At 42.7% G+C, this 63,545-nt stretch overlaps 3 protein-coding genes across 4 annotated transcripts; 2 read left to right on the plus strand and 1 right to left on the minus strand.

Annotated features, from left to right (window-relative positions):
- Positions 1-14,647: 14,647 nt before the first annotated feature.
- Positions 14,648-17,944, plus strand: kazald3 (Kazal-type serine peptidase inhibitor domain 3). Of its 2 annotated transcripts, none has more exons than XM_024001060.2 (4): positions 14,648-15,523; positions 16,087-16,247; positions 16,496-16,643; positions 16,790-17,944. In XM_024001060.2, exons 1-4 carry the CDS (start codon positions 15,001-15,003, stop codon positions 16,876-16,878), a joined length of 921 nt encoding a protein of 306 aa, XP_023856828.1. In that variant the 5' UTR covers positions 14,648-15,000; the 3' UTR covers positions 16,879-17,944. The 2 variants fall into 2 exon arrangements, with proteins under 2 accessions (XP_023856828.1, XP_023856829.1); XM_024001061.2 differs by having other exon boundaries at positions 16,793-17,944.
- Positions 17,945-21,579: 3,635 nt separating this feature from the next.
- dok2 (docking protein 2) lies at positions 21,580-36,622 on the minus strand. Its single transcript, XM_024003152.2, has 5 exons — positions 36,479-36,622; positions 32,497-32,805; positions 31,637-31,748; positions 23,664-23,839; positions 21,580-23,242 (listed from the first exon to the last, which is right to left on the minus strand). The coding sequence occupies exons 1-5, from the start codon at positions 36,536-36,538 to the stop codon at positions 22,250-22,252; spliced, it is 1,650 nt and encodes a 549-aa protein (XP_023858920.1). The 5' UTR covers positions 36,539-36,622; the 3' UTR covers positions 21,580-22,249.
- Positions 36,623-38,754: 2,132 nt separating this feature from the next.
- rsph14 (radial spoke head 14 homolog) lies at positions 38,755-54,602 on the plus strand. The gene is made up of 6 exons (XM_024001249.2): positions 38,755-39,125; positions 39,708-39,810; positions 40,627-40,745; positions 41,589-41,814; positions 42,168-42,304; positions 53,347-54,602. Exons 1-6 carry the CDS (start codon positions 38,927-38,929, stop codon positions 53,583-53,585), a joined length of 1,023 nt encoding a protein of 340 aa, XP_023857017.1. The 5' UTR covers positions 38,755-38,926; the 3' UTR covers positions 53,586-54,602.
- Positions 54,603-63,545: the final 8,943 nt, after the last annotated feature.

Raw genomic sequence — 63,545 nt, forward strand, 5'->3', positions numbered from 1 at the left:
ACTCATTCCCTGAACTTGCTTCCCGACTCTCAGCGCACATCGTTACAATAACAAATTCTTATTTACAATGACGGCCTACCAAAAGGCCTCCTGCAGGGACGGGGGCTGGGATTAAAAATAAATTAAATAAAAATATAGGACAAAACACACATCACAACAAGAGAGACAACACTACATAAAGAGAGACCTAAGACAACAACATAGCATAGCAGCAACACATGACAACACAGCATGGTAGCAACACAACATGACAATAACATGGTAGCAACACAACATGGCAGCAGCACAACATGGTAGCATCACAAAACAGGGTACAAACAGTATTGGGCACAGACAACASCACAAAGGGCAAGAAGGTAGAGACAACAATGCATCACACAAAGCAGCCACAGCTGTCAGTAAGAGTGTCCATGATTGAGTCTTTGAATGAAGAGATTGAGATAAAACTGTCCAGTTTGAGTGTTTGTTCCAGCTCGTTCCAGTCGCTAGCTGCAGCGAACTGAAAAGACGAGCGACCCAGGGATGTGKGTGCTTTGGGGACCTTTAACAGAATGTGACTGGCAGAACGGGTGTTGTATGTGGAGGATGAGGGCTGCAGTAGATATCTCAGATAGGGGGGAGTGAGGCCTAARAGGGTTTTATAAATAAGCATCTACCAGTGGGTCTTGCGACGGGTATACAGAGATGACCAATATACAGAAGAGTATAGAGTGCAGTGATGTGTCCTATAAGGAGCATTGGTGGCAAATCTGATGGCCGAATGGTAAAGAACATCTAGCCGCTCGAGAGCACCCTTACCTGCTGATCTGTAAATTACGTCTCCGTAATCTAGCATGGGTAGGATGGTCTTCTGAATCAGGGTTAGTTTGGCAGCTGGTGTGAAAGAGAAACGATTACGATAGAGGAAACCAAGTCTAGGTTTAACTTTACCCTGTAGCTTTGGTATGTGCTGAGAGAAGGACAGTGTACTGTCTAGCCATACTCCCATGTACTTTGTGAGAGAAATCACAAGATTATGTTATAATACTGTTATTGCATCAAATGGTTGTTTTATGCAACAGAATAGAGGGTTCTATTGTGTCTGTGTGAACTAAAAGTGGGCCTCTGGGGGGCTTAATGCTGACAGAAGATTTACAATGCTTTGGGTGATAAACCTAACAAGACCAGGTACCAGAGAGAGATGGCTCGGGGCCAGACCCTGGTTTCTACACAATGAGAACATTATTTACAGCAGATACGGTCTGATGTGAATTATTAGTATCTTTCATACAAATCTTAACCTTGTGACCCATTCCACACATCTGTTATTTGTCATGTGAACTAAAAGGGGTAGATCTTGGCTATAAAAGACCTTTGTACCTTTGTCTCTGGGCTCTCAACGAATCACCTARGAGTGATTCGTCGACCAGCCATCATTATCGTAGAGTACTCAGTCGATTCACTTTATATGTGTGTGTTGTATTGACCTGCTCCCTTATTAATTAGTGAATAAAGATTTAGTTTAAGTATGACTCTGACTTGTGTGATAAGTGTGTCTCTCCTCATTTGATAGTAAAGAAATTAACCTTGTATGAGGTAACTACGTCAAGCTCTAAACCCTCAGAGGTAGTTATCAAACCACAAGACCTTTGTTTTGGAGGTGTTCAGAACAAGGTTAAGGGCAGAGAATGCTTGTTGGACACTAAGAAAGCTTTGTTGTAGAGCTTTTAACACAAAATCCAGGGAGGGGCCAGCTGAGTATAAGACTTTATCATCTGCATATAAATGGATGAGAGAGCTTCCTACTGGCTGAGCTATGTTGATGATGTAAATTAAGAAGAGCGTGGGGCCTAGGATTGAGCCTTAGGGTACACCCTTGCTGACAGGCAGTGGCTGAGACAGCAGATGTTCTGACTTTATACACTGTAGGTTTATACACTTTGAGAGAGGTAGTTAGCAAACAAGGCCAAAGACCCCTCACCCAGAGGCGGCGCTCCTAGTGGCCGGAGACTTTAATGCAGGGAAACTTAAATCAGTTCTTCCAAATTTCCATCAACATGTTAAATGTGCAACCAGAGGGAAAACAATTCTAGATCACCTGTACTCCACACACAGAGACGCATACAAAGCTCTCCCTCGCCCTCCATTTGGAAAATCCGACCAGAACTCTATCCTCCTGATTCCTGCTTACAAGCAAAAATTAAAGCAGGATGCACCAGTGACTCGGTCTATAAAAAAGTGGTCAGATGAAGCAGATGCTAAACTACAGGACTGTTTTGCCATCACAGACTGGAACATGTTCCGGGATTCTTCCGATGGCATTGAGGAGTACACCAAATCAGTCACTGGCTTTATCAATAAGTGCATCGAGGATGTCGACCCCACAGTGTCTGTACGTACATACCCCAACCAGAAGCCATGGATTACAGGCAACATTCGCACTGAGCTAAATGGTAGAGCTGCCGCTTTCAAGGTGCGGGACTCTAACCCGGAAGCTTACAAGAAATCCTGCTATGCCCTGCGACAAACCATCAAACAGGCAAAGCGTCAATACAGGGCTAAGATTGAATCATACTACACCGGCTCCGACGCTCGTCGTATGTGGCAGGGCTTGCAAACTATTACAGACTACAAAGGGAAGCACAGCTAAGAGCTGCCCAGTGACACGAGCCTACCAGACGAGCTAAATCACTTCTATGCTCACTTTGAGGCAAGCAACACTGAGGCATGCATGAGAGCATCAGCTGTTCCAGGCGACTGTGTGATCACGCTCTCCGTAGCCGACGTGATTAAGACCTTKAAACAGGTCAACATACACAAGGCTGCGGGGCCAGACGGATTACCATGACGTGTGCTCCGGGCATGTGCTGACCAACTGGCAGCTGTCTTCACTGACATTTTCAACATGTCCTTGATTAAGTCTGTAATACCAACATGTTTCAAGCAGACAACCATAGTCCCTGTGCCCAAGAACGCAAAGGCAACCTGCCTAAATGACKACAGACCCGTAGCACTCACGTCTGTAGCCATGAAGTGCTTTGAAAGGTTGGTAATGGCTCACATCAACACCATTATCCCGGAAACCCTAGACCCACTCCAATTTGCATACCGCCCAAACAGATCCACAGATGATGCATTGTCTACTGCACTCCACACTGCCCTTTCCCACCTGGACAAAAGGAACACTTACGTGAGAATGCTATTCATTGACTACAGCTCAGCAATCAATACCATATCACCCTCAAAGCTCATCACTAAGCTAAGGATCCTGGGACTAAACACCTCCCTCTGCAAATGGATCCTGGACTTCCTGACGGSCCGCCCCCAGGTGGTGAGGGTAGGCAGCAACACATCTGCCACGCTGATCCTCAACACTGGAGCTCCCCAGGGGTGCGTACTCAGTCCCCTCCTGTACTCCCTGTTCACCCACGACTGCACGGCCAGGCACGACTCCAACACCATCATTAAGGTTGCAGATGACACAACAGTGGTAGGCCTGATCACCAACAACGACGAGATAGCCTATAGGGAGGAAGTCAGAGACCTGGCCGGGTGGTGCCAGAATAACAACCTATCCCTCAACGTAACCAAGACTAAGGAGATCATTGTGGACTACAGGAAAAGGAGGACCGAGCACATCCCCATTCTCATCGACGGGGCTGTAGTGGAGGAGGTTGAGAGCTTCAAGTTCCTTGGTGTCCACATCAACAACAAACAGAATCGGTCCCAACACACCAAGACAGTCGTGAAGAGGGCACGACAAAGCCTATCCCTCAGGAAACAAAAAATATTTGGCACGGTCCTGAGATCCTCAAAAGGTTCTACAGCTGCAACATCAAGAGCATCTGACTGGTTGCATCCCTGCCTGGTACGGCAACTGCTCGGCCTCTGACCGCAAGGCACTACAGAGGAGTGCGTACGACCCAGTACATACTGGGTCTAAGCTGCCTGTCATCCAGGACTCTTACACCAGGTGGTGTCAGAGGATGGCCCTAAAAAATGTCAAAGACCCAAGCCACCCCAGTCATAGACTGTTCTCTCTACTACCGCATGGCAAGCGGTACCGGAGTGCCAAGTCCAGGACAAAAAGGCTTCTCAACAGTTTTTACCCCCAAGCCATAAGACTCCTGAACAGGTAATCAAATGGCTAGCCGAACTATTTGCATTGTGCCCCCACCACAACCCTCCTTTTACGCTGCTGCTACTCTCTGTATATCGTATATGCATAGTCACTTTAACTATACATTCATGTACATACTACCTCAATTGGGCCGACCAACCAGTGCTCCCTCACAGTGGCTAACCGAGCTATCTGCATTGTGTCCCCTCTTTTACACCACTGCTACTCTCTTTTCATCACATGCATAGCCACTTTAACCATATCTACATGTACATACTACCTCAATCAGCCTGACTAACCGGTGTCTGTATGTAGCCTCGCTACGTTTTATAGCCTCACTACTGTTATATATATAGCTGTTTTTACTGTTGTTTAATTTCTCTACCTACTATTGTTCACCTAATACCTTTTTTGCACTATTGGTTAGAGCCTGTAAGTAAGCATTTCACTGTAAGGTCTACACCTGTTGTATTCAGCGCACGTGACAAATACATTTTGATTTGATTTGATTTGAATTAAAGTAGATGTAGCCCTTGATTAATTTAGCGTTTATCTAGGCTACAGGGTCGGAACAAAAGCATATCCATGGACCATGCACACCTGTGGGTGCTCAAGAACAGGAACGAGGAACAATTCAGATAAGCACATGTGGATGCTCCTTTGGTTCCATTCACGATTAGGCTATCTGGTAATACAAACATCATTGAACATTTCGCAAAAATCTATTTTCCCAATCTAACCGTGAGGTTGTTTCTGCTCTGTGAAACTCTGCAGATCTCATAGGAAAGGCCTGGGTTTGTGTAGGTTGGAGATGATTGAGGCAGAGACTGATGGGAGACTTAGTGATCCTCGCCCTAACAGCCATGATACTGCTTCTCCTTTGGAATTACCACTGCATCGTCATCACACGCATCTGCCAAGACCAGGAGGAGAGCTCTACATAAGCTATGYGGAGTGACCAGGAGATCGAGGACTGAAGGCACTACCATATAAATATAATTAGTAGAAAGGGAAAAGTCCATCAGACCAAAGCAATTTGACTGCACCTTCATGGGTAAACTCAGTATGGCTGACATGGCATTGTAATTCTATTTTTATGGGCACTACAACTAAGCCTATTCCAGCCTGGGTGCCAAGTCTGTCTCTGCTCTCTTGAAAACTCCTTTTGACAGACTGGCACCCTGGCTAGGCCTATTCCATATCATGATGATAACCTACAGCCAAATTGACAATACWTGCTCTTTTTTCAAATGGAGGAAATTGTAGGAAAACCATTTACCATGCTTTTAAAAATGCAAGTCTGTAGGGATTTTCTGTCGGATTGAATTACTTTTACACAATTAAAATTCATTTAATGCCTTATCGTGATTAAGATTTGCATAATTCACATTCCCATTTATTCTGCACTGTAAAGCCAGGCCTAAAATAGACCAAGTGCTGAAAGTGGCACAAGTATAATTACAATGTAGTAGGCTAATTAAGAACAATTGATGCTGTGTGTGTGTGTCACGTATGGGCTACAAAATAAGTTTCCTTTCCACACAGAATGAATAACATGGTATTGAAATTGTCTATCAGTGCCCTCTCAAAGTCATGGCATTGTGCACTAGGCCTACATTGGCTTGTAGAGAAAGGTAGCAATTGCCTTATAGTTTAAAAATAGACATAGCATGTTTAACATCATGTTAATTACATGTTGTAACATATGATATATTGGAATTATTAGCTTACTTTATAGGCTATTGTATGAATGTGTAATAAAACTGACTTGTTCATAACTTGATGAACCTCAAAACAGAGGTAGCCTAGCCTACAATCAATAGGCCCTAATGATGCTATAAAGTAAGATGGAAAGCCTGTTAATTAATACGGTCATTGGGGTAGTAGTCTACTAGTTCATTTACTTGAGCTCAACGCCCCTCTACCTCATCAGTGGCAGTGCTGCCACCTTGTGTCAGTTGTTCCTGAACACAATGTGGAATGCGTCTCATATTTCAATCAAAACTTTGAGACATCCTACAAAGAATGATTTTAACACATCGGTACCCTATTTGTATTTGTAATATATTCTGCCTTCAAGTTGGCCTGTATGGATGAAATAGAAATACACTGAACAAAAACATAAACGCAACATGCAACAATTTCAAAGATTTTACTGAGTTACAGTTCATATGAGGAAATCAGTCAATTGAAATAAATTCATTAGGCCCTAATCTATGGATTTCACATGATTGGGAATACAGATATGCATCTGTTGGTCACAGATACCTTCAAAAGAAACGGGCCTCACAATGGGCTTCAGGATCTTGTGATGATATTTTTGTGCATTCAAATTGCTATCGATAAAATGCAATTGTGTTCGTTGTCCGTAGGTTATGCCTGCCCATACCATAACCCCACCGCCACCATGGYGCACCCTGTTCACAACGTTGACATCAGCAAACCGCTCGCCCACATGACGCCATACATGTGGTCTGCAATTGTGASGCCGGTTGGACGTACTGCCAAATTCTCTAAAACAATGTTGGAGGCGGCTTATGGTAGAGAAATTCATATACAATTGTCTGGCATGCCAATTGCACGCTCCCTCTTAACTTGAGACATCTGTGTTGTGACGAAACTGCACATTTTAGAGTGGCCTTTTATTGTCCCCACAAAAGCTGCACCTGTGCAATAATCATGCTGTTTAACCAGCTTCTTGATATGCCACACCTGTCAGGTGGATGGATTATCTTGGCAAAGGATAAATGCTCACAGGGATGTAAACAAATTTGTGCACAGAATTTGAAAGAAATACGCTTTTTGTGCTTATGAACATTTTCTGGGATATTTTATTTCAGCTCATGAAACATGGGACCAACAATTTACATTACATTTACATTTACATTTAAGTCATTTAGCAGACGCTCTTATCCAGAGCGACTTACAAGTTGGATGTTGCGTTTATATTTTTGTTCAGGGTCGATGGATGTGGTGTGTAAGTGTGGTTAAAGGAGAGAGAGAATTTAGCACAATGTGTTGCTCGCCAGCTAGACAGATGCGTTTGAAGGCTGTTCTCAGTCATCCCTTCTAGCCCTTCTGTCCAGACTAGTAGGGCAGTGCGGGGGATGGGGTTCTGCAACTTAGTCACTGAGAATTTTGTATTATTCTGTATGTAAATCTGAGATACTCCATGAAATGTTACATTTTGAATGGTATGTATTCATTTGTGTCCATCAGCCATTTTGTATGATCTGTTACGAATTACAATTAATATTCTATGTTACAAATTTGAAAAACGTACAATATGTTATGAATTTGCAGAACATATGATATGCAAAGTAGCTCAAATTAGTATGTAGTTGAAAAGTWGCTAATTAGCTTTTTTTTTTATTGTTCCTGATGAGATTTGAACTCGCAACTATCGGGTCGCTAGACACCCATGTTATACGCTCACCCATCCACCCTGACTAACCACCCTACTTTCATTTTTGTTTTAAGTAACCAGCTGTCTTATGTAACCATACCAASTTAACATATCACACTAATTTGGGTGTCCCAGATRAACTTKAATTATSTTACATCTATGAAACCAGGCTGGGTGAAAACACAAAGCGTGAGAGACAGACACAGCTGGAGACCCTGGAACTAGAGACATCGAAAGGGCGAGGTAAAATTAATTTAATATTGGATATTCAGTGGATATATATTCTCTCGTCAATAGCTATTGAACAAAGCATGCCATGACTAGGAAAATGCTATATTCTGAATTAGGAGTAGACGGAGAACAATCCACACATGTACTGTAAATATATACTACCGTTCAAAAGTTTGGGGTCACTTAGAAATGTCCTTGTTTTTGAAGGAAAAGCTATTTTTTTGTCCATTAAAATTACATCAACTTGATCAGAAATACAGTGTAGACATTGCTAATGTTATAAATGACTATTGTAGCTGGAGACGGCATATTTTTAAAATGGAATATCTACATAGGCGTACAGAGGCCCATTGTCCATCACTCCTGTGTTCCAATGGCACGTTGTGTTAGCTAATGATCAATTAGCCTTTTAAAATGATAAACTTGGATTAGCTAACACAATGTGCCATTGGAACACAGGAGTGATGGTTGCTGATAATGGGCCTCTATAMGCCTATGTAAAATCTGCCGTTTCCAGCTACAATAGTCATTTATAACATTAGCAATGTCTACACTGTATTTCTGATCAAGTTGATGTAATTTTAATGGACAAAAAAATTGCTTTTCCTTCAAAAACAAGGACATTTCTAAGTGACCCCAAACTTTTGAACGGTAGTGTATATACAGTACTAGTCAAAAGTTTGGAGACACCKACTCATTCAAGGGTTTTTCTTACTTTTGACTACATTGTAGAATAATAGTAAAAACATCAAAGCTATGAAATAACACATATGGAATCATGTAGTAACCAAAAAAGTGTAAAACATCAAAATATGTGTTATATTTGAGATTCTTCAAAGTAGCCACCCTTTACCTTGATAACAGCGTTTGACACTCTTGGCATTCTCTCAACCTGACTGCCCTTGACCAGCACAAAAACATCCTGTCGCGTACTACATTAGCATCGAATAGCCCACGCGATATGCAACTTTTCAGGGAAGTTAGGAACCAATATACACAGGCAGTTAGGAAAGCAACGGCTAGCTTTTTCAAACAGAAATTTGCATCCTGTAGCACTAACTCCAAAAAGTTCTGGGACACTGTAAAGTCCATGGAGAAAAAGAGCACCTCCTCCCAGCTGCCCACTGCACTGAGGCTAGGAAACACTGTCACCACCAATAAACCCGCGATAATTGAGAATTTCAATAAGCATTTTTCTACAGCTGGCCATGCTTTCCACCTGGCTACCTCTACCCCGGGCYAATAGCCCTGCACCCCTCACTGCAACTTGTCCAAGCCTCCCCCATTTCTCCTTCACCCAAATCCAGATAGCTGATGTTCTGAAAGAGCTGCAAAATCTGGACCCCTTACAAATCAGCAGGGCTAGACAATCTGGATACTCTCTTCCTAAATTATCCGCCGAAATTGTTGCAACCCCTATTACTAGCTTGTTCAACCTCTCTTTCGTATCATCTGAGATCCCCAAAGATTGGAAAGCTGCCGCGGTCATCCCCCTCTTCAAAGGGGGAGAAACACTCTAGACCCAAACTGCTACAGACCTATATCTATCCTACCCTGCCTTTCAAAGGTCTTCGAAAGCCAAGTTAACAAACAGATCACCGACCATTTCGAATCCCACCCTACCTTCTCCGCTATGCAAYCTGGTTTCGGAGCTGGTCATGGGTGCACCTCAGCCATGCTCAAGGTCCTAAACGATATCATAACTGCCATCGATAAGAGACAATACTGTGCAGCTGTTTTCATCGACCTGGCCAAGGCTTTCGACTCTGTCAATCACCACATTCTTATCGACAGACTCAACAGCCTTGGTTTCTCAAATGACTGCCTCGCCTGGTTCACCAACTACTTCTCAGACAGAGTTCAGTGTGTCAAATCGGAGGGGCTGTTGTCCGGACCTCTGGCAGTCTGTATGGGGGTGCCACAGGGTTCAATTCTTGGGCCGACTCTTTTTTCTGTATACATCAATGATGTCGCTCTTGCTGCTGGTGATTCTCTGATCCACCTCTACGCAGACAACACCATTCTGTATACTTCTGCCCCTTCTTTGGACACTGTGTTAACTAACCTCCAGACGAGCTTCAATGCCATACAACTCTCCTTCCGTGGCCTCCAACTGCTCTTAAATGCAAGCAAAACTAAATGCATGCGCTTCAACCGATCGCTGCCCACACCTACGCACCCGTACAGCATCACTACTCTGGACGGTTCTGACTTAGAATATGTGGACAACTACAAATACCTAGATGTCTGGTTAGACTGTAAACTCTCCTTCCAGACTCACATTAAGCATCTCCAATCCAAAATTAAATCTAGAATCGGCTTCCTATTTCGCAACAAAGCATCCTTCACTCATGCTGCCAAACATACCCTCGTAAAACTGACTATCCTACTGATCCTTGACTTCGGCGATATCATTTACAAAATAGACTCTACTCAGCAAATTGGATGTAGTCTATCACAGTGCCATCCGTTTTGTCACCAAAGCCCCATATACTACCCACCACTGCGACCTGTATGCTCTCGTTGGCTGACCCTCGCTTCATATCCCTCGCCAAACCCACTGGCTCCAGGTCATCTATAAGTCGTTGCTAGGTAAAGCGCCGACTTATCTCAGCCCACTGGTCACCATAGCAGCACCCACCCGCAGCACGCGCTCCAGCAGGTATATTTCACTGGTCAACCCCAAAGCAAATTCCTCCTTCGGCCGCCTTTCCTTCCAGTTCTCTGCTGCCAATGACTGGAACGAACTGCAAAAATCACTGAAGCTGGAGACCCATATCTCCCCCACTAGCTTTAAACGCYAGCTGTCAGAGCAGCTCACTGATCACTGCACCTTTACATAGCCTATCTATAACTAGCCCATCCAACTACCTCATCACCATATTGTTATTTATTTTATTTATTTTGCTCCTTTGCACCCCAGTACCGCTACTTGCACACTTATCTTCTGCACATCTATCACCCCAGTGTTTAATTTGCCATACTGTAATAATTTTGCCACTATGGCCTATTTATTGCCTCACCCCCCTTATCCTACCTCATTTGCACACACTGTATATAGACATTCTCTATTGTATTTATTGACTGTATGTTTTTTTATTCCATGTGTAACTCTGTGTTGTTGTATGTGTCGAACTGTTTTGCTTTATCTTGGCCAGGTCGCAGTTGTAAATGAGAACTTGTTCTCAACTAGCCTACCTGGTTAAATAAAGGTGAAATATTTTATTTATTTTTAAAAACAGCTTCACCTGGAATGCTTTTTCAACAGACTTGAAGGAGTTCCCACATATGCTGAGCACTTGTTGGCTGCTTTTCCTTCACTCTGCGGTCCAACTCATCCCAAATGATCTCAATTGGGTTGAGGTCTGTGATTGTGGAGGCCAGGTCATCTGATACAGCACTCCATCACTCTCCTTCTTGGTCAAATATCCCTTCCACAGCCTGGAGGTGTGTTGGGTCATTGTCCTGTTGAAAAACAAATGATATTACCACTAAGTGCAMACCAGATGGGAWAGCGCATCGCTGCAGAATGCCTTGAATTCCAGCCATGCTGGTTAAGTGTGCCTTGAATTCTAAGTAAATCACAGTCACCAGCAAAGCACCCCCACACTATAACACCTCCTCCATGCTTCACGGTGGGAACCACACAGGCGGAGATCATCGGCGTCTCACAAAAACAGTCTAATGTCAATTGCTTTTGTGTTTCTTGGCCCAAACAAGTCTCTTCTTCTTATTGGTGTCCTTTAGTAGTGGTTTCTTAGCAGCAATTTGACCATGAAGGCCTGATTCACGCAGTCTCCTCTGAACAGTTGATGTTGAGATGTGAAGCATTTATTTGSKCTGCAATTTCTGAGGCTGGTAACTCTAATGAACTTATCCTCTGCAGCAGAGGTAACTGTGTCTTCCTTTCCTGTGGCGGTCTTCATGAGAGCCAGTTTCATCCATAGCGTTTGATGGTTTTTGCGACTGCACTTGAAGAAACTTTCAAAGTTCTTGAAATGTTCCGTATTGACTGACCTTCATGTCTTAAAGTAAAAATGGGCTGTCATTTCTCTTTGCTTATTTGAGCTGTTCTTGCCATAATATGGACTTGATATTTTACCAAATAGGGCTACCTTGTCACAGCACAACTGATTGGCTCAAACAAATTAACTTTTAACAAGGCACACGTGTTAATTGAAATGCATTTCAGGTGACTACCTCATGAAGCTGGTTGAGAGAATTCCAAGAGTATGCAAAGCTGTCATCAAGGCAAAGGGTGGCTACTTTGAAGACTCTCAAATATAAAATCWAAAAAATATATAAAAATGTTTTTGGTTACTACATGATTCCTTTATGTTATTTCATAGTTTTGATGTCTTCACTATTATTCTACAATGTAGAAAATAGTAAAAATAAAGAAAAACCCTTGAATGAGTAGGTGTGTCACGACTTCCACCGAAGGTGGCTCCTCTCCCTGTTCCGGCGGCGCTCGGCGGTCGTCGTCGCCGGTCTACTAGCTGCCACCGATCCYTTTTCCTTTTCTTTTGGTTTTGTCTATTTTGTGTTCCACYTGTGTTCTATTATTTGGACTTGTTAAATAAACGCCCTTTTCGGAACTTGCTTTCTCCTGCGCCTGACTCCACACCCACATCTCCTTGGGGAGAATCTGACAAGGTGTGTCCAAGCTTTTGACCGATACTGTGTATATATACTGTATATATATACTGCTCAAAAAAATAAAGGGAACACTTAAACAACACAATGTAACTCCAAGTCAATCACACTTCTGTGAAATCAAACTGTCCACTTAGGAAGCAACACTGATTGACAATAAATTTCATATGCTGTTGTGCAAATGGAATAGACAACAGGTGGAAATTATAGGCAATTAGCAAGACACCCCCAATAAAGGAGTGGTTCTGCAGGTGGTGACCACAGACCACTTCTCAGTTCCTATGCTTCCTGGCTGATGTTTTGGTCACTTTTGAATGGTGGCGGTGCTTTCACTCTAGTGGTAGCATGAGACGGAGTCTACAAMCCACGCAAGTGGCTCAGGTAGTGCAGCTCATCCAGGATGGCACATCAATGCGAGCTGTGGCAAGAAGGTTTGCTGTGTCTGTCAGCGTAGTGTCCAGAGCAGGGAGGCGCTACCAGGAGACAGGCCAGTACATCAGGAGACGTGGAGKAGGCCGTAGGAGGGCAACAACCCAGCAGCAGTACCGCTACCTCCGCCTTTGTGCAAAGAGGCGCAGGAGGAGCACTGCCAGAGTCCTGCAAAATGACCTCCAGCAGGCCACAAATGTGCATGTGTCTGCTCAAACGGTCAGAAACAGACTCCATGAGGGTGGTATGAGGGCCCGACGTCCACAGGTGGGGGTTGTGCTTACAGCCCAACACCGTGCAGGACGTTTGGCATTTGCCAGAGAACACCAAGATTGGCAAATTCGCTACTGGCCCCTATGCACTTCACAGATGAAAGCAGGTTCACACTGAGCACATGTGACAGACGTGACAGAGTCTGGAGACGCCGTGGAGAACGTTCTGCTGCCTGCAACATCCTCCAGCATGACCGGTTTGGCGGTGGGTCAGTCATGGTGTGGGGTGGCATTTCTTTGGGGGGCCGCACAGCCCTCCATGTGCTCGTCATGTGCTCGCCAGTACCCTGACTGCCATTAGGTACCGAGATGAGATCCTCAGACCCCTTGTGAGACCATATGCTGGTGCGGTTGGCCCTGGGTTCCTCCTAATGCAAGACAATGCTAGACCTCATGTGGCTGCAGTGTGTCAGCAGTTCCTGCAAGAGGAAGGCATTGATGCTATGGACTGGCCCGCCCGTTCCCCAGACCTGAATCCAATTGAGCACATCTGGGACATCATGTCTMGCTCCATCCACCAACGCCACGTTGCACCACAGACTGTCCAGGAGTTGGCGGATGCTTTAGTCCAGGTCTGGGAGGAGATCCCTCAGGAGACCATCCGCCACCTCATCAGGAGCATGCCCAGGCGTTGTAGGGAGATCATACAGGCACGTGGAGGCCACACACACTACTGAGCTTCATTTTGACTTGTTTTAAGGACACTTGTTTTAAGGACAGTTTTAAGGACATTACATCAAAGTTGGATCAGCCTATAGTGTGGTTTTCCACTTTAATTTTGAGTGTGACTCCAAATCCAGACTTCCATGGGTTGATAAATTTGATTTCCATTGATAATTTTTGTGTGATTTTGTTGTCAGCATATTCAACTATGTAAAGAAAAAAGTATTTAATAAGAATATTTCATTCATTCAGATCTAGGATGTGTTATTTTAGTGTTCCCTTTATTTTTTTGAGCAGTGTATATACACTACATGACCAAAAGTATGTGGATAACTGCTCCTCGAACATCTCATTACAAAATCATGGGCGTTAATATGGAGTTGGTCCCCCCTTTGCTGCTATAACAGTCTCCACTCTTCTGGGAAGGCTTTCCACTAGATGTTGGAAAATTGCTGCCGTGAGTTGCATTCTGGCCAAAGAGAATGCCAAAAGTGTGCAAAGATGTCATCAAGGCAAAGGGTAAGAAAAAACAAACAATTTAATACATTTCGAATTCAGCCTGTTACACAACAAAATGTGGAAGAAGTMAAGGGGTATGAATACTTTTTGAATGTACTATGAACAAAGTGTACCATGACAATGGAAATTCTATATTCTGAATCAGTGGAGGATGGAGACAATTCCAGGCAGGTTTTTATWWAAWWWWWWWAAAWTGTATTTGGGATTTCAATCTTCAATTGCTCTCCCCTAATTCAGAATTTATGATTTTCATAGCTTGGCTCAATTGGCGAGAGAAAACCGAATATCTAATATAAAACTACTTTTCCCTGGGTCTGTGGGCGTTGCTATCAAATCATTGGTCATTATTACTGTATATACCGATATCCTCCTGTTTCCTTCTCTCACTGTTCTTGGGAATTGCTGGATGCTTTAAAACGTCATCATATTTTTCCTAAATCTCGGCTACAATCCATGTTTGCTGAATGACATTCTGTTTTTTGTTGTAAAGCACTGGGCTGTGCATTYTCAGCGATCTTCGGGAGAAATATTGTCCAACAGTTGTTGAACGACCCCAATCAAACCATTGGAATGTATTTGGAAGTTTCATATCGGAAATGAAAGGATACACTTTGAAGTGGACTGTATAATGATTTTTTAGACCTATAGTGGATTATATTTTTCTGCTAAAGTGCTATAACGAAAAGTGCTATAAAGAAACCATAGAAGACCAGCAGTCAGTCAAAATGCCATGGGAAATAATACTTTGCGGAATTATGCTTTTGCTGAACATGAGAATTTGTGAAAGCTTCCCGAACAAGTTTGATGAGGACATTGACAAACGTATAGACCCATTAGATTACGTTATCGATCCATTAGATTATGATCGGCTTGAGGATCAGTTTGATAGAAATGTAACTGCTTGTGGTGAGTGCTCACCTGAATTGTGTCCCGTGGCACAAGAATGCAGGGCTGGGCTCATTTTGGACAGTTGTGGTTGCTGCCAAGAGTGTGGAAATCTAGAGGGGCAGACGTGTGATATTGGCGACATTAATGTATTTTACGGTCTCTGTGGGACGGATCTTCAATGCAAAATTGACGATTTGGATGTTGGAGATGGAGAAGTYGCGGAGCCGCAGTGCGTCTGTCAATCGCAAGATGCGCTTTGTGGTTCCGATGACAGAACATACATGAACATTTGTCAGTTTAAAGAAGCGTACTTCTCAAATTCAGCACTCAAGATAAAGCGCAGAGGTCCTTGCAAAACAGGTAMATCGCTTATTATGACGCTATGGCTTTGATTTGCGCCTAATGCTGTCTCAGTCAGTGTACATTTACTCATCTACAGTTATTGCTCATAAACCGTGATTAAATTGGAAGACAGTAGACAAAAGATGACTTGGGGAAACTAACATCATGGCCAAAACAGAAACAAAGCCTATTCAATCAATCTGTCATCGAAATAATCATTAACGTGACAATACACACTTTATTGTTCCATGTAACACTTTGCCACGTGGGAAAAAACCCCGACACAGACCTTGAATCAGTCAGAAAGAGTGCATGGAATATGGATTAGGGCAAAGTGGTTTCCTGTCACCAGTCTTAGATTTTTCTGACAGAGTAGCAATAGAACTCATTGAGACTGATCCAGAGGAATCTTTACTACACCCCCAGGTTTGAGGATTTTGGGGCTGGCCTGTACTTTCCACACAGGCATTGGGAAATATGTATTGTTTTAACCAGTTCCAGGAGTCAAGCTTGCTGCTCAGGAGCTGTGTGGGAGAGGAAATGGCTCGTAAACACCCCAACTCTACCTCTTCTTTTTTCAGTGCCGATCATCAAGGTCCCACCCCAGAACCTGCTGAATGTTACGGGTAGTAGCATGGTGTTCCTCTGTGAGGTCTTTGCCTTTCCAATGGCAATGATTGAATGGAAGAAGGATGGCAGAGACATTATTCTTCCAGGAGATGACCCACACATATCTGTCCAGGTGAACCTTGTTTAGAGGCTTCAATCAATGCTTCGAAAACCATCCTCTGCTGTTTCCTTAGTATATTCTTTAATGTTTCCATCAGCATACTTACTTCTTGGATGATGCAGAAATATTGGGTGGATTAGGCATAGGTCCTTGGTATTTCATTTTATACATTGCGTCATAGAATTATGTACATTCATTAATTCAGTCCTAAACAGTAGGCTATGCTTAAACATGTCCTTTGTCTGTGCTGTGCTGGACAGTCTCGGGGTGGTCCCCTGAAGTATGAGCTCTCTAGCTGGCTGCAGATCGAGAAAGCTGGCCTGGCCGATGCTGGCACCTACCGCTGTGTCGCTCGGAACGAGCTCGGCAGTATCTCTGCAATGGCTGTGTTAGGAGTTCTAGGTCCAGGTGATGACAGTTCTAGCGACAGTTCTAGAGCTTTATTTCATTTTTCTTCAGCTGTCACACAAATCTCTCAAAATGACAGACGTGAGATTGACTCCTTTGGTTACGATACTACTGTACGCTAATAACCCCATCTAATACTTTTTCAGAAGAGATGTCCGTCTACTTGACGGAGAACATGACGGAAATGTTGGAGTATGGCCAGTCGGAGAGAGAGTATGATGAGGATTACTACTAGTGATGTCCTCCGTTCTAAGGAATCAGCCCTCACTAACGGAGGTGCTGATGGCATCCTGAAAGTCTTCACAATTGTTGTAGTGTTGCACATGCAGATTTTGTACAAACTGTTCAACTTAACCCCATGTTTYCATCTCTACATCTGTAGTCAAGATGATGAAAGTGGAGATGTGGATGTGATATATAACAAAAGCATAGGTGAATATGTGTGGAAGTTGATTATGGAAGTGTCTGATCATTCCTGAAGTCTATATTGTACACTATATAGTACTGAAAGCATAAGGAATGAATGTCTCTTTGTTCAAAAGCTGTTCAAACCCATTTTCCTTGTGACTATAAGTCTACATTCCAAACCATATAAATGGTGTCTTGCAGGAAAGTTGTCCTTTTACTGTCTGGTAAAAGGTTTTGCCATCCCCTCAGGATGAACCTGGCATGTGTGCATCCAATATGTGCAACTGGATGTACTCTATGTGGAATGTCTAGGTGCATTGTTGTGTCTCAGACCTGGAATGTACTTTTAGCTGGTTTATAGRTTTCCATCTATCGCTGTAATGCTTGGGCAGATGTGTCAGTAAGCCAAGCCCAGCTCTGGTCGTGGTGTAGAGAAGCCCACAGATGGTTTTAATGTTTTGTGCAGCTCAGACATGAAGAGAAACACCATCTCCTTTGTTCTTGTGTCAACAAGGTTCTATTTCCTTTTATAAGAGATTATGGACTACCTTGTACTTGATCTAAATATAGCCATTCCTACTACATCTACGCAAAGGAAGCAACATCGGACTAAGAATATTATGAATATATTATGAATATGAATAAACAAATTATATTACAAAGATTTGTTATATTATGCTACTTCTGAATATTACAATATATCAAATCATCTCAAAGGGGAGATATGTTTTCCCAAATTATTTATGCTTTCATCTGGATWAAAAAAATCTGTAATGACAAATTAAATGTAAAATGTGTACATTTTGAAGCGACGATGGCTTACTGTTACTGGAGTGCATGTTGCATTCCCAGAAGAAAGAAATATGCAATAAATGAAAAACAGTAATCACAAACAGTCTCTGCGTGTATTTGCATGCCAAAGTCCCTTCAGCAACACTGACTGTTAAAGTAATTACAGTCATACTGGTGTAAATCAAAGCCATGGTCTGGACCCCTACTCTTGAAATAACCAGACAATATCCCTGTTTGTTTGCTTCCATTTTCTTTTGCTGTGTTATTTCAAGCAGAGCCAGTCATTGGAGGAAAACCCCAGTCAAGGAGTAACTCCCCAACTCTTGGAATCCATTCATTTTTAACTGTATGGAAAACTTTTAGATATCAAGAGGATTGTTTGAGGCTCAGATGGGCATGGGGCTTTCAGTTCCCTCGAGATCGTCTAATATCCTGTCCACTGAAAATACATTACTGGCAAAGGAGGAAAGCAAAAAAGTTTGAGGGAAGCAGTTCAGGTCTGCTTGAAACATAGCTACTTGGCTTGATTAACAGTCACAGACAGCACCAGGGTGGAAAACATAATAAACATTCAGGGCCTGTTTTATTTCAGAGCTATGTTTTAGTGATGCAAACAAAGTAGGGAAATTGACATTCCTTGAAAGGTTGCAGGAATTAGGAGACAAAGCAAGAAAATATACAGTGCCTTGCAAAAGTATTCATCCCCCTTGGCGTTTTTCCTATTTTGTTGCATTACAACCTGTAATTTAAATAGATTTTTATTTGGATTTTATGTAATGGACATACAGTCGTGGCCAAAAGTTTTGAGAATGACACAAATATTAATTTTCACAAAGTCTCCTGCCTCAGTTTGTATGATGGCAATTTGCATATACTCCAGAATGTTATGAAGAGTGATCAGATTAATTGCAATTAATTGTAAAGTCCCTCTTTGAACTGAATCCCCCCAAAAACATTTCCACTGCATTTCAGCCCTGCCACAAAAGGACCAGCTGACATCATGTCAGTGATTCTCTCGTTAACACAGGTGTGAGTGTTGACGAGGACAAGGCTGGAGATCACTCTGTCATGCTGATTGAGTTCGAATAACAGACTGGAAGCTTCAAAAGGAGGGTGGTGCTTGGAATCATTGTTCTTCCTCTGTCAACCATGGTTACCTGCAAGGAAACACGTGCCGTCATCATTGCTTTGCACAAAAAGGGCTTCACAGGCAAGGATATTGCTGCCAGTAAGATTGCACCTAAATCAACCATTTATCGGATCACCAAGAACTTCAAGGAGAGCGGTTCAATTGTTGTGAAGAAGGCTTCAGGGCGCCCAAGAAAGTCCAGCAAGCGCCAGGACCGTCTCCTAAAGTTGATTCAGCTGCGGGAGCTTGCTCAGGAATGGCAGCAGGCAGGTGTGAGTGCATCTGCACGCACAGTGAGGCGAAGAATTTTGGAGGATGGCCTGGTGTCAAGGAGAGCAGCAAAGAAGACACTTCTCTCCAGGACAAACATCAGGGACAGACTGATATTCTGCAAAAGGTACAGGGATTGGACTGCTGAGGACTGGGTTAAAGTCATTTTCTCTGATGAATCCCCTTTCCGATTGTTTGAGGGCATCCAGAAAAAAGCTTGTCCGGAGAAGACAAGGTGAGCGTTACCATCAGTCCTGTGTCATGCCAACAGTAAAGCATCCTGAGACCATTCATGTGTGGGGTTGCTTCTCAGCCAAGGGAGTGGGCTCACTCACAATTTTGCCTAAGAACACAGCCATGAATAAAGAATGGTACCAACACATCCTCCGAGAGCAACTTCTCCCAACCATCCAGGAACAGTTTGGTGACGTACAATGCCTTTTCCAGCATGATAGAGCACCTTRCCATAAGGTAAAAGTGATAACTAAGTGGCTCGGGGAACAAAACATCAATATTTTGGGTCCATGGCCAGGAAACTCCCCAGACCTTAATCCCATTGAGAACTTGTGGTCAATCCTCATGGAGGCAGGTGGACAAACAAAACCCCACAAATTCTGACAAACTCCAAGCATTGATTATGCAAGAATAGGCTGCCATCAGTCAGGATGTGGCCAAGCAGTTAATTGACAGCATGAAAAAGAAGGGGCAAATATTGACTTTTTGCATGAACTTCATGTAATTGTCAATAAAAGCCTTTGACACTTATGAAATGCTTGTAATTATACTTCAGTATTCAATAGTAACATCTGAATATCTAAAGACACTGAACCAGCAAACTTTGTGGAAATTAATATTTGTGTCATTCTCAAAACATTTGGCCACGACTGTACACAAAATAGTCCAAATTGGTGAAGTGAAATGAAAAAAAATTACTTGTTTCAGAAAATTMAAAAAAATAACTAACTGAATAGTCGTGCGTGCATGTGTATTCACCCCTTTGCTATGAAGCCCCTAAATAAGATCTGGTGCAACCAATTACCTTCAGAAGTCACATAATTAATTAAATAAAGTCCACCTGTGTGCAATCTAAATGTCACATGATCCGTCACATGATCTCAGTATATATACACCTGTTCTGAAAGGCCCCAGAGTCTGCAACACCACTAAGCAAGGGGCTCCACCAATCAAGCGGCACCATGAAGACCAAGCAGCTCTCCAAACAGGTCAGGGATAAAGTTGTGGACAAGTACAGATCAGGGTTGGGTTATAAAAAAATATCAGAAACTTTGAACATCCCACGGAGCACCATTAAATCCATTATTACATTTTTTTTTTTTTAAATATGGCACCACAACAAACCTGCCATGAGAGAGCTGCCCCCCAAAACTCACAGCCCAGGCAAGGAGGGCATTAATCAGAGAGGCAACAAAGAGACCAAAGATAACCCTGAAGGAGCTGCAAAGCGGAGATTGGAGTATCTGTCCATAGGACCACTTTAAGCCATACACTCCACAGAGCTGGGCTTTACGGAGAGTGGCCAGAAAAAAGCCATTGCTTAAAGAAAAAATAAGCAAACACGCTTGGTGTTCGCCAAAAGGCATGTGGGAGACTCCCCAAACATATGGAAGAAGGTTATTGTAGGTGTATCAGCTGGAGGCCAGATGATACTAAAATGTAGCTTTTTGGCAATCAAGGAAAGCGCTATGTGTGGCGCAAACCCAACACCTCCCATCACCCCGAGAACACCCTCCCCACAATGAAGCATGGTGGTGGTGGCAGCATCATGCTGTGGGGATGTTTTTCATCTGCAGGGACTGGGAAACTGGTCAGAATTGAAGGAATGATAAATACAGAGAAATTCTTGAGGGAAACCTGTTTCAGTCTTCAAGAGATTTGAGACTGGGACGGAGGTTCACCTTCCAGCAGAACAATGACCCTAAGCATACTGCTAAAGCAACACTCGAGTGGTTTAAGGGGAAACATTTAAATGTCTTGAAATGGCCTATTCAAAGCCTAGACCTCAATCCAGACTTAAAGATTGCTGTGCACCAGCGGAACCCATCCAACTTGAAGGAGCTGGAGCAGTTTTGCCTTGAAGAATGCGCAAAAATTCCACAGGCTATATGTGCCAAGCTTATAGAGACATACCCCAAGAGACTTGCAGCTGTAATTGCTGCAAAAGGTGGCTCTACAAAGTATTGACTTTGGGGGGGTGAATAGTTATGCACTCTCAATTTTTCMGTTTTTTTGTCTTATTTCTTGTTTATTTCACAATGAAAAATATTTTGCATCTTCAAAGTGGTAGGCATGTTGTTTGAATCAAATGATACACACCCCCCAAAAAATCAATTTTATTCCAGGTTGTAAGGCAACAAAATAGGAAAAATGCCAAGGGGGTGAATACTTTCGCAAGCCACTGTACAATATACAGGATAATACAGGATTCCCCTGGGGCACATTGTACTTCTACCACATGAAAAGCATCAGGAAATACTTCCAGAGTACTTCCAGAGATTCAAATAATGCAAATGTATTCCAGAACTTTTTACCCCAGYYAATTATTTTTTTGAAATTGATGCTGAGCAGACAGATTCAGTATCAAAATCCATAGGACTTAAAGATCACATTTATTGATTTAAAGTTAAGTAACTTTTTTTTTTACAAAACATCCTGCTTCAAAGATTACAAAGTACTTACAAAGAAAACTTGGAGTCAAGCTGTGTTGGTACCTCCTGCTGGCCAAAGACTGTACAACAGCATACAGTGTAAAACATATATATAAGTTATTGTAGGTGTATTCAATTTCTACCTTCACAGTATAAATTGGGTATACGATAAACCACGATTAAAATAAAATAGTTTGGGCATAGTGGTTTTATGAAGCATCAGGGAACAGTAGTCAACAAACCTTGAGACATCCTCTGAATTCAGTTTTACAATGGGCGCACACAGTATCCCAGACCTTTTCATGATGACATCTTTGGTGTGGGCACCCTCTGTTTTCACATTAGTTAATTTTCACCCTCACGTTATCATACGGAGAATTTTCCTCCTCTTCATGTTGGGGTGTATCTGGCAGAAAAGCTCTCTTAGGTGGCTTGGGGACAGCGTAGTCGTCAACGTGAGGGTTGTATGGATACTCGTGGCCATTGGGGTCAGCTATGGTGCCCATGATTTTCCATGCATGACCTCTGACCTCCTCGGGGTCATCGTAAACAGAGGTGGGGCAGTTGGGCTCCAAAGCTATAGCTGCGGCACAGCCCTCCGGCTCATCATAGATGTGCTCTGCCTTCGTGTAGCTGACTTTATTGCCCTTAGACCTGCTTAGGGCTGATCGGATGGCCGACTCATCAATGCTGTCGTAGAGGGGATCTGGAGCATCGTCCTTCTGGCAGCCTGACCTCTCACAGCCTTGCGGCTCCACCCCCAGGGGGAGGTGGACATTAAGCAGCATGTCCGCCATCAGGTTCTTGGCAATGGTGTCAAAGGGGAGAGAGTAGTCTGAGTCCTCGGAGGAGTGGTTGGGTCCAGCGCTGAGGCTGAGGGAGGGCTTATCCTCCTGCTGCCTCCTCTCCAGAGGCATGTTGATCTCAGAGTAGGTCTGACTCTCACTGTTCATCAGGGGGCAGCTGGAGATGTTCTTCACCTGGTTCTTGCAGGGAATGCCTCTGGTGTCCAGTGTCAGGCTCTTGACCCCGGTGAGGAGTTTATCCATGGGGGCCTCCAATTTGGCCTGGGGGAGGTGTGGGGGAGAGGATCTGTCCCTCTGCAGGGCCTCATTGACGGTGCTGTAAACACCCGGCTCCTCTGCTGGCAGGAGCCTGGGCCCAGGGTCCATCTCCTGGCCTCCTGAGGCCTGTCGGAGGGGTAGGCCCGCACTCCTCTGGAGGTTGATGGCGGACTCCAGGGCCTGGAACAGCATGTTGCCCTGTTTGGTGTCAAACTCAAAGCTACCTTCGCCAGAGTCACATCTGCGACCCGCTTCAAAGGAAAATGTCACCTGTAAAGAAAAATGTGTGAGATTGCTTAAGACTTCACTATGAAGGAAAGTTTCTTACATATAATTAGCAGCTATTCACTCATAGGGAGAAACCTTGTTGTGCTTTATTTAAAGACTGTACTGTATTTGGGTTGCCTTTCTTTAACACTAAAATAACTGTCCCCAACTAGGGTTGCAAAAACCTGCCCAAAATTCCCAGGTTTTCCAGAAGTCCCAGTAAGAAGATTAGTGAAATCAGGAGGGAAAAAGCAGGATATCCAGGAATCCCCCAACAAGGATTTCTTGAAAACCTTGGAATACTGGGAAAGTTACCGGAATTTTACAACCCTATCCTCAACAGTTCCAATAGAGATTTGTTGAGATTTTAGATGCTGTTGTGATTACTGGGCTTTTGTAGTTGACAGTTTGATGAGGACGTCACCTTGTCCCGTCCGAACCTCCGGAGGAAGCGGTAGGGCCAGGTGAAAAGAACCTCTCCTGACTTGGGCTCTTTGAGGAGGAGGCTGTCGAAGTCTGTCCGTAGAACACAAGGGCCTCTCAGCTTGCAGCGCTCTGCTGCCTCCGTCCTCCTCACCACCACCCTGAAGTCCTTCAATGCTGGGAAAYAGACAGACAGGATGTAACAGACAGACAGTCTGGGAAACAGACAGACACTCTTCTCCAACTCAACGCAAACAGTATCACACTGACTCAAATTGCAGTGTCCTTATTACACATGGATTTTTACACCTAGTGATAAAAGTATGTAAACCCATATACAGTTTTTATAGTATTTCAAAAGTGATATTGCATTGTGTTTGGTTGTCAATGCAACCAAATATCAACATATGAAGGAGGTGTATMTTTTGCTTGAATAGTTCCATCTGTGCCACTGACGTAGTCTGGCTTTAATTCCAATGTGTCTACAAATTAATAATTGATATGTTCAGTGATGTAGTGGTAAAAAAAWWWWWWWTTWAATCACTGAACGCCAGTGCAGTAAAAAAAGTCACTCTTCCTATACTTTAAATGTATTTTTCTGCAAATTCTGTTAACTTGGCAAAAAAARMWACGGGGGTAAACTGCGCTTWCTTGCATTTTCCCTCCACTACACTACTGGATTTGTTGGATCACGTCTCCATCTCAAACAAAAATCTAAGAGAAAGAATAGGACTAAATCAAATCAAGCTTTAAATGCACTTTTAAATTAAGTTTTTCTTTAACTTACATTCTTGGTTGATGGAGATGTGAATCCAACATACAAATGATTCGTTTATACAAACTGTCCTTCAAATGTTGATATTTGGTTGCGTTGACATTATATACAAAGTTTGTCTATGTTGGAATTTGGTTACCATGATGACATGCAGTGTCTTCAGAAAGTATTCACACCCCTTGACCCGTTGAGATCTTGTATCACTGGCCTACACACAATACCCCATTATGTCAAAGTGGAATCACGTTTTAAGACATTTTTACAAATTAATAAAAAATTWAAAGCTGAAATGTCTTGAGACAGTAAGTATTAAACCTATTTGTTATGGCAAGCCTACATACATTCAGGAGTAAAAATGTGTTTAGCAAGTCAACATAATACATTCGACTCACACTGTGTGCGATAACAGTGCTTAACATGATTTTTGAAAGACWACCTCTTCTCACCTCACACATACAATTATCTGTAAGTTCCCTCAATTTGAGCAGTGAATTTCAAACACAGATTCAACCACAAAGACCAGGGAGGTTTTCCAATGCCTTGCAAAGAAAGGTACCTATTGGTAGATGGGTAAAAAAAAAAAAATCTGACATTGAATATTCCTTTGAGCATGGTGAAGTTATTAATTATACTTTGGAGGGTGTATCAATACACCCAGTCACTACAAATATACAGGCGTCCTTCCTAACTCAGTTGCCAGACAGGAAGTAAACCGCTCAGGGATTTCACCATGAGGCCAATGGTGACTTGCAAACAGTTAGAGAGTTTAATGGTTGTGATAGGAGAAAACTGAGAATGGATCAACAACATTGTAGTTACTCCACAATACTAACCTAAATGACAGAGTGAAAAGAAGGATTTATTTTATTTATTTATTTTKTATTTATCCGTTATTTTACCAGGTAAGTTGACTGAGAACACGTTCTCATTTGCAGCAACGACCTGGGGAATAGTTACAGGGGAGAGGAGGGGGATGAATGAGCCAATTGTAAACTGGGGATTATTAGGTGACCGTGATGGTTGAGGGCCAGATTGGGAATTTAGCCAGGATGCCTGAACAAAGTTTTTATATTGTTTTTAAAAACATGCATCCTGTTTGCAATAAGACAATAAAGTCAAACTGCAAAAAAATGTGGCGAAGAAATTAGCTTTATGTTCTGAATACAAAGTGTTATGTTTGGGGCAAATCCAACACAACACATCACTGAGTACCACTCTTCATATTTCCAAGCATGGTGGACTAGGGATTTTTTGTGGGGATAAAAGAAAACGGAATTGAGCTAAGCAGGAAAACCTGGTTCAGTCTACATTCCAACAGACACTGGGAGACAATTTCCCCTTTCAGCAGGACAGTAACCTAAAACACAAGGCCAAATATACACTGGAGTTGCTTACCAAGATGACATTAAATGTTCCTGAGTAGCGTAGTTACAGTTTTGACTTAAATCGGCTTGAAAATCTATGGCAAGACTTGAAAATGGCTGTCTAGCAATGATCAACAACCAACTTGACAGAACTTGAAGAATTTTTWAAATAATAATGTGCAAATATTGTACAATCCAGGTGTGCAAAGCTCTTAGAGGCTTACCCAGAAAGACTCATCAGCAGTAATCGCTGCCAATGGTGATTCTAACATGTATTTTATTGACTCAGGGGTGTGAATACTTCTGTAAATTACATTTCTGTATTTCATTTTTTATAGGTTTGCAATTGGAAATRTTCTAAAAACATGTTTTCACATTGTCATTATGGCGTATTGTGTGTAGATGGATGACAAGAAAAAATMTATTTAATAAATTTTGAATTCAGACTCTAACACAATAAAATGTGAAATAAGTCAAGGGATATTAATACTTTCTGAAGGCACTGTAATCCTGTTGTTGAAATTTCACCGTCAAAACAAAAATTTAYGTTGATGAATTTTTTTCAAATACAATGTATTTTCCATGTAGATTCAACGTCACAATATGTTGACAAATTACATTGAAACAACATTGATTCAACCAGTTTGTGCCGAGTGGGCAGATCCAAAAACTGGGTCTACATTGAAGGTTGTAGCAGGACAACAACCCCAAACACACATAAAAAAGCAGCCAGAAATGTTTAAGAAGTGCTGGACTGTTCTGGAGTGGCCAGCGAAGAGTCCAGATCTGAATCACATCTAAAAGCTATAACGAGATCTGAAAACAGCAGTTGGAGGGCATCCCTCATATTTTGAAGAATTAGAGCAGTTTGTTGTTAAGAAGTGGGGCAAATTGTCAGTATAACGGTGCAGCAAGCTCATTGATGACTACAAGAAGTGTTTGTCTGCAGTTATCTTGGTCAAAGGCTACACAACCAAGTACTAGCCAATAATTTTGTCATGCCATTTGTCTTTATTTTCTCAATCAAATGTAAACTTAAGTTTCCAGAAATGTAATTGGTTCTTCAATGTTGAAAATCTTATAACAAGTTTTATTTAATAAAAATAAATGTTTAAGAAGCAATAGTTAATTATTTTAGAAAAGTGCAAGTGTGACAATATATTTGTCCACAACTGTACAGTACAGAATTAAACAACACCAGACTCTGTCATGTCCTAGCATATTGTACTGCAGGCTAACTGATTTCCCAAAAAATTCCAGTTGTAAAGTGATCATTCCAGTGCTGGACCCCCCCCCCCNAGCTATGGGGGAGAGCACTGCACTTTGTCAGTTGCTCTGTGGGAGGGAGATCAAATCCCAGTCACAGCCAGAGGCATATTACTCCTGTTTTCCATTCACTTGGATAACAGTCTTTAAGTGAGAGAAAAGTGGAATACATTCTCATTACCAATCCTAGACCTACACAGAGCCATGTATTTAGAATCTAACTTTGGCCTGAATGCCAAGCGTCACATCTGTAGGAAACCTGGCACCATCCCTATAGTGAAGCATGGTGGTGGCAGCATCATGCTTTGTCATTATGGGGTATTGTGAGAAGAAAAAAACAAATGAATACATTTTAGAATAAGGCTGTAACCTCACAAAATGTGGAAAATTCAAGGGGTCTGAATACTTTCTGAAGGTACTGTACCTACGTACGTACATTTTCCAAATCCCTTTAGAGAGAGCTAATATAATGGGAGTTTGAATATACTGTAGATCAGACTCACAATGTGTTAGCATGGTTTCAAAGAAAATACTTTCCACTCACGGATGAAATGGATGAAAACCGACACTTGTGAAAACCTGTCACATCCATCACTATCCCTTCCCTTTAGGGTACCTTCAAACCAAAATGCATGAAACACCCCAGCTAGCACAGTGGATCAGGGCCGATTCCGGCTGAGAGTAGGGGCACTCGGCTGAGAGTCAGACGTCATGTTGTAGCGGTATTAATTAGAGAAAGGTAAAGAAGATTTTGTTCGGGCGCCAGGCAGGTATTAACCCTGCCGAAAGGAAAATAGTAGAACAGCGAGAGTACCACTACCAGACCCACACACATCARCAGAAGAGACTGCCTAGAGTGTAGCCTGTTGACCAGATAGCCAGCGGATAGAAAAAAGAATACACACCCTATAGATCCCACATCACATCACAGTCCTTCCACAATTCTTGGTAACCCCACCAAGCATACCTCATATAACAATAATGGCAGAGCAAATAAACAGTAACTTCATACAATAAAGAATGAACCCAGTCATCACACAGAGGATTTGCAAGAGTTTGTATTCTCTTCCAGGGAAGGAGTGCAGAGGGTATGAATGTGTGGTGTTCATATACACACTAGTCCAGCTCCAATGAAATGTACGGTCTGACTGTCCGAATGGAGTGTTGGGTTGTAGTTGAACGCTTCGCAACAATGTTGCTACTAATCCCTTTGATCCATAACCGTCGCGGTCCCACATGAGAACAACCACGTCGTCGAGCGATCACACCGAGGATTGTTCCAAACACTGTACAACCACATACGCTGAAGATAAACAAACAAACTCTGCAGCATAACACACACAACCAAAACTGTCACCCCAATCAATAGCTCCTCCCCAAAAAGCTGAACGAGCTCTTTTATTTCCTTCTTCCTACTGCTCATGCTCTCTTAAAGTGGCAGCGCACGGTGAAGGCTCCGTGCAGGATTTCGCCACACTGTGGCCCGAGTCTGGGCCCGAGTATTACTTATTACTCATGTGGCCTGAGTATTACTTATGGTCAGGATGCGAGGACTGAGCTCGGGCCGATTCCGGTGTGAGTTATCTGGCCCAAATGTATTACTTGGGGCTCGGGCTGATTGCAGTGARAGTTATCTGGCCCAAATGTATAACTTGGGGCTCGGGACGATTGGGGCTACTCTCTGGCAGATGATTACACATGCTTTATATAATTAACATTTTGTTATTATTTTTCCATATTTTGTCATTGTTTCTGTGTCCCATCGCACTGTAGCGACTCCTGTGGCGGGCMAGGCGCATGCACACTGACACGTTCACCAAGTGTATGGTATTTCCTTCAACACAAAATGTTTTTTTGTGGATGGGTATAACTTGTATGTATAAAATGACTAATAGTAATATTTAAAATTACTAAATCGGGTAATTTTGTATACATTTATTTAAATTTGCACCGGGTCGCTTCTGGGGGGATTCTGGTAAGATGCCAGCAAAGTCGGCTGAATTCCGGTAGACGGAAACGGCCCGATGTACTTGGGCCGATTCTGGGCAGTCATTCATTTTGATTACGGGCCGAGTCCGACACCCAATTCCGGGCCGATTCAATCAGTTCCGGCCCCCCGGAAGAGRGCCGCTTCTGGGCCGATTCCTCATTGCTAGCTGGGACATGTCAAACGCAGAGGTTTAGAAGGGTGGGGAGAGATAATTAGCAAGAAACGGTGTTCTACATTTTTAATTGGTTGTGATGGACATATCTTGGCAACTTTTCTGATTGACAGCACACCACAACCCTAGGCCCTCCCCCAACGCACTGCTCCCATTGAAAACCATTGGGTTGCTGCATTTTTTTACAGATCCGTTTGTCTCGTTTGAAAGCACCCTTGACTGAGCTGGATCTTCACTGTAGCGTCTTTGAGCAGCACCTGAGAGAGAGACTCTGTAACAGAGCTGAGCAGAGCAGCATGTTTGTAAAATGTGTCTTAGGAAGCCACAGATATATTGCTGCACTGAGTAGAGGATGTTTCGTTGAGAAGATGCACTGGCTTGTAACCTCTCAGCACTTCCTCAATCAACAAAAAGAGAGAAGGGCCTTTTGACTTCCTGTTGCATCCAAGCCCTATATGACAGAAATACCCTGTTCTTAAAATAAACTCGCTGACTTCTCTATACAGTAGCTCAGCTCCACCTCTTTGCCACTGGTGGATGAGCCTAAACCACTAAACCAGTTTCTCACCAGAATTTGTTCCGTTCTACATTGCCTTYAGGTCATGTGATACTTTGCAGTCTGTCTGTAGGTCTATTTGGAGGCACATTGAACTAAGCGTGGCCCTGTAAAATGTTTTGGKTTTTGGGTTCACTTCTTCCCAGGTGCTTGGTTCAGAATGTTGAGGTTGAGGAGTTGCTTCCTCTACCTGGTGCACCACATGCGTTTGCTGTTTGTTTATGAGAGGCATGGGATTGCATGACTGAAAATGGCACATGAAATWAAAAAAACTGACAATTCAAGATGGATGACTACACAGTCACTGCAGACATTTCAACTCAAGGTGCCACGACTACTACATATACTGTGTAATGCTGATAGAAAAAAATATTTTTGAAGCCCAAGCACTACTTTCACATTATACAACTATGCTTGCTTTGGCTCATACAGTATCTGGCTACGATCAGCTCAGTGGAGATATGCCTATTCATATCACACACAGAGATCCTGTTACATTTTTGTAATCCTACAGTAAATACCATAAACAATCTGAATCAGAGTGTGTGTTTTACCCTCAGAACGATACACTGGCTGCAGGCCTGTCAGCTGAAAGTTGCATGCTGAAGTTGTTAAGCTTGTGATCTCAAACGCAGGCTCTGGTTTACCTCACGTGCATCTACTAATAATTGACTGCACGTAGGTTACAGCCAATCAGAAATAGACATACTGGTATACTTAACCCAAATCACTGCCACAATGCTGTAGCTATTACGATGTTGCTGCTAAGGACACATCTTGTTCTAGTTTTTATCAATAAGGAACTAATGACAGTTGTAGACAAGAATATCCAAGATCCATGATGAGAAAAACATAGCTAAAAATCGGACACAGATTAAGTCTTTGATTAAAAAGCATGCTCAATGTAGAATCTCCATTGAAATAGCTTTTTAGTCCAGGACTTATCTATGTCYGAGAAATCAGCCCTAAATGTTGTTGGTTGAAAGGATGTGATATTTAACAGATCAAATGTATATGTCAAATGTAATGTATTTGCCTCATTGCACTTTTAAGACATGGAAAGAACAGAAAACAGTAGAGAACAGGATGTAACTGACTTCTGACTGATAAGTAAGTGGTCAATGTGCAAACATGCGGACACTGGTGGTGCAATGCTCGTCAACCACAAGACAGGAAAATATGTCACAATTTTCCACTATGTATAACAGTAAAAATAAGACAGAGATGTACCCAATGTGTCTGTGTGGAAGAGGCCACAGAAAATATATTACAAAATGCAGTTTGGTTTTATATTATATATTGACATTTATATTTTATTTTATTTTATATACTGTATAGTCAAGTTTTTTGAACATTTGCCTCAAATGGAAAATATAAAGAAGCACTTCCTCTATTCAAATTMATCTCAAATTATTCTCATTTAAAGTCCTGTTACTGTAATGCTCCTATGTATACACCCCAATATGACTTACTTATTTAAAGCCCTAGGTTCCTCAACTTGAGCTCTGTATACACTCCAGTATACACTCCAGTAACTGATCAGAGTGGTGATGAGTTGAGTCATGTCAGGCACCTTTATCCTCTCATTACAAGACATTAGATGAATGTCAAAGAACAGTGTCCCATGACCTGAAAGAGCTCAGGGCTGTATTAAATACAGTGGGCCACAGCAAGTGCTACGTATGTAGACATACAGTATAAGTGACACTTTTCTCTGCAGTTATCTTAGAATGTCCTGTGTGTGTGTGCGTGTGCGTGTGCGTGTATGTGCTTGCATGCATGCACGGGTGTATGTGTCTTGCTATATACAATTATTTTGTTTTCCTTCATGGGGTAAATAGCAAGACTTACCACTGTCTCTTCTGCTGTACAGAGAGTTGTCCTCCATCCCCATTTCTGCAGCATCTGCCTTTGATCGATGCACACTGTTACGTTTCATCCCTCCTTTCTCACCCCAGTTCATCTGCATTGGTCAAATATACCATCATAAACATACTGTGAATGTCAACATTTCCACATATTGGAAGAAGAAAACAGACTGCAGGGCCTTGGAATGTTTGTATTGTTGGTTGTGCTTGTGCGTAATAATAACAGTGTTCACTTGTGTACTTAGCAGTGTTCAGTTGTGTACTTAGCAGTGTTCACTTGTGTACTAAGCACTAGATCTGTACCAGCTGTTTCACCAGTGTTAGTTGGATGATGGATAATGCGGGCTAGCTACTGCTCTGGCACTGTTTTTTTCCTCCTGAATTGTATTTTGCTAATACTAAGCATATAAGGGAGAGACTGTTAACTAAGTTCAAAACACAAGCTGAGTGAGCCATTACTCTTCAGCAGTCAGCTAAAAACAGTTAAAATTAGTGTGTTTCTTTGGTAAACCCTGCTACGGTTTTTCATCACAACCCTTAGAACCCTCAACCCTCAAAAGCCAGTGTGTGACAGAGTATTTTTTTTATAGCATGACAGTTTTGAGTTCCTGAGTTATCTGCTTGCTTTTCAAAAATATTTTGAACTGTAATGTCATATCTGTTGTCATAAGTGTAATGTCATATATTGCTGTATGCATGTTTACAGTATATCAGTTATGATTTAGGTCCCCAGCCCTATGTTAAACTGTACATGAACTGGACATGCAGCATCATATAAAGTGTGATCCCTCTACTTTTAAGCAGAATCAAACCTGACAGAACAAGGGATCTGACTGAACGTACAGGGAATGCAATTTCGCACAGTTTCTGTGTCCAGTCGTCCAGCTCGACCATCTCCGCAGCAAACACAAAAAGTTTGTCTGCAGTCTCCACATGGAACTGGCCACAGTCTTTCGGGGAGCCCTCCATGTCCACCTCTGACACCCGGATACAGTCGCTTAGCTTGATCACCTTCTTGCTCTCCTGCTGCTTACGGTGGTTTTTGTCTGATTTCTCCAGGGTGCTCGCACCATCTTTGCATTCAAAGAACTCCAAGCGTGAGATGGAGCAGGTACTCTCCCTGTACAGGATCGACCAGACCTTTTTCCATTTCTGTAGGGGAGTAGAGAAAGCATGGGGTCAGACAGAAACAGAGGCACAGAAGGCCAATATTCATATTTTAAKGGATGTCTCTGTGTGTTTCATGAGGCTACTGTAAACCCTATTACTAGTTTCACTTCCTATAGCCTGGAATAGGCTTGACAGTGTCCAACTGGTCAGCAGGTGAAAAGAGGAAGATAAAGTGAATCTATCATTCTGAATCCATTGTCAACACTGCTCTTCATATGCCATTGCTCAATACTGTTGAGGGGAATAACTTGGATGCTTTGCTCTGTGAAGTCCCTTTAAAAAACTAAATATTTTGCAATACTACAAAAAAATGCGATTGATTCAGTCTACCACAGTGGAGATGGGTTTTGCAGACTGGCTGCTACTGCACCAGACTGGCTGCTATTGCACCATTAAAACAAAGCCCTCTATGGGGAATTTCGAGACTGGTCTGAGACCCGCAGTACTACTCCTGGAGCTAATACAAACACATCAGGAAAGTCTAGCCTGACAGGAAATTGACCTTAACTATAGGTTATTCCACCTGCTTTTAACTAAACAAAGACTCCTTAATCTACATAAGTCTCTGGTACAGAACTATGGAAATCTTTAGCTGTACCACATAAAAATTATTGGTTGCTGTTTGTCTTTATAACTGGATAAATACCGCTGGTGATGCCAACAGATGACTATCTCAAATCAAAACGTGTCATGAGGGGATTGAAAACTGTGAAAAAAGAAATATTTGTGTAAAACAGAGAAATAGTAATTGCATCTTTTTGTAGTAACTAACTCTGTCATGGAGAAATTAATGTCATTTTTGTAGGGGCTTTGGATAAATGCTGAAAATAAGGTCTGTGATAAAGACAGGCTTAGGTTATCTTATACGTTTTTTTCTGAGATCATTTTCATCAGCTAATGTACCTTTTTGTGAATTTTGAAGCATTTATTTCAATAAAAAAAGAACATAAAGCCTTCATAATTCATAAAGGTCATGTTAACTTGCTGATATTATCTCATAAAACAAAACGTATAAGATCTCCTCAGCCTGTGTTAACTTCAGACCTTATTTTCGGCGTTTATCACAAAACCCTATTGTTTCCCCATTCATTTTCACCATAGGGATGACTGAACGAACCAGAGGTAACTAATTTCCGAGTTCTAGGACTACAAGCTGGCAAAGTCTGGACAACACAGCAGGGTATTTAACACTCTCTCTTCAGTCATGTGTAGCAACAWCATTATACTGTCTTTCTTGATGAGCGTTAGCTATATTGTACAAAAAAATCAAGTTGATTCAAAGTATTATTATTAAGTAACTGGTTCCACAGCCATATTTTTATTTACTCAACTTTACTCAAGTGTTACCTGAACTAGAAAATAATTGTTGGCCAAAATTGCTGAAGTCGAGGATCGGTAGGACAGTCAGTTTTACGAGGGTATGTTTGGCAGCGTGAGTGAAGGAGGCTTTGTTTTGCAAAATAGGAAGCCGATTCTAGATTTCATTTTGGATTGGAGATGTTTAATATGAGTCTGGAAAGAGAGTTTACAGTCTAGCCAGACACCTAGGTATTTGTAGTTGTCCACATATTCTAAGTCAGAACCGTCCAGAGTAGTGATGCTAGTCGGGCGGGCGGGTGCGGGCAGCGATCGGTTGAAAAGCATGCATTTAGTTTTACTAGTGTTTAAGAGCAGTTGGAGGCCACGGAAGGAGTGTTGTATGGCATTGAAGCTCATTTGGATGTTAGTTAACACAGTGTCCAAAGAAGGGCCAGATGTTTACAGAATGGTGTCGTCTGCGTAGAGGTGGATCAGGGAGTCACCCGCAGCAAGAGCGACATCGTTGATAAAAACAGAGAAAAGAGTTGGCCCAAGAATTGAACCCTGTGGTACCCCCATAGAGACTTMCAGAGGTCCGGACAACAGGCMCTCCAATTTGACACACTGAACTCTGTCTGAGAAGTAGTTGGTGAACCAGGTGAGGCAGTCATTTGAGAAACCAAGGCTGTTGAGTCTGCCGATAAGAATACGGTGATTGACAGAGTCGAAAGCCTTGGCCAGGTCGATGAAGACGGCTGCACAGTATTGTCTTTTATAATTGGCAGTTATGATATCGTTTGGTACCTTGAGCGTGGCTGAGGTGCACCCGTGACCAGCTCGGAAACCGGATTGCACAGCTGGAGAAGGTATGGTGGGATTCGAAAGGGTCAGTGATCTGTTTGTTACCTTGGCTTTCGAAGACTTTAGAAAGGCAGGGCAGGATGGATATAGGTCTATAATGGTTTGGGGCTAGAGTGTCACTCCCTTCGAAGAGGGGAATGACCGTGGCAGCTTTCCAATCTTTAGGGATCTCGGACGATATGAAAGAGAGGTTGAACAGACTAGTAATAGGGGTTGCAACACAGGCGCCGGATAATTTTAGAAAGAGAGGGTCAAGATTGTCTAGCCTAGCTGATTTGTACAGGTCCAGGTTTTGCAGCTCTTTCAGAACATCTGCTATCTGGATTTGGGTGAAGGGGAAGCTGGGGAGGCTTGGGCAAGTAGCTGCRGGGGGTGCGGAGCTGTTGGCTGGGGTTGGGGTAGCCAGGAGGAAAGCATGGCCAGCCGTAGAGAAATGYTTATTGAAATTCTCGATTATCGTTGATTTATCRGTGGTGACAGTGTTTCCTAGCCTCAGTGCAGTGGGCAGCTGGGAGGAGGTGCTCTTTTTCTCCATGGACTTTACAGTGTCCCAAAACTTTTGGGAATTAGAGCTACAGGATGCAAATTTCTRTTTGAAAATCTAGCCTTTGCTTTCCTAACTGACTGCGTGTATTGGTTCCTGACTTCCCTGAAAAGTTACATATCGCGGGGAYTATTCGATGCTAGTGCTGTCCGCCACAGGATGTTTTTGTGCTGGTCGAGGGCAGTCAGGTCTGGAGTGAACCAAGGGAGTGTATGTAAACTTCTGACCCACTGGTAATGTGATGAAAGAAATAAAAGCTGAAATAAATCATTCTCTCTACTATTATTCTGACATTTCACATTCTTAAAATAAAGTGGTGATCGTAACTGACCAAAACAGGGAATTTTTACGAGGATTAAATGTCAGGAATTGTGAAAAACTGAGTTTAAATGTATTCGGCTAAGGTGTATGTAAACTTCCGACTTCAACTGTATCTGTTTGCTCAACTTGTCTCATATGTTCATTCAACTATAAATTATTATTTTGGCATCAAAACTAAAAAAGGCTGTGCAACTGGTTACACACACACAAACMGTGCTTTTAACTTTCACATTGTACACACTTTGACAGACATGATAACATTGTGCTTTCTCATTTATATAGTAATTATTTTATTCAACAACATTTTTTTTGTTCGGGTAACACTTGGACCAAAAAGTGAAGTAAACCAAAAAAAGGCTGTGGAACCATTTACTAAATAATAATTACTTGAAACAACTAGATTTTTTGTTTTACAGTGTAGATGATTTCACAACCTCAATCAATTAGCAGCTGTTTCTTACATGATAACAATACCACTAATTAGATTGATGGATGACTCATGCTCATGCCATCGAGATGGCAGAAGCCATTGAGTTTATGTGTGTGAGTAAGCAACACATATTAATATAGTATTCAGGCCACACAGAGACTCCGAGGAGAGTGCCACAAAGGAGCTGTGGCAGGTCTTACCTTGCCAAACCTATGTTGCTGTAAGTAGAGCATTCCTTTCTTCCTGATGTCCTCCTCCATGGTGTACCAGCTCTGTTGCCCCTACTCCTCTCCACTTTTATCTCTGTTCAACACGACGCCCTGCTTGTGGTATCTATCTACAAATGACGCAAACACCTCAAGTTCCCTGTCATGCTGACTTCCTGTATGCGCAGCTGCATCACAGAACACAGCAGTTCAGTACTAAAACACTGTGTGTGTGTGTGTGTGGTACATTTTTGTCATTTAGCAGACGCTCTTGTCCAGAGCGACTTAAAGGAGCAATTAGAGTTAACTGTCTTGCTCATGGTCACATCAACGATTTTTCACCTAGTCGGCTAAGGGTTTCGAAACAGCAACCTTCTATTACTGGCCCAACTCTTTTAACCACTAGGCTACCTGCCACCCTGTGTGTGTGTGTGTGTGTGTGTGTGTGGTGTGTGTTGTGTGTGTGTGTGTGTGTGGTGTGTGTGTTATGTGTGTGTGGTCTGTATGTGTGTGTGTGTGTGTGGTGTGTGTGTGTGTGTGTGTGTGTGTGTGTGTGTGTGTGTGTGTGTGTGTGTGTGTGTGTGTGTGTGTGTGTGTGTGTGTGTGGTGTGTGTGTGTGTGGTGTGTTGTGTGTGTGTGTGTGTGTGTGTGTAGCCTTTTGGTGTGTGAACCTCTTGTTTCTCAATCCCAAGAGACGCAATTGTTTTGAATGTTACATATTACATGGTTTGCATGTTCCATAAAAACAATATCAAGAGTACGATATATGTACAAGTGTCACCTTTCATAAGTAAAATATAATTGGTGTAGCAGGATGGCTCAAAAAATCGAATAATCTTATAGCCTTATTGGTATAGGCTACATTTAGTAAATTCTGTACAATTATTTTCATTTCACAACCCGTCTGACTTTGTGGTCAAATTATTGCATCCTTCCTGTGTACATTTTCCATCATCTAAGCAACATTTGAATAAATGCAAAATAGACTTGTTGGCCATATTTTGGTCATGTTAGCAAAAAACTGTAAGGGGTTTACAAACTTTTTCCTCTTCCAGCATTGGGGAACATCCTGCGCCTCACCCTGCGTGCGCGCCACATCTATTTTTATGGGAAAAAGCACTGTTCGTGACACAAACTGTTCACGCCCCTCTTGTTGGTGCAGTTTTAAAGCTTATTTTCTGCAATTCTACACATTTTGTCATGGTGTACAATTGTTATTTTTTTCATTTTAAAGCTAATTTTCTTGAAATTCTATACATTTTGCCATGTCTAATGTGTATTCATGTGACATTTGAGTGACACATTTCTGGGGAAAAGCAGCCAACAAGTGCTCAGGAAACTGCTTCAAGACAGTTGGAAAAGCATTCCAGGTGAACCTGATTGAGAGAATGCCAAGAGTGTGCAAAGCTGTCATCAAGGTAAAAGGTGGCTACTTTGAAGAATCTCAAATATAACATATATTTTGATTTGTTTAACACTTTTTTGGTTACTACATGATTCCATTCAAAGTTTTGATGTCTTCACTATTATTCTACAATGTAGAAAATAGTAAAAATAAAGAAAAACCCTTGAATGAGTAGGTGTGTCCAAACTTTTGACTGGTACTGTATATATTTAAGCAATARGGCATGAGGGGTGTGGTATATGGCCAATATACCATGGCTAAGGGCTGTTCCGAGGTGCCTTATTGCTATTATAAACTGGTTACCAACATAATTAGAGCATTATAAATAATTGTTTTGTCATACACGTGGTATACGGCCTGATATACCACGGCTGTCAGCCAATCAGCATTCAGGGCTCGAACCACCCAGTTTATAAATATATATATGCACATTTTTGGAACCACTGGCCTACTTCACCTGTATTGGTCAGGGAAAACATGCAGCATAGTGTTCTTTGTGATAGGCTACTGGTTGTTCTGGAAAGAGGCCCTGTGGTCAATGACAATTAAAATAAGGGCAATAAATGAAACCAATAAACACATTTGTATTGTTTTGTTTTGTTATAATAAAAATTCGATAATAAGGTCAGTGAAAGAGATGTATTGTAGGTAATGGTCTAGGCCTGCCTAAGGTAACTTTCGTATAGAAACGCACGAGCTCGAGAAGGACGGGAAAGGGGAATGTGATGTAATGTATTGTATTTATGTTAATCACCTCTTTTTGACCCRAACAACTAGCGAAATATAACTAACAACAAATATATACCCTGTACTATATATACCCTGTAAAAAAAAATATGTATTGTGTATTGTGTACAGATAGCTAGTTACTAAGCAACGATTGGTGGAGTAAGCAGCAGTGGCGCTGAGTAGCTAAATAACTKTTCTGCTCGCTGGCAAACAACTAGTGACAGGCAGCTTATTGTTACAATATAGTGAAATAAGGTTAGCTATAATCAACAGTTGTTTAATAAGAACAATTCTTATTTTGTTAGAGTATGGCTAGCACGCGGATTTCGGARCAATTGCCCCCGCATTTTGACCCGACTCAAGCACCTGTTGCATTCGGCAACCGAGCCCTTCCGAGGATCTCTCTGGARCTGCAAGATCCACAGCTGTGCATACGACAGAGAGCTCTTGCAGCCCTCTGCGACCTGGTTCATGACCCAAAGAGGGCATATGAGGCTATTCACAAAGGTAAGATGCATATTCCATTATTGCATTGTATAAAATCCTTGCTTTCTTAAACGAAACATTTGTGGAATCTAATTTTTAAATTGCTGCATCTGTTTCACGAGTCACAAATCTTGCATTGTAATGGTTTTGGGAGATAATACATTCACCTGCATAAGGCAGCTATACACACTTGTTATTAGCTAGACAACGCAGGACTGTTCACTATTGTTATGTTCCCACGGTTGCCCATTGTTAACTTAGTTGGCTGGTATCTCACTGCATGGACGCTGGATCTCCCCGTTCGGTGCCCGAGATAGCAAACCCTACTAGCTTACACTCCGAATAAGACGGTTCTGTATTATTTACCTTGGAAGCTGACCGCCTGAAAGAATATCCTTGTCGTGGACTCAGTTCGTACCCACGCACAACATCTAGAAGCTAGAAGTGTGCCTGTTAATTGCACAATAGTCAACAAAAGGGGACAACAAGGCTTAGCCTTCTGAGTACTGTAGATCATTTGGGCTATATTCTTCACAAAGCCTTCTCTTAACCAGCGGGAAGTAAATGTTTCCAAACTAGATATCCTCTGTGAATTTGTTTCAGGCTGTTTGGAGAGGCTGAAGGTCCTGCTGCAAGACAGAGACAGCTCAGTGAGAATCAAAACTACAGAAGTCTTTTACCTACTAGCTGCCCATAATGTGGGGAGGTGAGCAATCCCATACCCAGGGATAATTTGGTCCACCCAATGGTCAATGCTATGGTTACTGCAGACAGTAGGTGGCAGCCTAGTACAATATGGTTTACCAACAATGTCAATGACCACAGCCAAAGAGGGGAGGCAAAGCGAGGTTGTTTACTCCACCCAAAATATGTCCATGTTAAGCAGATCATTAATTATTAAGCAAGTGAAGAGTTTTTGTATGGGAGAGTGTCAAATTTTGTCAAGATAAAAATGTATTGCTTTATTGATACGTGAGGCTTATTTGATCTAATATAAGTTTTGTAATGATTAGGTTGTTACGAGTGTACTGATATAAGTGTGATGCACCTGACATCCCAGCCACTTTGAGAAAAAAACACTTTAGTTTTGAGTTGTCCCTGTTGAAATTTGAATGTATATGCATATTCATGAGGTTAGCATAGCATCTCACTTTCCATTGAATACAGGCAGATGACATCACCACCTCTCATCGAATATTCAAAAAAGTATTTAAATAACGAGATGTATCCATCAATCCAAAAGAGATGTGCTTGACATCCTGCCGTTCCACTCTGTGGACAACGAATCCCATTAGGGCGGCGACACAAGCATCTTGTCATTATATCCAGTATCTCTGCAACAGTCATCTTCTGTATGGCAAGTTATCCGGATGAGGAAACAATCCTCAGTAAAACATTTTTGGTGTACTTATTTCACACCCATAAATAGTAGACATGACTAAACTTGTTGACTTGCAAATGAGTGGAGGGAATCTTGGGTTGGGTGGCAATTGGTGTGAGTGACACAAGTGTATGTCCCTAGAGAAGCCTTCCTCACGTGGGATGTGGTGGCTCCACTGTCTGATCTTCTAGACGAGCCAGTTGATGCCTGTCGTAAAAACATGCATCGTGCACTGAAGATGGTGGCTGAGTTTCCTGCAGGTACGTATGCCTAGGCTTTAGTCGTTGGTTTTCAGCTGCCCCAATTACAGTGACACTCCAGGCAAGCTGAAGGACTCATTACACATGACATTTGGATGTATTTTGATTTAGACACTATTCAAACACTATAGCTGTGTTCCGAATACCCATACATATTACATACTACATACTTAATGAGTATATACTACATACTATATACTATTAGTTCATTTTAGTATACTGTAMACGAACGGTATCCTTTCAGTTGAGCGTACTGGCGCTTCGCCTGTCTACCGGAAGTTGATGTTCTTGCTAGCTTGTTAGCATAACAAATTACTTGCTAGACATTTTACGACTTCGGGTGTGTTATTAAGGGTGCGTTCGTAAATTCAATCTGGAGTGCAAGAGTGCGCTCTGGGCATTCGTAAATTCAGAGCATTGTCAGATTGTCATTTTTTAATTTCAGAGCGTTTCGCTCACTGGACGCTCTGGCCGAGGAGTAGAGTTGAYCCGAGCTTTCTGAACTCACAACTGCATTCAAGCACCCAAGCTAACTGGCTAACTTGCGAGCTACTTCCAGACACAAATGAGAGAACCCCTCACTCTGACCATTTTACTTGCCCTAGCAGAGCTGGTTAGGCTGTTTTCATGTTATCTAGAGCGTTGGTGACTGTAACTGTGCGGCTGGCATCAATTTAATTACTATTTTTTGCCGACGTTTTGATCTTATCATAAGATCTTCTAAATGTAACAATTATTAACGAAACAAGTGATTCAATGAAAGAGACTGGTATGAATCCAAATCTTAGATGATGGACATGTTTTAGGGCCTTATGACCTTATGACCTTCTGTCTCCTGGTCAGGTGCAGTGTGTATGGTGACTTTGGGCCTGGTTCCCCGGCTGGTGATGAAGCTGCCTGTTGAGCAGGARGAGATCCGGGCCCTGATCCTGGCCACTCTCAGCTACTGTGTGAGGGTGGATGCCCTGCCGGCCCTGGCCAGTGACGGAGTTCACATGCTGCGAAACCAGCTCTCTCACCCCTCCCCTGACATCCGCCGGGCCGCAGCCTCCGCTATGGTGGGCATCAGGTGAGCAGAGACACAAACATGGGTATGTTCCAAGTGACACCCTATTCCCTACATACTGCACTACTTTTGACCAGCGCTCTATTGGCCCAGGTCAAAGTAGTGCCTTATTAGGGAATTAGGTGCCATTTGGTACGCAGCCATGCTCTACTTACTGACAGGAAAGAATACTTAAAAAAAAATCTAAATATTTGGAATTTGAGGCTTTCAATATTCATGAATGATGGGTGTAATGTAGAAAAAATGCACTCTAGTAATATGTGCATGCAAAATTAAAATCAATTAAATGTACGTGGAAAAAGCTTGCTTTGAACTAAGTTATGATTCCATTTGAAGACCCCTGTTTGCCCTGTTAGTGTTCCATCAGAAGGGAAGCACAAGGTATGTGAGGAGGGAGTTCTCCCAATCCTGGTGAAGCTGCTATCAGACTGCGACCCAGGAGTGACTGCCAGTGCTGCTGGGACTATTATGAACACAGCTATTATCACTAAAGGTAAGGAGGGGAATAGTTAAATGTGAAAGAAAGGATATTTTAGATATCTATTGTGACTATTGTCTTAAGTAATAGTTTAGAGTTAGGGTGCAAGTTCGCATGTGAACAATGTTAACAACATAGGCTTATCTCTATGTTGCAGGGAACTTACATTAAAGAGACATTCTGGAGGGTTCAAAACTACCTCGTTATTTTTTAAACCTCCCGTTTTGGACTCTGTGTCAATGTATCGCTCAWACATGCATAATAAACTATMTACAGTGCTCTCCCAGTGGAAAAACCCACAGAATCCTTACATTCAAACCTGCCATCATTTAGTGCATGAGATCTACGTGCTTGTTCCCTGTAATGTATTGAACGCACGTTCTAAAGCAAGATGGGATGAATGGCTGCATGCCCTTATGAATTGCTGCATGCGCATACCATTAGTTATTTTCATAACAGTGGAAATACATTGCATACGTCTATCAAATCCATGCATAAGTTACAAAACATCTGAAATTAGATTTATAAGACCTTGGTAGTAGTTTAATGTACAGTACCAGTCAAAAGTTTGGACACCTACTAATTTCAGGGTTTTTCTTTATTTTTACTATTTTCTACATTGTAGAATAATAGTGAAGACATCAAAACTATGAAATAACACATATGGAATCATGTAGTAACYAAAAAAGTATTTAACAAATCAAAATATTCTTCAAAGTAGCCACCCTTTTTGCCTTGATGACAGCTTTGCACACTCTTGGCATTCTCTCAACCAGCTTCATGAGGAATGCTTTTCCAACAGTCTTGAAGGAGTTCCCACATACACTACCGTTCAAAAGTTTGGGGTCACTTAGAAATTTCCTTGTTTTTGAAAGAAAAGCATATATTTTTTGTCCATTAAAATAACATCAAATTGATCAGAAATACAGTGTAGACATTGTTAATGTTGTAAATGACTATTGTAGCTGGATACGGCAGATTTTTTATGGAATATCTACATAGGCGTACAGCGGCCCATTATCAGCAACCATCACTCCTGTGTTCCAATGGCACATTGTGTTAGCTAATCCAAGTTTATTGTTTTAAAAGGCTAATTGATCATTAGAAAACCCGTTTGCAATTATGTTAGCACAGCTGAAAACTGTTGTCCTGATTAAAGAAGCAATAAAACTCAAGACTACTTGAGTGTCTGGAGCATCAGCATATGTGGGTTCGATTACAGGCTCAAAATGGCCAGAAGCAAAGACTTTCTTCTGAAACTCATCAGTCTATTCTTGTTCTGAGAAATTAAGGCTATTCCATGCGAGAAATTGCCAAGAAACTGAAGATCTCGTACAACGTTGTGTACTACTCCCTTCACAGAACAGTGCAAACTGGCTCTAACCAGAATTGAAAGAGGAGTGGGAAGCCCCGGTGCACAACTGAGCAAGAGCACAARTACATTAGAGTATCTAGTTTGAGAAACAGATGCCTCACAAGTCCTCAACTGGCAGCTTCAATAAATAGCACCCGCAAAACACCAGTCTCAACATCAACAGTGAAGAGGCGACTCCTGGATGCTGGCTTTTTTAAATKTTYACCTTTATTTAACTAGGAAAGTCAGTTAAGAACACATTCTTATTTTCAATGACAGCCTAGGAACAGTGGGTTAACTGCCTTGTTCAGGGCCAGAATGACAGATTTTTACCTTGTCAGCTCGGGGTTTTGATCTTGCAACCTTTCRGTTACTAGTCCAATACTCTAACCACTAGGCTACCTGCCACCCCAAATTGAATTGAAATGCATTCCAGGTGAGAGAACTCCAAGAGTGTGCAAAGCTGTCAAGGCAAAGGGTGGCTACTTTGAAGAACCTCAAATATGAAATATATTTTGAGGTTCTTCAAAGTAGCCAATAAATTTAGATTTGTTTAACACTTTTTTGGTTACTACATGATTCCATATGTGTTATTTCATAGTTCTGATGTCTTCACTATTATTCTACAATGTAGAAAATACAAAAAATTAAATTAAAACCCTGGAATGAGTAGGTGTGTCCAAACTTTTGTCTGGTACTGTATCTCTTTCAATACATTTCTCTGCAAACCATAAAATGTTGTGTGCATTGTAGCAACACAAATACATTAGAAGATAATTGTGACCCAATTCAGGAAACTAGGCGTATCTTGCAAGTCACGACTTCACAGGATTGCCGTTTGAACGTAATTTAAAAAAAAATCTGAATTTGTTTTTTGACAGAAATGCCTTCTTGAACATGTGAACTTCCATGTGCCTTAATAACAAAATTGTATGCCATCTGTAAATACGAATACAATTGTTAAATTACGAGCCTTATTGGTTAAGCCACAGAAAAAGTGAGCAACCTTCCCACTAGCCATGATTGGCTGAGATAATGAGTGGGCAGGACATGCCGAGAGAGGAGTTCAGATTGGTCTGCCATAGAAGCTCGTCAGTCTGTGTTGGTAATCCTGTCGAACGTGGCTTTAAAAAAAAAATGTGTTGTGTAGTGGAGCTGCATAAGTATGGCTCTCCACTTTCTGGAGGATCATGTTTTGAAATCAGTGGAATTAGAGTATGATAGCTAAAGAGATGGAGGAAAGACCTGTCTCCGGATTACATCTTCAAACTAAGGGCAACGGTGGCATGGCATTCCTGACAACGATGATGTACAGGTAAGATAGTCTAGCGTTAGCTAGCTACATTTTCAGATATGACATGTTTTCTGATTTTGACAGAAAGTGGTTCCATTTCAAGCTAAAGTGTACTGTTAGCTAGCTAGCTAACGTTATCTGGCTGGCTCCCTACATGATGTTATTATTTGTTTCCCAGAGCTGTGTGCTGTTCTAGTTAGAGCCTAATGTTAGCTAGCTAACATTGAACATGGTTRGTTAGCTCCCAGCACTGTGRTATTGTTGGCACTGTTCATTGTTTAACTAGCTGGCTGGCTGGCTCGTTAGCTAACGTTACGTGATGTGTGTACAACACCTGTTAAATATGGCTGGTGTCAGTAAAGCGTAATGAAATTTTTGCCAGCAGAGCTAGTTAGACTGTTTTCATGCTATCCAGAGGTAAACAAATCATCAGCCAGAGCGTCAAGTGTGCGTTTCGAGAGCGAAATGAGATGGGTGGGGCTAAAGCTTAGGGTGAGGGTGTGAACGATGCTGAATGGGTGTTGACAAAGTGCTCTTCACTAGATAGCAAAACATTCAAATGCAATTTTCTCAAAAGTGAGATTATGAGTTGATCAACTTTCAAAGCAGAATAACTTTCCCATTGTTCCTCAAATGCAGTGTATGATATACTATTTTGTAGCTCTGAGTCTCTACTTTTATCTAATATAAAAAACACAATTTCAAGACCAAATACAGATGGTGAGTCACAATTATCAACCCAATCATAAACACTATGCTCACAACCTGTATCTCCTAAATCGTGTTTCTGGTGTATTTTGTTTGACTTTTGGAATATATTGTACAATGTGTTTTTTTACAAGGCACGCATCCATTCATTTATCTAACCCGTGATTTTTTTATTTTACCTTTATTTGAACGTGAATCGTGACACAACATACATAACTTTGATGCACTTGAAAAATGTATACTGCAAACCSACTTTTAAGATTAGGAAATATTGGCCTACCTTTATTTTGTGTCAACTATCCATCCAAATGAAATAATTCCATGTGTTCACCTTTTGTCTTTATAAACTTTTACCCATGTATTCCATAATATGGAATAATCCAATGTGGGCAACACTGCAGCTGTTGATTGCCAGCGATCATCATTCATCGCGTAGGGATATGATATAATCAATACATTACTTTCAAAGAGTTGGACATTTGATGCAAACATATACTGTAAGTATACATTTTCAATTGTATAAAATGTGCCAACATTATCACATACACTTGCTGGTTTGACATACTAGTCTGCTGAGAGCATGCGCTACAATGGGATAACAACCAAACATGATGGACAATGTTAATTGGCAGGTGGAATGATGTCCAATGAGGTTGCAAGATTAAAATGGAAGGTTGGATCAGGTCGGCACAGTATTGTCCAATGAGGTTGCGGGGTGAGCCCAACATGCACACTCAACACAGTTTTTAAAATTCCTTTGTGCACACGCTACAGAGGCTAGAGAACAATGACGTTATGATGTTGTACACAATCATGCACAATTTTCAGGGACTCGTTTTAACTTGTGAGCGCTACTTTCAAAACTACTGGCTGAAATTCTACAAAACGAATGGAGCATCTTTTTAACATACTGTAATATGGACAAGAATACCCTTAACGCAAGGGTGTCAAACAGGGCCGACCACTGGGCACAGACTTCAGTTCAACGTCTAGTTTTGATTTACATTTGGTTGAGTTAAATTGAAATCAACGTKGAATCAACTAAACAAATCACCATGTCATTGGATTTAGGTTAAAAGTTGGGTGAAAAAAAGACGAATTGCCCTTACGTTGAGGAGTTTTTACAAATCAAATTTGTTTTCTACATTGATTCTACATCATCACATACATTTTTGTGTTTTAAATTACGTGGAAACAATGTTGATTCAACCAGTGTTTTGCCCAGTGGGGAGTGTCTGTGGGTTCCCTTTCAGTCAGTCACTCAGCATAACATACTATAGGGAGTCAATGACCAATCACATTCACCTGAAGAAAACTAAAAACACACCCAATGGGCAAATGAATGCAGAGCCCGCCCTCGGAAGCCCCACCTATCTGGCTATAACACCGGGGCTCGCATTCATTTCCTAAATTCTTCGCTCTACAGCTCGCCTGACGGAGAACTTGTCACGCAATTTACAAGCACACAAAGACTACTGGATTTGGCTCCGATTTAGGTGTCTGTTAGTGGGGAGAGAGTACTCGTCCCCCTAGATGTTGCTATTTTTGGGTCTTGGTATCGGATTTTGTGTTTGCTAAAAGCGAACTACTTTCTGCTCTGCTTGTGTAGCTAATACTTCCTTGCTTGGGTAGGATTTATGTTTGCTAAAAGCCTACCACTTCTGCTCTGCTTGTGTAGCCAGTGCTTCCTTGCTTGTGTAAAATGGCCTGTGTTAAGAATAAGTTAAAAAAGGCTAACAGGTTGGATTTGAACCGCCGACCATGCCCTAGGGAAGTGGTCACCACTGGGTCGATCGCGATTAACTGGTTGCTCTCCAAGGCATTCCTAGTCAATCACCAAACATTTCTGTAAAAAATATATATATATTTGTTTCACCGCTATTGGCGGTAGGTGCACTTGAATCAGCAGCACTAGCACCGGGAAGGCAGATCACTGTGTCTGCACAGTTTCCTCGCGCCATAGACTGTAAAAAGAAGCCTCGATCGCACAGCAAAGTTAAACAATGTGCGATTTCAAAACTTTTATAACCATGACTACTCAACGAATACAGCAAAGAGCTGCTGTTTTTATGTTTAAGTTGTTATTCAGCACTGTCAACACTTTGTTCAACACTTTTATAAGCCATAAAATGCGCATTTTCCCTATCACTGGAGGTTGGTGGCACGTTAATTGGGGAGAACGGGCTAGTGGTAATGACTGGAGCTGAATCAGTGGAATGGTATCAAACACATGGTTTCCAGATGTTTGATGCCATTCGATTTGCTCCGTTCCAGCCATTATTATGAGCCGTTCTTGTGTTATTAGTGGCTTGAGTCTTTTTTAATATCAAGGAATATTCCACTTTCTCTGTTCATAGGACTAACAACATAAATTGGTGCATGAGGCAGAAATAATGCAGTGCGACTTTCGCCATCAGCTGGAAGACTGTGTCCCCTTTTCTCAGTGGAAGGAGAAAGGAGGGATGGTGAGCCGGGTGAGAGGCAGCCTCACCGCTGCTCCCTCCCTCCCCTCAGACTGACCCTCAGATGCAGGCCATCAGTCCAGTAAAAAAAAAAAAACATGTATTATTCTCAGCTGTGAATAATTTTGGTAATTCAACAAAGTAGACTCAGCTTGCATTTTGACTCAAAGTGATCTTGACTGCCCTAGTGCATGTGGTTTCACAATGAAAATGTACTCACAAGTACTATCCTGTTTGCCTGGGGTGGATAAACGCTCAGGCTGCTTTGGCTCGGAACAGTTCCTGTGCCCGGTGTCACCGGCTGAGTTCAGACTCTCTTGTATGCTGACTTCTTAGGAAAATTGTGGTTACTGGAGGAACATAGGAGGCTGCTGAGGGGAGGACAGCTCATAAAAATGTCTGGAATGGTATCAAACACATTGAAACCAGTGTTTGAGTTCAAAACCATTCCATTAATTGCGTTCCAGCCATTACTATGAGCCCGTCCTCCCCAATTAAGGTGCCACCAACCTCCTGTGCTGGAGACTGCCCTTTCTTTGAAAAAAACTGTTACGGAGTTGTTCCTCACCTGTCATGCAGGGGGACTGGCGTTCAATTCCCCTATGGGCATTCCAGTTCTCTGCTTCCCTGAAGGTGTTCGGAAACYGCATTCTGGAAAGGATGTGGTGTCTCTTGACTGGTTTTGGGGGGTTTTCGAAGGAAGAGATGGATGTGCTAGCTCCAACAACCTCATGTCTCTGCCACAGATATCGCGCTGGGCTGCAGAGCAGCGGCACGACGGTATGGCTCTCCTCTCCTTTGCAATGGAGTTAGCCCAGGTTGAGGAATGTTTTACCACCTGTGATGACTGCGGTAAAGCRTCGTTTGACTCTTTTTCCATTATTTTACCTGGAATAACTCACATTCAACCAAGTTGCATGAATGTGGAACTGTTTTAGAAGGGGCTCATGACGGTATGGGAAGCTAGCTTGCATGCTGGTATGGGAAGCTAGTTAGCCACCTGGTCTTGGAGGCTAACAGAGAGGCTATTCTTAGTCCTAAGCTCCCGAATAAAGCATGGCTGGTTCCGGTGGACCAGTGTCCTCTCTGGTTGACTTTGTCACAAATAGCCTACCTGAGTGGTGAATGATATTTGGGTGAGCCAATTTCGCAGAAGGAGTGTTTGGCTCWGCTATGGAGTTCATGCAGTCCCGTTCCGAGGAGACGCGAAAGCAGAAAGTAGCAGTGCTTTCTTGCTGCATTCAAGTAATTTTGGCAATRCGACCTTCCTGCTGGGAAAATGCACGTTAACGCCCGTCCAACTCAGGTTTATGACTAGGAGTCTCGGGTATGATATCTGGACCCCAATCTTTTTCATATGTGGGGCTTTGATGTCATGCACCACTGAGAATGACAAACAGGGCCAAGTTTTTGGGCTGTCAGTTGTGACATTGTGCATTTGTATTTTTGTCATTTGGTGGACACTCTTATCCAGAGCGACTGATTTATGCTCACATATGGGTACCTTACCAACCAGTATGTGTTGGTAAGGTATGACAACAGGACGTCGGTGGTGTACATCAACAGGCAGAGAGAGACGTTGTCTTTCTCTCTCCTGAACCTGGCAAGGGAGCAACTACTCATTTTGGGGTCCGGCAAAATTAAGGCAGTTATACAATTTTAAAAACATTACAATACATTCATAACAGATTTCATTACACACTAGGTGTGTGCCCTCAGGCCCTACTCCACTACCACATACAGTGCATTCGGAAAGTATTCAGACCCCATGACTTTTTCCACATTTTTTTCGTTACAGCGTTATTCTAAAATTGATTAAATCGTTTTTTCCCCCTCAATCTACACACAATACTCCATAATGACGAAGCAAAAACWGTTTTTTAATATTTAYGAAATGAAATATTGCATTTACGTACAGTTGAAGTCGGAAGTTTACATACACCTTAGYCAAATACATTTAAACTCAATTCCTGACATTTAATCCTAGTAAAAATTCCCTGTTTTAGGTCAGTTAGGATCACCACTTTATTTTAAGAATGTGAAATGTCAGAATAATAGTAGAGAGAAGTATTTATTTCAGCTTTTATTTTTTTCATCACATTCCCAGTGGGTCAGAAGTTTACATWCACTAAATTATTATTTCGGAGCATTGACTTTAAATTGTTTAACTTGGGTCAAAAGTTTYGGGTAGCCTTCCACAAGCTTCCCACAATAAGTTGGGTGAATTTTGGCCCATTCCTCCTGACAGAGCTGGTGTAACTGAGTCAGKTTTGTAGGCCTCCTTGCTCGCACACGCTTTTTCAGTTCTGTCGACAAATTTTCTATAGGATTGAGGTCAGGGCTTTGTGATGGCCACTCCTATACCTTGACTTTGCTGTCCTTAAGCCATTTTGACACAACTTTGGAAGTATGCTTGGGGTCCTTGTCCATCTGGAAGACCCATTTACGGCCAAGCTTTAACTTCCTGACTGAAGTTGCTTCAATATATCCACATAATGTTCCTGCCTCATGATGCCATCTATTTTGTGAAGTGCACCAGTCCCTCCTGCAGCAAAGCACCCCCACAACATGATGTTGCCACCCCCGTGCTTCACGGTTGGGATGGTGTTCTTTGGCTTGCAAGCCTCCCCCTTTTTCCTCCAAACATAACGATGGTCATTATGGCCAAAAGGTTCTATTTTTGTTTCATCAGACCAAAGGACATTTCTCCAAAAAGTACGATCTTTGTCCCCATGTGCAGTTGCAAACCGTAGTCTGGCTTTTTTTATGGCTGTTTTGGAACAGTGGATTCTTCCTTGCTGAGCGGCCTTTCAGGTTATGTCGATATAGGACTCGTTTTACTGTGGATATAGCTACTTTTGTACCTGTTTCCTCCAGCATCTTCACAAGGTTGTTTGCTTTTTGTTCTGGGATTGATTTGCACTTTTCGCACCAAAGTACGTTTATCTTTAGGAGACAGAACACGTCTCCTTCCTGAGCGGTATGACGGCTGCATGGTCCCGTGGTGTTTATACTTAAGTACTATTGTTTGTACAGATGAACGTGGTACCTTCAGTCATTTGGAAATTGCTCCCAAGGATGAACCAGACTGTTGGAGGTCTTCAATTTCTTTGCTGAGGTCTTGGCTGATTTCTTTAGATTTTCCCATGATTTCCCTTTAGATTTTCCCATGATTTTCAGGCTCGTAAKGTAAGTATTGTTCTTGGAACCATGGGGTTTATGGACATGTGCTTACTAACACACCCTTCCCAGCAATGTAGAGAGAAAAAAAGAGAAATAATAGTATAGTAAAATACGTAATAATAAAAGTAATAATAGATACACAATGAGTAACGATTACTTGGCTATATGCAAGGGGTACCACTACCGAGTCGATGTGCAGGGGTAAGAGGTAATTGAGGTAGATGCAGTGCATTCGGGAAGTATTCAGACCCCTTGACTTTTCCCACATTTTGTTACGTTACAGCCTTATTCTAAAATTGATACGTTTTTTCCCCCTMAATCTACACACAATACCCCATAATGATAAAGCAAAAGCAGGTTTTTTGAAATGTAKGCAAATGTATATTTTTTTAAAACTGAAATATTACATTTACGTAAGTATTCAGACCCTTTACTCAGTACTTTGTTGAAGCACTTTTGACTGATTACAGCCGCGAGTCTTGGGTATGACGCTACAACCTGTATTTGGATATTTTCTCCCATTCTTCTCTGCAGATCCTCTCAAGCTCTGTGACGATTGGCATTCAGTCCAAAGAGTTCAATCTTGGTTTTATTAGACCAGAGAATCTTGTTTCTCATGATCTGAGAGTCTTTAGGTGCATTTTGGGAAACTCTAAGGGGCTGTCATGTGCCTTTTACTGAGGAGTGGCTTCTGTCTGGCCACTTTACCATAAAGGCCTGATGGGTGGAGTACTTCAGAGATGGGAGAACCTTCCAGAAGGACAACCATATCCACAGAGGAACTCTGGAGCTCTGTCAGAGTGACCATTGGGTTCTTGGTCACCTCCCTGACCAAGGCCCTTCTCCCCGATTCCTCAGTTTGGCCAGGCTGCCAGCTCTAGGAAGAGTCTTGGTGGTTCCAAATTTCTTCCATTTAAGAATGATGGAGGCCACTGGGTTTTTGCGCACCTTCAATGCTGCAGAAATGTTTTGGTACCCTTCCCCAGATCTGTGCATCGACACAACCCTGTCTCGGAGCTCTATGGACAATTCTTTCGACCTCATGGCTTGGTTTTTGCTCTGGCATGCACTGTCAACTGGGATCTTTTATCGACCGGTGTGTGCCTTTCCAAATCATGTCCAATCAATTGAATTTACTACAGGTGGACTCCAATCAGGTTGTCGAAAAATCTCAAGGATGATCAATGGAAACAGGATGTACCTGAGCTCAATTTCAAGTCTCGTAGCAAAGGGTCTGAATACTTATGTAAATAAGGTATTTCTTTTTTTTAATACATTTGCAAACATTTCTTAACACCTGATTTCACTTTGTCATTATGGASTATTGTGTGTCGATTGCTAAGGAAATGTTTTTATTTCATCCATTTTAGAATAAGGCTGTAATGTAACAAAATGTGGAGAAAGTCAATGGGTCTGAACTTTGCGTAGGGACTTTATGTACACTACCTACCAAGTTTTCTAACACCTACTTATTCAAGGGTTTTTCTTGATTTTTACTATTTTCTACATTGTAGAATAATAGTGAAGACATCAAAACTATGAAATAACACATATGGAATCATGTAGTAACCAAAAAAGTGTTAAACAAATCTAAATTTATTTTATATTTGAGGTTCTTTAAAGTAGCCAACCTTTGCCTTCCACCGCAGATGGGGAAGGCCGACATGGGCGGATGTGGTGGATTGAGACGCAGCCCATATCTCTAGCTTAAACTGAAGGATTTTATTGGGGAATTTTTTTATTATGTTACTTAGATTGTAAAATTGCCACGTCCGTTTGCGATATTACAACAACGAAGTTACTGCAAACAACGAGCACAGTTTTTTTYCCCTCGGACATCATTGCACATGTATTAGAACAGCAGAATATATACAGATTTTTTTTTTTACCACGTTGTGTGATGCTCCCCATCTATTCTTAGTCAACAAAACAATAACAACAACGGTGGGGTAGAGAGTGGTGCTATTTCCCCTAATGCAGAAGCGTCAATGTCTCAACAGATAGTGTCAACCTCATTAACTCACTCATGCTCACTTCTCCCCTCTGTCATCCACAGGGAAGTACCAGGCCTTAAAGGCAGGTGCCATCCCCCCCTTGTTGGAGCTGGTTGGCAGTGAGGACAGAGCTGTGTGTGCTAACGCGCTGCGTGCCCTCACCGCCCTGGCTGAAGCCCCCTGCGCTCGGGAACAGCTACTGGAACACCTGCCACTATTAAAGACAAGGCTCAATCACCCAGCTTCCATCATCTGCCGGGCAGCAGCCACCGCCATCCGCGTGATCTCCTGGACCCCCTGAGAGAAAGAGAGAGCAAGGGAAGAAGAGAAATACCTCTCATTATCTGATTCTCCCTCGCTCCTCCCCCTATTCTCTCTCCCTCACACACATTGACACACACAGGCACGCATGTGCTCTCACAGACACACCACACACACAGTCCTTCTTCTACTACAGACACTCACACTTCCTTAATGTAAATGTCTGCTGGTGTACATTTTCCAGACTAGTAGACGCACCTCTTATTCATCATCTGTCTGTGTCATCTATCCTGTTAATGTGATTAAAACTGATCAGTGGCAAGTTTCAGCTCCTCTGTATAGAGGTTCCCCAACTGATGGCCCTTGGGTGATTTTATTTGGCCTCACAAGTTCTAGCTCCCAGTTCACCCTGGACTCTACAAGTTGTTAAAAGCGTTCCACAGGGATTCTGGCCCATGTTGACTCCAATGCTTCCCACAGTTGTCAAGTTGGCTGGATGTCCTTTGGGTGGTGAACCATTCTTGATACACACTGGAAACTGTAGAGCGTGAAAAACCCAGCAGCGTTGCAGTTCTTGACACAAACCGGTGAGCCTGGCAYCTACTACCATACCCCGTTCAAAGGCACTTAAATATTTTTGCCTTCCCCATTCACCCTCTGAATGGCACACATACACAATCYATGTCTCAATTGTCTCAAGGCTTAAAAATCCTTCTTCAACCTGTCTCCTCCTTTTCATCTACATTAGCTTAATTGGATTTAACAAGTGACACCTACAGTGCCTTGCAAAAGTATTCATCCCCTTTGTCGTTTTTCCTATTTTGTTGCATTTCAACCTGTCATTTAAATGGATTTTTATTTGGATTTCATGTAATGGACATACACAAAATAGTCAAAATTGGTGAAGTGAAAAAAAATATATATATTTTTTGAAAAGTGGTGCATGCATATGTATTCAACCCCTTTGCTATGAAGTCCCTAAATAAGATCTGGTGCAATCAATTGCCTTCAGAAGTCACATAATTAATTAAATAAAGTCCACCTGTGTGCAATCTAAGTGTCACATGATCTGTCACATGATCTCAGTGTATATATACACACCTGTTCTGAAAGGCCCCAGAGTCCACTGAACAAGGGGCACCACCAAGCAAGCGGCACCATGAAGACCAAGGAGCTCTCCAAACAGGTCAGGGACAAAGTTATGGAGAAGTACAGATCAGGGTTGGGTTATAAAAAAATATCAGAAACTTTGAACATCCCACGGAGCACCATTAAATCCATTATTAAAAAAWTTWAAGAATATGGCACCACAACAAACCTGTCAAGACAGAGCCGCCCACCAAAACTCACAGAGCAGGCAAGGAGGGCATTAATCAGAGAGGCAACAAAGAGACCAAAGATAACCCTGAAGGAGCTGCAAAGGTCCACAGCGGAGATGGGAGTATCTGTCCATAGGACCACTTTAAGCCATACACTCCACAGAGCTGGGCTTTACGGAAGAGTGGCCATAAAAAAATCCATTGCTTAAATAAAAAAATAAGCAAACATGTTTGGTGTTCGCCAAAAGGCATGTGGGAGACTGGCCAAAAATATGGAAGAAGGTACTCTGGTCAGATTGGTAAAATTGAGCTTTTTGGCTATTAGGAAAATGCTATGTCTGGTGCAAACCCAACACCTCTCATCACCCCGAGAACACCATCCCCACAGCGAAGCATGGTGGTGGTGGCAGCATCATGCTGTGGGGATGTTTTTCATCTGCAGGGACTGGGAAACTGGTCAGAATTGAAGGACTAATGGATGGCGCTAAATACAGGCATATTCTTGAGGGAAACCTGTTTCAGTCTTCCAGAGATTTGAGACTGGGACAGAGGTCCCTAAGCATACTGCTAAAGCAACACTCGAGTGGTTTAAGGGGAAACATTTAAATGTCTTGAAATGGCCTAGTCAAAGCCCAGAACTCAATCCAATTGAGAATATGTGGTATGACTTCAAGATTCCTGTACACCAGCAGAACCCATCCAACTTGAAGGAGCTGGAGCAGTTTTGCCTTGAATAATGGGCAAAAATCCCAGTGGCTAGATGTGCAATGCTTATAGAGACATGCCCCAAGAGACTTGCAGCTGTAATTGCTGCATAAGGTAGCTCTGTACAAAGTATTGACTTTGGCGGGGTGAATAGTTATCTACGCTCAAGTTCTGTTTTTTTTGTCTTGTTTGTTTCACAAGAAAAAATATTTTGCATTTTCAAAGTGGTAATGTGTAAATCAAATGATACAAACATCCCAAAAATCTATTTTAATTCCAGGTTGTAAGGCAACCAAATAAGAAAAATACCAAGTGGAGTGAATRCTTTCGCAAGCCACTGTATAAGGGAGCATAGCTTTTACCTAGATTTTTGTACACTCTGTGGATGTGATCATATACAAATGTAAGCAAGGTTTGAAATTATCATGTTTTAGTCAAATATTATATTAGTTTGTAGTCTACAATTTTTTTGTAATTATGTTCCCGGCCCCCTGACCATCCGCTCAAGAAAAAAATCAGTCATGGCACCCTTTCGTTACACAACATCCTCTGTTCCATCCATACTGCACAACATGACAGCAAGCTAGGGTTATTATAATCATATAACTGSATTTATCAGCAAAGGCAGAAACAGATGTTGGCCTACTAATTACTAGCCTACATTCACCATCTGCAAATGTATTGTGAGGGGCTTTGAATAAGAATTGTGTTTTGATAAATAAACAAGTTGTAGATGTGACAAGTGCTTGGCCACTCAACCGTTTAATACTGCATGTGTTTGTCTCAAGTTTTATATGTTATTGACGTCTTTGCGTTGTCATCAACTCCACTTTGGCTGGGGGCACAGAAAATTCTCGCCCTGGTCCATTGTGGATTGATACTAGAGTTTATTAAATAGCAGAGGCTACAGCAATGAGTAATAGCAACAGTAAACAAAAAACATCCAGTGTTACTCAATATGTTTGGATTGTTGGCAGTCAACATTGTTGTAATTGGCTTCAATGAGCCTAGCCTACATGTCTTTACGCATCGCATTTCTCTTAAAATAAAACATACTAGGCTCCCATAAATTGTATTGTATGAGTGGAGTGAGCCACGTTCTCAATAAGCAAAATATAGCCTAGGCAGGGGTGTCAAACTCATTCCATCAAACTCATTCCATGGAGGGCCGGCCGAGTGTAAGCTGGTTTTCGTTAYTTCCTTTCAATGTGTCCAATTAAGACCTAGACACCCAGGTGAGGGGAGTTCCTAACTAATCAGTGACCTTGCCGCAAGCTCTGGACCATTAGACCGGATCATCGCAGCTAGCTAGCTGCAACCAAGTGGCTATTGTTGGATAACGCCTCTGTCCCGAAGAAAGCACCAGTTAGCCTTGAGCTAGACTCGAGCTAGGCCAATCTCCCGGCTAGCCGACAAAGTATAATTCTTGGGCTACAATACCTCTTTTACCAATTGACCTGGACCCTTTATTGTCGACAAGGAGCCCCGCCGAGCCATCACGACTGGTCTGCCGACGTAATTGTCCGATGTGGTTTCAACAGTTGCGATGTTGCCGAAGACCCATCTGCTAGCCCCAGCCCGCTAGCTTTCTGAATGCTGTGTCTCACGCTCGCCTACCGTAGTAGCAACTACCGAACGGCTCCCTGACTCACCTATTGCTGCTCATTGGACCCTATGATCACTCGGCTATACAGCTGATGTCTGGACTGTTCACTAATACAGTACCTCATTTTGTTTATCTGTCGGCCCCAGCCTTGAACTCAGTTCCTGTGTGTACCTAACTGACCCTCTCTGCCCATTCATCGCCATTTACCCGTTGTTGATCGGGAGAGCTAAGACAACATCTGTGATTGCTTTATGCCTCTCTCTAATGCCAATATGTCTTGTCTATAGCTGTTTCGGTTAGTTCTTATTGTTTTATTTCACTGTAGAGCCCCCAGTCCCGCTCAACATGCCTTAGATAGCTCTTTTGTCCCAACTCCTGGCTTAACCTGGCTTAACTGGTGCCTCCAGAGATGCAACCTCTCTCATGGTCACTCAATGCCTAGGTTTACCTCCACTGTACTCACATCCTACCATACCCTTGTCTGTACATTATGCCCTGAATCTATTCTACCACGCCCAGAAATCTGCTCCTTTTATTCTCTGTTCCCAACGTACTAAACTACCAGTTCTTATAGCCTTTCGCCATACCCTTATCCTACTCCTCCTCTGTTCCTCTGGTGATGTAGAGGTTAACCCAGGCCCTGTAGCCCCCAGTACTACACCTCTCATTTGTTGACTTCTGTAACCGTAMAAGGCTTGATGCATGTTAACATCAGAAGCCTCCTCCCTAAGTTTGTTTTATTCACTGCTTTAGCACACTCACCAACCCTGATGTCCTAGCCGTGTCTGAATCCTGGCTTCGGAAATTCAGAAATTTCCATCCCCAACGACACCATTGTCCGCCAAGATAGAACTGCCAAAGAGGWCGGAGTTGCAATCTACTGCAGAGAATAACCTGCAGAGTTCTGTCATACTATCTAGGTCTGTGCCCAAACAGTTCGAGCTTCTACTTTTAAAAATCCACCTTTCCAGAAATAMRTTTCTCACTGTTGCCGCTTGTTATAGACCCCCCTCAGCCCCCAGCTGTGCCCTGGACACCATATGTGAATTTATTGCCCCCCATCTATCTTCAGAGTTCATACTGTTAGGTGACAAACTGGGATATGCTTAACACCCCAGCCGTCCTACAATCTCAATCTCACACAAATTATCAAGGAACCTACCAGCTACAACCCTAAATCCGTAAACATGGGCACCCTCATAGATATCATYCTGACCAACTTGCCCTCTAAATACACCTCTGTTGTCTTTAATCCAGGATCTCAGCGATCACTGCCTCATTGCCTGCGCCCGTAATGGGTCCGCGGTCAAACGGCCACCCCTCATCACTGTTAAACGCTCCCTAAAACACTTCAGCGAGCAGGCCTTTCTAACCAACCTGGCGCGGGTATCCTGGAAGGATATTGACCTCATCCCATCAGTAGAGGATGCCCRGTTGTAATTTAAAAGTCAGTTAGGAAAGCTAAGGCTAGCTTTTTCAAACAGAAATGTGCATCCTGTAGCTCTAATTCCAAAATGTTCATGGAGAATAAGAGCACCGCCTCCCTAGGAAATACTGTCACCACCGATAAATCTACGATTATCGAGAATTTCAATAAGCATTTTTCTACGACTGGCCATGCTTTACGCCTGGCTACCCCTACCCCGGCCAACAGCTCTGCAAACCCCGAATCATATCGTACCTTCTCCACTATGCAATCTGGTTTCCAAACTGGTCACGGCTGCACCTCGGCTGCACCCTGGTCACGGCTGCACCTCGGAACTCAAGGTCCTAAACGATATCAAAACCGCCATCCATAAAAGACAGTACTGTGCACCAGGCGATGACTGCCTCGCCTGGTTCACTAACTACTTCTCAGATAGAGTTCATTGTGTCAAATCGGAGGGCCTGTTGTCCGGACCTCTGGACGTCTCTATGGGGGCACCACAGGCCTCAATTCTCGGGCCGACTCTTTTCTCTGTATATATCAATGATGTCACTGTTGCTGCGGGTGATTCCCTGATCCACCTCTACGCAGACGACACCATTCTGTATACATCTGGCCCTTCTTTGGACACTGTTGTATAAACAAGACCTTGGCAGAGAACAAGCTCTCTATATTGCCACTTCACACTACAACACTTCCTTCCGTGGCCTCCATCTGCTTTTAAATGCTAGTAAAAACTAAATGCATGCTCTTCAACCGATTGCTGGCCGCACCCACCCGCCCGACTTAGCATCACTACTCTGGACGGTTCTGACTTAGAATATGTGGATAACACAAAATACCTAGGAGTCTGGTTAGACTGTAAACTCTCCTTGCAGACTCACATCAAACATCTCCAATCCAAAATTAAATCTAGAATTGGCTTCCTATTTCGCAACAAAGCCTCCTTCACCATGCTGCCAAACATACCCTAGTAAAACTGACTATCCTACGATTCTTGACTTCGGCAATATCATTTACAAAATAAACTCCAACACTACTCAGCAAATTAGATGTAGTCTATCACAGTGCCATCCGTTTTGTCACCAAAGCCCCCATGTACTACCCACCACTGCGACTGTATGCTCTAGTTGGCTGGCCCTCGCTACATATTCGTCGCCAAACCCACTGGCTTCCAGGTCATCTATAGGTCTTTGCTAGGTAAAGCCCCGCCTTTCTCAGCTCACTGGTCAGAAATACCAACACCCACCCGTAGCATCGCCTCCAGCAGGTATATTTCACTGGTCATCCCCAAGCCAACACCTTTTTTGGTCGCCTTTCCTTCCAGTTCTCTGCTGCCAATGACTGGAACGAGACTTATATCTCCCTCACTAACTTTAAGCAATCAGCGTCAGAGCAGGCTTACCGATCACTGCACCTGTAAATAGCCCACCCAACTACCTCATCCCATATTGTATTTTTTTTTTGTTGCTCTTTGCACCCCAGTATTCTCTACTTGCAAATCATCATCTGCACATCTATCACTCCAGTGTTAATGCTAAATTGTAATTATTTTGCCACTATGGCATATTTATTGCCTTACCTCCTATTTGATTTGCTTACACTGATTTGCTAGATGAATTGCTATAGATGATAAACTACTCTTCATCCGAAGAGGAGGAGCAGGGATTCGACCAAAACGCAGCGTTGTAACTTGACATGATTTATTTAAAAAGACAAAAAAACGAACTATACTTGATACTAAACAAAATAACAAAACTAATGTAGACTGACCTGAACGTAAGAACTTACATGTAACGAAGAACGCGACGAACAAGGAAAAAACAGACTACACAAAACGCAGACGAACGAACAAAACCGAAACAGTCCCGTGTGGCGCAACATACACAGACACAGGAGACAACCACCCACCACAAACAATGTGAAAACACCTACCTTAATATGGCTCTCAATCAGAGAAATGAAAACCACCTGCCTCTAATGAGAACCATATCAGGTCACCCTAACCAACATAGAAACAACATAACATAAGACTGCCCACCCAAACTCCGACCCTGACCACTAACAAATACAAATAACAGAAAAACGGGCGCTGGTCAGTACAGGATGGCTCAGATGGCGCTGTGCAGACGAGCAGTGCAGGCGGCGTTGGGCAGCACGGCCGACTCTGACCTGCTGAGGCGCACAGTAGGCCTGGTGCGTTGGCCGGAACTGGTGGTACGGCTGAGGGCCACGCACCTCAGGCAGTCGGCGAGAAGGGACAGGCGTAACAGGGCTTGGAGGACGCACATTAGGCCCTACGTGCGTGGTGCCGGGCACTGTGACTTATGATTAGACGGGTACGGGCTGGGGACACGCATCTCAGGGCTAGTGGGGGAGCAGCAACAGGACGCACAGGACTCTGGAGCACGCCAAGGAGGCTTGGTGCGTGGTGCCGGAACTGGTGGTACCGGGCTGGAGACACGCACCATAGGGCGAGTGCGTGGAGGAGGAACAGGGCTCTGGAGACACACTGGAAGCCTGGTGCGTTGGTATGTAGGCACTGGTGGTACTGGGCTGGGGCGGGGAGGTGGCGCCGGAAATACCGGACCGTGCAGGCGTACTGGCTCCCTTGAGCACTGAGCCTGCCCAACCTTACCTGGTTGTATGCTCCCCGTAGCCCGACCAATGCGGGGAGGTGGAATAACCTGCACTGGGCTGTGTAGACGAACCGGGGACACCATGCGTAAGGGCTGGTGCCATGTATGCCGGCCCGAGGAGACGCGCACTGGAGGCCAGATGCGTTTGGGCCGGCTTCATGACATCCGGCTCAATACTCAATCTAGCCCTGCCAGTGCGGGGAGGTGGAATAACCCGCACTGGGCTATGCACACATACAGGAGACACCATGCCGCTCTACCGCATAACACGTCGGTGCGCTCCACGGTAAGCTCGGGGAGTTGGCGCAGTCTCCTACCTGACTTCGCCACACTCCCTTGTAGCCTCCCCCAATAATTTTTTGGGGCTGACTCACAGGCTTCCTACCGCGTCGTCGTCCGCTGCCTCCATTCGCCGGTATCCCTCTCGCAGTTTCCAAGAATCCCAGGCGGGCTTCGGCATTCGCCCTGGGTCGATCGCCCACCTGTCGATCTCCTCCCACGTAGTATAGTCCAGATCCTGCTCCCATTGCCATAATTCCTGTGATGTTCCTGCTGCCGCTTGACACGCTGCTTGGTCCCGTTCTGGTGGGTAATTCTGTCACGATCGTCTTGAGGATAATGAGTGGACCAAGGCGCAGCGTGTGAAAAAACATCTCTTTTATTAGAGACGAGTGAAAACACAAACAACACTTATAACAAAACTAAACAAAACAACAAACGACCGTGAAGCTACAAACGTAAGTGCAAATACAAAAGCTACAAACGTTCTACAATTACACACAAACGCATAAAGCCTATGGCTGCCTTAAATATGGCTCCCAATCAGAGACAAATGAAAGACAGCTGTCGTTCTGATTGAGAACCACTCAGGCAACCATAGACATACCTAGACACATTCACTAAACACAACCCCATACACTAAACCCAACACCCCCTTTACCATATAACCACCCAAGACGAGACAAAACACAAACATTCCCCATGTCACACCCTGACCTAACTAAAATAATAAGGAAAACAAAGAATACTAAGGCCAGGGCGTGACAAGATCAAACACGATTGGATGGTTGGATCAAACAGGATTACAACTTTCCACTCCGACACATCATTACTTTTGTTTTTCACTATCTTCACTCTCTCAACACTAGAAATGCTGCTGTCAGCAGCGCTTATAGCGGGGCCATTCTTTTTCCTTTTCACCACAGACCATCCAGGTCCTTGACTTTCATCATCCCCACCCATAYCATCAGAACAATCGTTCATGTCGACCACAGTCCAGCAGAGCTGTTGCTAAACCGCCAACCACAATATAGAATGATGAATTCTGTTTAGCTTCTCCACCGACCCTTGAGACGACAAGCACTCTTCCTAAACGTGAGTTGGCTTGGGGGAGTGGTTTAATGTGGGTGTTTCTTGGGTGTGTCCTTGCCACCACCAAGACACACCCATCTGTCAGAACCTTGACCGCAGCTCTTTCCCACCACTCCATCACAACAAACATACCTCCTGCAGGTGGAGTTAAAAAACTACAGGCAGATTGTATAGTGAGATRCCAGCGGAAGCTTTGAATAGGTCAGTAGCCTACAGAGTAATATGAGAATAATGCATTAGCTGAATTTATGTAGAACAGGTCCATGTTGAATAAACAACCCTTTACATAATACTGTAGAAGCAGTATTCGGCTAATATAACAATTTAATTGTCATTCCCAGCTGATACAGATACTGTGCCTATCGGCATTTTGTCTAGTGGTAATGTGGCTACCTTGGCAAACATGTCTGAGTGGTCATACAGTACCTTCCTGTGTGGTGTCCCGTATACAACAGGATTTCCCTGATGCGGGTGCAGAATACACAGGGGTTTTCCCTCCCCATATTGACTGATACCATTCAATTCAGTAATAATAAAAAAAAGTCAACACAAGTAAAAGTTGTGTCTATTAAAAAATGTATACCGAGTGTCAGGTCTCTCGCCATTCAGAGACATCAGTATCAAGCCCGTCTGTCAGTCTGGACTTCATCACATCATCTTGCAAGTCTCCATGTACTGGCTCCATACATGTTTCTGTGAACACATACACACATTGTCACTGTTCTATTACCAATGTCAGTTAGGATAGGTAATATCTGACACACAAACAGGTGCTATGTTGAAGTTTGAACAGGTCAGATAAAACATTCCCAATTATGGCCTCCACATCAAACAACTGGGGCTACCATCTGGCAAAAGCATCTCCAGTCCACCTGAAGAAATAGGCAGAGTTGAGGCAGAGTTCATCAATGACACGTGGAATGAAAAGGCTGTT

The sequence above is a fragment of the Salvelinus sp. IW2-2015 genome, linkage group LG15, assembly GCF_002910315.2.
Source record: "Salvelinus sp. IW2-2015 linkage group LG15, ASM291031v2, whole genome shotgun sequence".
In the NCBI taxonomy this organism is placed as follows: domain Eukaryota; kingdom Metazoa; phylum Chordata; class Actinopteri; order Salmoniformes; family Salmonidae; genus Salvelinus; species Salvelinus sp. IW2-2015.

What these genes read in the sequence shown, in the direction of transcription:
- dok2 (XM_024003152.2), bottom strand. Translation starts at nt 36,538, where the DNA reads ATGGAGGAGGACATCAGGAAGAAAGGAATGCTCTACTTACAGCAACAT. An exon ending in AGCAACATAGGTTTGGCAAG is followed by an intron (nt 32,806 to 36,478) that starts GTAAGACCTGCC and finishes ACTCCCCTACAG; the next exon opens with AAATGGAAAAAGGTCTGGTC. An exon ending in TGTGCGAAATTGCATTCCCT is followed by an intron (nt 31,749 to 32,496) that starts GTACGTTCAGTC and finishes TGACCAATGCAG; the next exon opens with ATGAACTGGGGTGAGAAAGG.